Below are 72,089 nucleotides of genomic sequence, written 5' to 3' on the forward strand. Positions count from 1 at the left end.
ATATCAGTTATATTACACATTTTTTTAGCAATTAGGCATGATTAACATCTTATTAGAATTACGTTTTTTCCGTCAGTTATAAATTTTTACTTTCTTTTCATATATGTAATTTGTGTATATTTATAATGAAACCACCGAATTCATACGACCTAAATCATATGCATGCGGCGTAGGAGCCCAATAACATATGTAATGGTGCTTTATTACACAATACATGACAGATGGAAAATGGTTTATCATGAGTAACTCACATACGCTTTTCGAAATTGATGCCAATTTGAGTCCCCTTCAATATTTTCACAACATAAAATCTTTTAACTGCGGTGTAGGTGTTGTCTACTTGGAATATGTTGTTGCACCAACTATACGATGTCACTTGATTTTCATGTTTAATGTACACAATTACGTAAAGTACCATTTTTTGTGTTTCACCCTTTCCACCTCATTTTTTAATAAAGCTTAAACTAATTTGTTGATTATTTATATGTTTGTTTGAGTGGTTGATTCTTGGAATGTTACTATGACGTTACCTTAAAAATTAAAATTTAATTTTCTTTTCTCTTTTTATTTTTGGTTAGAATTCGCCCATAAACCAACAAAAAGTTTTTAATCTTATGCAACCCACTTCCCTTTTTAATAAACACCAACCCTATGCCTTACTAATCACGATCTTCACCACATGTCAAGTTTACGTTCACATGACACTCACAGTCGGAAACAAATGTGGTTACCCTTCGTTGCATGTTGTTATTTCTTTCAATAACCACGTACACAAACGTATCGATTACATCAAACACATACACTAACAATTAGAATAATAACTATTTATTTTTGTGTGTCGCCCCAATACCCTCCCTAACACACGCCACTTCCTATCATTTTTTATAATAAACATGTGCCTAATAATATGATCGAATCGTATAAAACACATCAATCAAATGATATTTCACACTCCTTTTTTTAAACTATTAATTGTCTATATGACTCGTGCATAACATCATATGATGTAGATACAAATTCTGTGTGGAAGGCATGCCTAAAAGTGCCAAAAAAAATACTAAAGCCACGTACGAACCTCGTACAGCTTCGATTCAAGATGTCCATACAGATAAACTTATGTCCCACATATTAGTAAGGCTCCCACCTAAGTGTGTAGGCTGATGTAAAAGAGTATGCAATCAATGGCTCTCATTACTTTCAACAAAAAAATAATAATTACTGCAATGCTTTATCGCTACTCTCAAAGACTTTACACTAAAAAATCACAATGCTAAGACCATGACATGCTATAATCTATTTGCTTACTTCAACATATCCAAACCATATATAAAATATTGTCATTCCACTACCATGCGAGGTACATCCTCATGAAGTTAACATTATTGCAACTCTTAATGGCCTCATATGCTTATGTTTTCGCAATACTAGATCTTGGTCATCTGGAACCCCTAACAAGCGCATATACAACTCTACTTACCACATCCACTTGAGGCATTTTTAGCATACGATCTGACAATGTTGGATTGTACTTACAACTTTCAAATGAATAGAGCATCCTACATGTAAAACGTGACCATGGGAAAAAAAATATACAAGTACTCACCAAAATTGGGAACGGAGGACAATGCTTGGGCAAGCATAATGTTCAATAACGGAGTCATGCATTTTATTGTCAAAAACACATATCCACACCGACGTGTTTTGTTGTTGGCTTTTGATACTCACTAAGAATTTAGTAACACAACCTTCCATGAACTGGGTCAGCACATTTACGACAATGCTACAAAAACAAGTCGTTTGCACATCTTACTTGAAGTTGGTTAGCTTAAACAAAGTAAGCCTATATTCCTATACATATCTACATCTTACGTATTTACATATCACTTCAATTGAAAATAAATTCTTGATAAATATTTGATTCGTCTTATTATACAGTAAACATTTTAAGATCTACACAATTTTCCACGAACACATTTGATCCTAGCATGCCTAAAGCAGACAATAATGAAATTTAAATGTGTGTGTGCGATACTTGTTGTTGTCACTATAGTTTACATTCATCTCTGCTCAAGTGAATTTCACAATGCAAAAAAAACATGTCTTTATGATAACATGTTATTATTACTTGTCGTATGCATTTTTTTGTTAAGTTATACTACCTACTAAATCATATACAATCGGCATAAGGGCCAATAATGGATGGAATTAACGTATTGCACATACACTCACACACGCCACATAATTAAACTACTATGTTTATTTTTGGATAATGTTTAAAACCAATAATGGCTTGGCTAATAATACACAACCAAATTTAATCTAACCTTAGTTGCGGCACCCGATCATAGTTAACTCGTTAGGTCCAATTCTAATCCAAAATTTTTGTTTCTTATTCAACTATAATAATCATTTTTTCATTTACATGGCCCATGAGTCAATTCAAGCCCGATCAAAGATAACTTTATAACACCATCAATTTAATATATACGCATACGTCAATATGCTTGTGCACAATCAAATCACAAATGTCCACCCCTCTACCCTTTTTACAATTCGTTGACCGACAACTTACTGGCTTTAATTTGAACATTTCTTTCATCTCCTAAAATTTCAACTTTATCTACTCACCAATTAACACACGTTCAATCCTTTATATTAATTAAAATTAACAAAACACATAAACATACTTTATAATAAATATTTCACAAACCAAGATGTATACAATATATATGCATACGTTAATATTTTAGTACACACCCCATTCCCCTACACCACTAAAAACAACATTCAACAAACCATATGCACATGCGGCAGCATCTTCGCAATGACAACCCATTGCACACCACACAAAACACTACAAACCAATACGAGGACATAACTTATGCGAACCACCCGCGGCATCACGCGGGCACTTTTGCTAGTATTTTTAAAATTTAACTAGTTTTGTTAACACAACAACTACATATATGTTTCTACAACATAAAATTTTAAAACTTAAATGCTACACACACTTAAAAAATAAACTAAATACCAAAAACATATACATAAATACACAAGAGGATACAACTCATTAGGAAGCGGTAAAGCCAGAAAGAGTGCCCCAGAATTATGTTTAGAATAAAGGCAGATAAAGCTCATTTGGATGAGGGAATCAAAGCCCTTTACGTACAAGCAATGCATGCCCTCGACTGCACAACGAGTCCACCCCTGAACTGCACCGCACCGCCACTTGCCTCTGCAGTCACCGCCCGCCCCACAAGTCTACCACTGGTCCATTTCTGCTACTCACTGTCACACCGGCTTCTCCACTAACTCTTAAGTTCTGTTCCCTTATGCATGAATCTTTGTTTGTGATGGAACAAATCTTACTTAGTGTATGCATACCTACCGATGTTGTGAAATGCAAATATAGAAAACACCACGGTTTGTATAAATCAGTAATTTTCCGAAGAAACTTCACAACATGTTTTATTATTTTTCCATTCAGATTAAAAGAAAAACTAAACAAATCAATCGTTTTCTTTTTGTAAAAGTGAATGCTCTTTTTTTGCATTTTAACGGTAAAAACAGTCCCTTGCAATGATCAATAAGTTTTGATTAAATCAAACAACCAGACTCTCATTTTTTTCAATTTTGAATCTTCTTTACTCGATCGTTAGCTAAATCCTTATAATATTTTCCAACAAATCAAAGAAGAAGAAAAATTTAAAATGTGTTAGATGCAATGTTGATGGGGGCGGAACCTTTGGCTGCTACTCGTTTTATCACAAAAGGTCAGAAGTTGTATTTTGATTATAACAGTTATGTACATGTATACCCAACTCAAAATTTTGTGTAGTTTCTTTATATATGTATAGATTTAATATTGTTGTTTATCAAAATGAAATCTATATACACACAAAGAAACTAAACAAAATAATGAGTCGGGTATTCATGATCATAAATGTTATAATCAAAGTACAACTTCTCACCTTTTGTGATATCACCCGTAGCAGCCAAGAGCGGCTGACATGCTCCATCAACACTGCAACTAACACATTTTAGATTCTTCTTCTTCTTTGATTTGCTGCAAAGTCTTATAATGATTTATATAACGGTGTATATATCTAAGAAAGAAGGTTCAAATTTAAAAAAAATAGTGACTGGCAATTTGAATCAGTCAAACTACATTCATCATTGCAAGGGGCTAATTTTATCATTTAAATGCTAAAAGAAGTAGTAAAGTTTACAAGAACGATTGATTTTATTTAGTTTTTTTTCCCTAATCTGAATTGGAAAATAACCCAACGTGCTTGAGAAGATTCTTAGAAAAATCATTGATTCAGACAAACCGTTGTTTTTTGTAATTTACATTTTAACAACATCGATATGCATACGCTAAGCGTGAATTGGTTCATCACAATCAAAGTTTCATGCAAAAGGGAATAGAAACTTACAATTAGTGGAGGAGTCGGTGTTTCAGTGGCAGTGAGCAGCAGTGACGGGCAAATGGTGGATTTGTAGGGTGGACGGTGACTGCATAGGCAAGTGGTGGTGTCGTGTGGTTTTGTGGTCGAATGGCTGTATAGCGGAGGAGCAGGCACCCGGCATTGTCTAAATTAGTAACTATCGCCTTTTCAATGATGTGTTTTTTTTGGAAGGAGGGGGGGGGGGTGGGGGAGTTGAATAGTATGAAGCAACGATGATCCTCTTGTTCTTTCTAACTGCAATTGATCACGTCTAGTACAACGGTATTTAAAGATGACAAAATAGCTGAAATTGTTTAATTGTATTTAATTCAGATGTCAATTTAGATTTGAATTTTATTCATGAAAATGTCATATCCGAACGTTGGTAGCCAATGGCTATATATACTTTTTGAACACTATTTGAAATTTAAATTGTTTCGAACGTCACAGTGTAGCCGGGCAACGGCTTTTTTCTACAATACGATTTGAAATTAATTATCATAAAGTCACTATCGAAGAACGATATCCAACGACTATATTTCTCAATTGGAGTACAAAAATTAATTTCAAAAAGGTTATAATCAAACATTTGTTTTTAAAAATAGATTTAAGACTTTAGTCATCATATCGTCAAATTCAAACATGGGTAGCCAACGGCTATTTTTCTTTCAAAGTAATTTGAAAATATAATCATCATAATAAAAGACTAATTTTTACATCAAGATTTGATAATTTAAACACTAGCATCAAGTAGTCAATCACTGATACCAACGACTATTTTTTATAAGATTTGAAAGTTTGATCATTATAATGTTACAGTTAGCCAACGACTATATTGCTACATTGAGTCTCATGATGGTTTAAGCAGGCTTGCAAATGTTATTTTGCATTTTAAGTTAATTTTTAGTGTCAAATGATATATCATGGGAGATCTCTTATAATCTATTTTGCTTTAAGCAATAAGTGGTTTTGCTATTTTTTAGCATGAGATGTATGCATTGAACTTAACCAAGAAATTTGCAGCAATATGAAGTTACCAAACAGTCCCAATTTCTATATTTTGTTTGTGTTTGTGGTTGCTGATACAGGGCAAGTATATATGCTTTTGTTTCTTTGCCAAGAATAATGTCTTTCAGCCTTTTAGATTAAAGAATTGGATAGGATATAACATAGACTCATTAGTGGCATTTTGAGATAACAAACCACAATAAGTTTCGTACATTGATCATCAATAAACAATTATTAGATGTAAAAGAGACAAATGATTAAACATAACCAAAATCTTAAGGGCAATAAAACAACTTCATTTAAAAATCAAAGTTCTAAACCAACTTGTGAAACATTACTCTCTCGAAATAGTTATTAATTGTTGGCCTTAAATTGTGTGATCAAGTTTGATATAAATGTTGTCGTTCAAATTTGTAATTAATATAAAGTATTGTTTCGGGTGCTTTATGCAACATTTGTAAGTTAGGGGGTCTTGATGTAAATATTTGGCAGTTATAAGTTAGTTATATAACTACCAAGGTAGTTATATAACCGCAAATGGTGGTTAATTAACCGCGATGAGAAAAACTATAATCAGATGCTCGATGTGAACATTTGTATCGTGTCTTGTTCGGTCACTAAAGTTTATGTTTTGGGTTTCATCTCTTATTCTTCTTCTTTTCGTTATCTTTTTGATCGTTGGTTGAATCATGATCTTCTAGATCCTACATTGGTAAAAGAGCCACATGGTTTTCTAATCCATATGAAGTTTTTAATGGTGTAAAGTCTGGTGGTGTTGAGAGATAGGCGGGCCAAGGTTTGGCGGTAGGCCGAGGGGTGTTCAACCACTGTTGATGGTTACTTCCTTCAAGAGTGAACGGGGCATGACAATGGATGAGATCGCAAGGAAGGGCAAGGGTGTTGCCTGTGACGTGGGTGAGAAGTCACTAGGGTTCAAGAGAAAAGATCGGTGACCAAAATGTTAAGTTTGGGAAATATCAAGAGAGTTCAAAAGATCAACATCATTGTATTCAATCTTCAATTAAGAATTTAGTGGCGGTTACTAAGGTTCATGGAAAGAGGAACAAAAACCGAGTGGCAATATCAAAAATGGTTGTTGCGAGTTTCAAACATCAAATGTTTTTTTGGTGTTTGGGAGAAACGAGTTTATAAAAGAAGAAGAGGATGGATGCGATTTATGGATTCAAGCATAGTCACATAGATTGTGGTTTGCTTCGGTACGGGAACGCAATTCACTAGTGCAGGCGTATTCGGTTTGTAGGGTGTAGGTTCATTTCGGTCCGAACCCATACGCTCCAGTACGATGTACCATAGAGTTCGGTTTGATTTTCTGAATTTAAAACAAAATTTACCAAGTTTAAATTACCATAACATAATATAAACATGAAATGTAAAATATAAATTGCCCAAATTAACTTAATCTCTTTGGATTTTGGAAACCCAGTAATTATTGGAAACGGGAATTGAGTAGTTTCCTAATTTGCAGCCCAAGATTATTGAATCGATTAAATTAAGGGTTGTAGGAGGAACCCTTACCCCGGTACCCATTTGGATACACATCACCCCACCCCGCAAGAGGTATGACGCCGGTAAAACACCTCCATTCAGTCCGCGACAAATCTGGGCCGACCCTCAGGATCGAACCCGCGCCACTACGGCTTCCCTGTCTTAGTAGAACTTCATTGGTGACGGATACCTCAAGGCCGCCCGGAGTGGGATTCGAACTTGAGACCTCCCATAGGAAAGCCCAAGCCTTATCCAACCCAGCTAGACACCAATTGGTGAATCGATTAAATTAATCGGCAATATTGATGGCCAGACAACTGAAATGATTTTCTCCATTGATTTAGCTAGAACGATGAACCAATCAGTTGAAATCGTTTTCACCATCGATTTGGAACGGCAAACTGGTCAGAACAAGTCGTGATTTCATGGCGTTTTGGATCGCTTGCGATTTTGTTTGGGAACAAAACGTTCCAATACGAAATACGCGGCTTGTTGGGCGAATTCTGTGACTATGGTTTCAAGTCTCAACGAGTCGGGGTTCAACTTGCGGTGGCGACTGTAATCTTTTTCGGCATAAGACAAAAGCAGTGGCTTTATGGTTCCTGTTGACAACGGAGGTGAGTAAAACACAAATCAAAAACCATATTAGAATAGGCAAGTGATCAAATCTGGGACGGCCAGAAAGTCTAGTGGTATCGGTATGCAACGGTACTAAAGAAATTTGTGTTTGGATTATGGTTTGGGAAATAGACCATCACTTATGGTGGTTGGAAACTCAGTGTTTTTTCCTAATCATGCAGATGGCGTCCAAAGAGTTGTTTTGAATCCAAAGGTATTGGGAACACAAGAATTTAATGGTTTGGGGTGACTGAGTGGCGTTCGGTTGTTAATCAATGGCGGGTAGTATCTCCATATGCAATCTAAACGGGGGGACCGAAGTTCAATATGAGGCTAAAAGGAATCCGATAAGAAAGCGTTTTTGTCGAGGGTTGCACAAGGCGTTTGCAAGGAAAATGATGAGTGAGTTAAAGGAAGGAAGGCCATTTACAAAAACCATTAGGATGCAAGAAAATACAAGATAAGACAAATCAAGACCAAGTGAAGAAGACTCAAACTTCGATCAACAGTTAAGGGGCGTGAATGTTGGCCTTAATTGTCTGATCAAGTTTGATACAAATGTTGTGATTCAGTTTTGTAATTAGTATAAAGTAGAGTTTGGGGTGCTTTATGCAACATATGTAAGTTAGGGGTCTTTAGGTACATATTAGGCGGTTATGGGTGGTTCTAAGTTAGTTATATAACTACCAGGTAGTTATAGGTAGTTATATAACCGCCAGGGATGGTTAATTAAATGCCATGAGGCAAACTATAAATAGATGCTCGATATAAACATCTGTATCGTGTCTTGTTTGATCAATAAAGTTTGTGTTTCGGGTTTCATTTCTTGTTATTCTTCTTATTGTTATGTTCTTGATTGTTGGTTGAATCATTGGTTGAGTCATGATCTACTGGGTTCATCAATCACTTCACATCCCGAGTGTTTTATAAATAAAGACAGTGATTTGGTTAAGGCTTTGAACCTTGGCCAAACCAAAAACATGTGCTTGGAACCAAGTAATATTTATTTAAATTTGCAGGACAAATCTTGTTGCGTTATAGTCTCTAATCTCACCGTGATTGTAACAGTTATATCTAAGTAAAGGAGAATTAACATACCTTTGTATGCCATCTAACTTAAAACATATTTTTATATAAGAAACTCTTTTATTATTATAATTTATGGTAAAATCAGAATAATGAGAAAAAATTAGATTCATATAATTCAACAACTAATTTCATAACAGAAATATTTTACATCTAAAACACATGCGCAACATTCTCTAACCACTCATAAACTTCGTAATCCCCTTTGTACCCTCAGAAACCGCATGTTTGACCAACTCACCCGTAGGCACAAGCCTCACATCAGTCTAAATCTCCCTTGACGTAATAGTCGGCTTGTTATTGTACCTAGCAAACCTCCAACTCTCCCGCGCCAGCTTCTCAAAAATGTCGTTGATAAACGAGTTCATTATGCCCATAGCTTTGCTTGAGATCTATACATACAAAAAAAAAGAAACAAAATAATGAGTTGGGTATTCATGCTCATAACTGTTATAATTGTAGTATAGCCTCTCACCTTTTGAGATATCACCGGTTGCAGCCAAGAGCGTCTGACATGCTCCATCAACATTGCATCTAACACATTTTAGATTCTTCTTTTCCTATTTTTGATTTGCTGCAAGATCATATAATGATTTAAATAACGGTGTATATATCCAAGAAAGAAGATTAAAAAAAAAGTGACTGGTAATTAATTTGATTCAGTCAAACTACATTCATCATTGTAAGGGGTTATTTTTATCATTTAAATGCTAAAAAGAGTAGTAAATTTACAAGAATGGTTGATTTTATTTAGTTTTTTTTTTCTAATATGAATTGGAAAATAACCCAGTGTCCTTGAGAAGATTCTTAAAAAACCTTTGATTTAGACAAACCTTTGTGCTTTGAATATTTACATTTTAACACCATCGATATGCATACAGTAAGTGAGAACTGGTTCATCACAATCAAAGTTTCATGTGAAACAGGATAGAAACTTACAATTAAGTGAGTAGCAGTAACGGGCCAATGGTGGACTCATAGGATGGACGATGACTGCAAAGGCAAGTGGTGGTGCGGTGTGAATCTGTGGTTGATTGGTTGTGCAGCGGACGAGCAGGCGCTCATCGTTGTCTAAATCAGTAACTATCACTTTATCAATGATTGTGTTTAGAATGATGGTGGTTGTGTGTGTATGTGGGTCGGGGGGGGGGGGGTGGCAGGGCAGTAGTATGAGGCAACGGTGAGTCTTGTTGTTCTAAATGCGATTGAACACATCTAGTACAACCGTATTTAAAGATGGCAAAATATCTGAAATAGTAAAATGGAATTTAATTTAGATGTCAATTTGAATTTTATTCATAATAATGTAGTATCCGAACGTTGGTAGCCAACGGCTATATTTTTTAAACACTATTTGAAATTTTAATTGTCCTAACGTTGCTGTGTAGCCAGCCAACGGCTTTTTTTCTAAATAGGATTTGAAATTAATTATCATAAAGTCGCTGTCGAAGAATGATATCCAACGGCTATATTTCTTGGTTGGGTTCAGAAAAATTAATTTCATAATGTTATGGTCAAACATTGGTAGCCAACGGCTATTTTTTTAAAATAGATTTAAAACGTTAATTCATATCGTCAAATTCAAACATTGGTAGCCAACGTCTATTTTTCTTTCAAAGTGAATTAAAAATTTAATTATCGTCACAAACGGCTAATTTTTACATCATGATTTGAAAACTTAAACACAGTAGAGACACAGTCAAACACTGATACCAACGACTATCTTTTTACAAGATCTGGTTTAAGCAGGTTTGAATGCTTGATGATTTTTGCTGCAAATTTTATTTTTGCATCTTAAGTTACTTTTTAGTGCCAAATGATATATCTTGGGAGATGTCTTAAAATCTGTTTTTGCTTTAAGCAGCAAGTGGTTTTGCTATTTCCTAGTAATCTATCTGAACTTAACAAAGAAATTTGCAGCCTTCTGAAGTTACCAAACAGTCTCAAGTTCTATATTTTGTTTGTGTTTTTTGGTTGCTGATTTGAGGCAAATGTAGGCTTTTGTTTCTTTGCCAAGAATAATGTGTTTCGGCCAATTAGTGGCATCTTGAGAATTTAAGAGAACAAACCGCAATAAGTTTCATACATTGATCATCAATAAACAATTATTAGATGTAAAAGAGATAAGTGATTAAACATAAACAAATCTTAGGGGCAATCCTGGTTTTTCTGTCCAACGATCAATGTGGGATACCCTCAAACGGCTACTTCTGCTGCTGCCTCTCAGTTCTCAGTCACAACTTGTGAAACATTACTCTCTCGACATAGTTATCAATCACTCCATAGTCCTAGTGTTTTATAAATAAAGACAGTGATTGGATTAAGGTTTCGAACCTTGACCAATCCAAAACCATGTGCTCTAATCTCACTGCAATTGTAACGGGTATATCTAAGTAATAGAGAATTAACAGACCATTGTATGCCATCTGTCATCTGGATTTAAAAATAAGAGAGATACAAAAAGATAGATTAATAGCACAGTTTCTGTTATAGTATGTCAAATGATCATTCTATATTAATTTCCAAATTTTGTTTGTAATACTCTCTAGTTTGTCATGTTGAAGGGCATGTTATAAATAGATATCCAAGTGATATAGTGAGTATAATAAGTTTGGAATGTGGAACAACGAGCAGTGATTAAACAACCTCTTGTTCTAAATTTTTCCTTTTGCCATTATAAGCTGAAAGTAATCAAAACGGTTTCCATTACACATTTGCGCGTAATTGCAAAATTTCCCGAAGATGAAAGAAAGTGTTTTCTTCAAAGATGCTCACCAACATCATGAGATTTGGTTTCTGTAGATGCAAGTAGGTAAATTACCTGAAAGTTACCACGATTTCGGTTATATGATGTTAAACAATCATACATGGTTAACCGACCCATTAACACTCGCTATAACCATCAAAACCAATTAACTGAAACCGCCATAACGGATAGGTTATGTTTACGGGTTTGGCCCATAACCACACCAAACCGACCACACCCCTAGTTTCGACCAACAAATGCCATCACTACCAAATTTCTTTTATCCACTACAACTCAAAAGGTTACGATCTCATAATATTACTATGCAACCAACAAACTAATAATAATAATAATAATAATAATAATAATATCTCATATATCATTCCAATTTTACACCATCCAAATAAATGTAAGACTAATCTCAGACAAAAACCAAAACTATAAGAACAGCTTGGTAACTGAACTTAATCATAAAACGACGTATTCTCATAGAACTTCTTCATCGCCTTGTTACTTTCAAAGATGGCACCGTCAGCCAATTTACCTGGAAACACCAACCTCAAAGCAGTGTGAACATGCGTAACTGTGATAGTCCGCTTCCTAGCGATAGTAGCAAGTCTTGAAGCTTCCTTCATAAGCTTATCTAAGATATGATTCACAAAAAAGTTAATGTTCTCGATAGTGTCACGCGTTATCCCAATATCAGGATAAAGCAGCTTCAAAGTCTTGAATATGTAGATCCCCGTCACACTCCCCGACCGAAGGCGGAAACGCCGGGGCGTGCGTAGATTGAAATCATGCACATGGTATTAAATGTAAAACCTCTTATTAAAATAAACCAACTCGTTGTTCAAACCAAACATAATCCAAAGTAGAAAACATGGCATAGCAATTAAACTTCTAAGTCTGACACATCCCCTAAGTGATACTTCAAGAATCCTCCTTAATTTCCATTACCTGAAAAACATACGAGAGTGTCAACTAAAAATAGTTGGTGAGAACATAGGTTTTAAATTTAAAATAATAGAAAATTATGTTTTATGTTGAAAAATGAAAACATTCCATATGTGTTGAGTTACTTTATATACTTTAGTGATTACAACCAAACCTCTGACACGATTAGCAAGTCGTCTAATCCACGATTAGACTACTATGTTTAACGTTTAACGATTGTCGGATTTTGAACACACATGCCTCTACCCGAGGCCTGAGTGGGCGGGTCGGGCCAATAGACCTATCATCATACTACCACGGGCTTAACAAGTTAATGGTTGTACATGCGATTAAGTATATGCTTGTAATGATCACACACAATGAATATTATGTATAAATCTTGAATCATACAGCATTTATAAAACATAGAAATAAACAAGTTGCATGTTTCCACCCCAAAGTATAAAACGTTTAAAAGATGTAAAAGGGGCTATAAACTCACCTTGCTTGATGGATGAACACGGACACGAGCAAGAGTTAGTTGAACCGGTCACGGGATGGCCAAGATTAAGTTTCGATTTTTAAATTAGTTAGTGTCGCATACTAGTTTGTTCTAAACCAAGAACATGACCTCCAGCAAGTTGATTCCCAGGTAAGAGTCACAGGTCCAATGGGATTATTTACGCCACTCTTGCCTTAGGCAGAACCGTCTGCTTGTCAGATACATACATACCCGGTTTATACTTTATTTGTATACTAACTCAAAATGGTTGTACATGCGATTAAACAAGTTGCAATATATCTATCATCATACTACCACGGTCTTAACAAGTTAATGGTTGTACATGCGATTAAGTATATGCTTGTAATGATCACACACAATGAATATTATGAATAAATCTTGAATCATACAACATTTATAAAACATAGAAATAAACAAGTTGCATGTTTCCACCCCAAAGTATAAAACGTTTAAAAGATGTAAAAGGGGCTATGAACTCACCTTGCTTGATGGATGAACACGAACACGAGCAAGAGTTAGTTGAACCGGTCACGGATGCCCTAGATTAAGTTTCGATTTTTAAATTAGTTAGTGTCGCATACTAGTTTGTTCTAAACCAAGAGCATGACCTCCAGCAAGTTGATTCCCAGGTAAGAGTCACGGGTCCAATGGGATTATTTACGCCACTCTTGCCTTAGGCAGAACCGCTTGCTTGTCAGATACATACGTACCCGGTTTATACTTTATTTGTATACTAACTCAAAATGTTTTAGAATGGTTTTGATGAATAAGAAAGTGCGAGGTTAAAAGTGCAATATCATATAATTTTGTGTATTTATTGTCATTTAGGAAAGTATAGGGCTTTAAAGTGTAAATATTATAGTTTAGGATGTTTATTGACATTTATGAAAGTATAGGGTTTAAAGTGTAAATATTATAATTTATGATATTTATAATAATTTTATGAGTTTTTGAAGATCATAAAAACATTCATAGTTGTTCATGAAAAAAATTATAATTTTGATCCAAGATCTTGAGAAAATAATTGTGATTTCTTGGAATAACATGATCATCATAATCTTTAAAGCAAAAAGTAAGGGTTTTATTAAGAATTTATGATGATCATGGTGAGAGTATATGAACAACTCTGAAGATTCAAAGAAAAACTCAAGAACATAAGAACAAACAAGAAAGAAATTCATAATAGAAAGCAAAAATGTATAAGAACATCAATGAAAAGCAAAATAATTATAAAGACTTACTTGTTTATGCTTAGAGAGAAAAGAGAATGATTCATAATAGAAAGCAAAAATGTATAAGAACATCAATGAAAAACAAAATAATTATAAAGACTTACTTGTTTATGCTTAGAGATAAAAGAGAATGGGATTTGGTGTGAAAAATAATGAGAATGAGAGCGTCTATTTATAGTGGAGGTAAGGAGGTTTAAATACAATTAAGATAGAGATAAAACTTGTTTAAAGATTAAGGGATAACATAAAAATAATAATATTAATGATAATGATAACGATATAATAATAATAATAATAATAATAATAATAATAATAAATGTGAATATGTGTGTGCACATAAAGTGCACGGCACATTAAAAAAAAAATTATTTTCTTATTTGTTTATTTTTTTCTTTTTTCAAATTAAAAGTAATGGATAAAGAAAAACTTGAGGAACAAGATTTAGATAAAAGGTTCTAGAATGTTCCATCTTTTAACCACATGATCAATTAATTACTTAGGATAAAATTAATAATAACAAAATATTTTGTTACATGTTATAAAATATTAATCTAGGCATTCCGGTTCAACGTGTCATACTAACGATTAAGCATGTTTAGGATGAAATGAGTATAGGATCATATAATTACGCATACAATTATGCATACAAAGTTAATGTTATTTAATAAATAACATATAATTCAACAATAATAAATGTAGACGATGAAATGAATACGATAACTTTATTAAATGAGCAGAAAAACTAATGTTTATTAACAAGAAAAATCCATAGATGTTACAGTCTCCCCCACTTAAGGGAATTTCGTCCCGAAATTGAATAATGGAGACTGATTCGGATTGAAAAAGATGAGGGTACTTCTGTTTCATTTGATCTTCAAGTTCCCAAGTACACTCGGGTCCTTGCTTATAGTTCCACTTGACTTTCACTAGACGGATTCGACTTCGCTTGAGTTTCTTGATATCACGATCCACGATTTCGATAGGTTTCTCAACAAAGTGAAGTTTATGATCAATGCGGATATCTTCAAGGGGAATAGGCTGAGTGTCATTGGCTAAGCATTTCTTGAGGTTAGAAACATGAAAAGTGTCATGAATACCACGCAATTCCCGAGGTAGTTTGAGTTTGTATGCCACTGGACCAATCCTATCAAGAATCTCAAAAAGGTCCAACATACCTAGGAGCAAGCTTTCTCTTTTTCCCAAATCGGAAAATGCCTTTCCAGGGGGAAACTTTGAGTAAGACTTGGTCGCCAACTTGAAACTCAAGTGGTTTTCTTCGATTGTCAGCATAACTCTTTTGTCGATCACGAGCGGCCTTAATTCTTTCTCGAATGATAGCAATCCTGTCGGAGGTTGCTTGGACGATTTCGGGACCAATAACTTGTGAGTCACCAATCTCGGTCCAACTCACGGGTGTTCGACATGTCCTACCATATAAAACCTCAGAAGGAGCACATTTGATGCTAGTATGGTAGCTGTTATTATAGGAAAATTCAATGAGAGGTAGGTGATCATCCCAACTTCCTCCAAACTCGATTATGCAAGAACGGAGCATGTCTTCTAAGGTTTGGATGGTTCTTTCTGTTTGACCATCTGTTTCGGGGATGATAGGCTGTGCTAAGATCCACACGAGTCCCCAAAGCTTTTTGAAGGGATTGCCAAAAGTTGGAGGTAAAGCGGCTGTCACGGTCAGAGATTATGGATAAGGGAACACCATGACGTGTCACGATTTCGTTGATGTAAATTTGAGACAACCTTGTCATCTTGTAGGCTTCACTAACAGGGACGGAATGAGCAGATTTGGAGAGACGATCGATTATAACCCAAATAGAATCATGCTTGCGAGTGGTTTTTGGTAGTTTAGTGATGAAGTTCATGGAAATTTGATCCCACTTCCATAGAGGAATCTCGGGTTTTTGAAGCAAACCCGAGGGCTTTCGATGTTCGGCTTTGACTTTGGAGCATGTGAGACATCTCCCCACATACAAGGCTATATCCTTTTTCATACCATGCCACCAATAGAATTCCCTAAGATCGTGGTAGCATTGGTAGTGATGGCGATGGTAAGGTGGCGGTTGTCACGCCCCGAAAACCTTAATTTAAACAGCGGAAGACTTTTAACCAAGTCATTCGGGTTGTAACAGTCGCCGTTAGCCAATCATAATAAAGTGTAATAAATTAATAATCAAAGTTTGACTTTTCAAAGAAACTTTATTATTATTAAAAATATAAATTTACACGTGTATAAATACATGGTTATTACACATCCCAGTTTATTCCCATATTCAAACACGACACGCCTCTTTTCCTTAGTCACCACGAAGCCATCACTTACCTGAATAGCATATTAAAATCGCATGTCAACACAATGTGTTGGTGAGTTTTTTTTATAATAAAATAGTCTATAAATATATATATATATAGAGAGAGAGAGAGAGAAAGGTTATAATAAAAAGAAGGTTTTTCCTAAGAAGTGTAAGAAGAAATCTGGACCATTAGATACAATATAACACACAGGGATAGGATGGTAATCAACCAAATCTTTTAATTACGGAATATATTAGAATTATTAATGTGATCCTAAAATTTTGCTAATACTCTAGAGATGATGTACGATTTTAGCTATATTAGGCTGGTTAATTGATCTGATTAGCATGGGTGGAGAAATTAACATCAAATATTCTATTCTAATTTGTCCTACCTAATTAGGAAGTTTAGAAACTAGTTTTTTATAATGCGTGGATCAATCATGGCAGAAGACAATTCCAAATTTATTTTTTGTTTTTCTTTCTCCATTATTCATATTCTTTTATTTCATTGTAGAACTAAACACACTTGATAGAAAGTGATGTGTTAAGTTGTTATTGTGTTTTATTGTTCACGTGCAACGTGTTATTGTGTTTCCGCTCATATATTAAAGTGGCGTGTTAACATGTTATTGTGTTTTTGTTTATATATGAATATTAAAATATGTTGTAAACTTGTAAGTGCACATCCATTAAAAAACACATCGTTTTTATAACAAGAATCAAAACAAAAAATCAATAATTAAACACACCGTCGAATTTTTATTTTTGTTTACTCGATGATTTGGAAAGAGTATTTTGTTGGTCTCTTTTGATTCTGGTTACAAGAATAATAAGATATAGTTTTTGATTTTATATCTTATGTCATACCTATAGTTTAGGAGGTGATTGGAAATATAATAAAGATGATTTAATGTTTCCATATGTGATATAAAACACATTGGACAATTTTGTCCTTCTCTAGTAAAAATTAACTAACCAAAATATAACACACCATGAATTATATCAACTTTCCATCTTGACCATTAAAACATTTCATCCAATGGTCAGGATCTCTTTCTACACTTTTTAGACACACTCTATTTTTTAGAATAACATCACCCTGTATATATATATATCAATCGAAAACAGGATCCATATAATGATCTTTTGTCATTATATACCAATATCACTTTGTGTGTAATCGTCATCACACCCCGAATGGTATAAAAAACATCCCATGTATAATGGTTTACCGTCATTATAACACAACCCCGTGTGTAATAATCTACCGTTATTACATCAGAAAAATAATAGGCATTTTACTTCTTAAACAAATCGTGCTGTTGTAGACGAGCAAATAATACAACTGATGTGCGTAAAGTGGTATATATAAAATTTTAACAAATAATGACCAAACACAACGAGTAATAAAAACCTAGAATACCCTAAACCAAACCACTAGCAACAGGCAAGTGAACCTATCGGGTGTAGAATAGCTATGGGAAGACCGGGAATATCGAACCCTAGAGACACTTATTAAATTAACGAGACTAGTTCTAAAAGCTAATTTAAAGTAATAATTAAGAAAATAGTATTTTAGATTTTTATTTATTTTATTTTAAAAACTAATAATTAATTAAACTAATAAGTTAATTAAATTAAAGTAAACTAAAAAAATTAAATTACCGAATAAGACTTTAGCAAATTCAAACGAGAGCAAGAGTTACCTAGGCAAGGAATCCGAGTTGTGACGACTCAGGCTTTTATCGGTTACGGGAAAATTGCTATGGGAACCGGGAATCTAAAGGTATGAAGCTCTAGGAAACTTAATGGATCCTTAATCACTCTCAAGGTGTCGCCTAAAAAGAAATCTTAGAGATCATGTAAAAGCACCGGTTTATTGGTTCACATGTTAGTTCGCCAACTATGATTAATTACCCTAGAAAACAGCTAACCCGCCGGTTTCACTATCTCAATGCACCTAAGTACACGGGGTCGTTTTTTGAACAGTCTAAAGGACACGGGTAAATAGTGAAATTAAGGTAAAAATAGGCAAACCTCCTTTCAGATAATTTAGCCTAAAACCCAAACATCAATCAATCAATCAATCATACCCAGTAAAATCCCACCGACAGCAGAGCTATAGGTAGGGTCTGGGGAGGGTGGGATGTAGGCACACCGTACCTCTATCCAAAGGAATAAAGAGGTGGCTTCCAGAGAGACCCTCGGCTCTAAGAACATGTGTATGAAACAAAAAAAAGGAAATCAAAGTTTAACAGTTATATAAAAAACTACTACTAATTATAATAATATTAATAATAAGGTCACAGTTTAACCGCAATATAAAAGCTAATAATAATAATAAAATATGTAAGGGAAATACCATTATGGTATGTGACCCAAACAACGCAGACAAACCCGACAACTTATCACTCGTCGGATATCTAAGCTAGTAAGAATATAAACTTCTAATAATATGTCAAAAATCAGTTTCTATGGTAAATGAACTCAATAAACCATAAACAAGTTGGAAACACACAGTCAACAACCCTAACATGCAACCTATAATCGAAAGACAATCAATCAAGCAACATGTGAAACATTCTTCAGACACAAATCAAAAGTAAATACGCATGAGACACATCCAATAAAACTAATCAAAACTATTAATTAATCAAAATCCCATAAACAAAACCTGAAAACCGACTAGTCCAAAATAATCAACAAAACATCATCATAAGCCTAGGCAGTATAACAATTTAGCCAACCATAATAATAGATGAAACAAAGATATAATATTTATTACGGTTCATCGTAAAAAGAAATAAAATTAATTGAGCTACTAGCCTGTGAGCTTAAATTATTGAGTTGTGCGTCTGGTAGCTTAAATTAATTCACTAGCCTGGTTGCCTGCTTCTTATTTTCTTTCTTGAAATTTTTGTGAAACTTTGACGTGCTTGCTTCCAAATCCCAAAACTCACCAACAGGGGGTTGCCCCCAAATCAGCCGTCTCTCTCACGTAGGGTTCTCTCTTTCTTTTTATTTTCTGCGTAACATCTTAAAATGCAAGGCCTTCAAAAATCAGTTCAGCCCATTATTCAATTTGTGGCAGCCTTAGTGTAGTTTTAATCAACAATAGCCCACCAATGACATGGACTAAGACTCCCTTTCAACCCAGTCAACATTTATACTGTGTCCATCTCTTGGCTTCATTAAACCTGATTGATTCAAAAAGCAACATGGAAGTATTATTATCATTAGTAAATCAATTTAGTATGTGATGTACGTATTTATAGTGAAAGAACTAATATAAAACTGATTTCTAGTTTTATGTTTTAAGTGTGTCACGTTTACTACTACTATTATTATTATTATTACTCATCGGACTCAAGTTAAATAAAAAGTACTCCATCTTTATTCATACTCTTTAAACCTATAAACTTTATATATAAACTAGAAACGAGTAATAATCAATAAAAACCAATTCAAAACAACTTAAAAGTATGGGAAACATTTATATAAATTATATATATTTTAGGCCACATCAACAACATTACGTATGAATATCATAGTTGATAACCTGACACATATCATACTCAAAATACACCCCCTTCTAACCCAGCGCGATGGAAGTAGGGGGCGTCACCCCGATAGATCTACCCATATTTCTGTGCCCCTTTCTAGGGTTAACGGTTATCTAGCCAACTAGACTCATCCCGCGTTTGACACGGTTTGTAAAATAAAATGCCTTTAAAAATAATATCGATGAAATCAATATGTAATAAAGAATATGCTTTTCCCCAAAAACAATTATAAAAACATTTAAAAACAATTACAGTTAAAAAATGAGGGGGTTCGATAGAGAAACTCACGTTTTGTAGCCTTTCGTTCCAAAATCTCGTGTCCTATATTAGTATACGTTTTGTTAATAAAAACTTAGTATTAATTTTTATAACATCCTTTTAGTTTATTAATCCTAATCTAGTGTCCACACAAGCACATAAGCAAATAAGTTCTTATTAAGTTAACGAGTACACATAGTTCGGTTTCCGTTAACTATTATTTAAACAACTAAATCAATTAATAAAAAAATAAAATATATTAATATATATTTTAAGTTTCAGTTGCTGGAAAGTTTTAAGAAAATATTAATCTTTTATTTTTCATAATTTTTGTCGGTTTTATGTTTAAAAACGACTCGTTTTGGTTTTTCGTAAAACTGTAACTTTTAATTACGAAAAATACTTGTTACATATATATTAGTCAAGTTTTATAAGTTTCCTTGTAAAAATATATTATTTTCATTCTCATTAATATTTTCTTAAAATAGCAACATTTTAGCGTTTTCGTGTCGGTTTTCGCGACACGGACCTTTTAGGACTAAGTATTATCATCTTGTTCTTTTGCCATATATTAATTTATGTTATACATGAGTATTTTACAACTTTTGGGGCTATTGACGGGTGGTCCATGGGACAACCCTTAAGTGATTTAAGACTGTTAATAACCATGCATACAATAGGTTTATTTTGTGGAATTAGTTGACTATGATTACTCATATAATTGCAGTTAGGAAAAGATACAGGATGTAACTACAAGAACGTGGGCGAAAACGGTGAAGAAAACGGACTTTGAACGAGAAACTTATGACGAAAACAAGGAGGCCTTGTTAAAGGCCATCGTAGCTTACGAGCCACCGTAAGCTACGGTGAGATCTAAAGAAAATGACACCGTATGGCAGTTTAAAGCCACCGTAGGCTTTTTGGAAGCCACCGTAATCTACGGTGGCCACCGTAGCTTACGGTGGGTGTGACGAGAAACTTGTAACAGCCATATAAACTCGTTTTTGAGACGGCTTTTGACATTCTTATCATTATAATCTTTCATCTAAGGACGGCCTAGGGGCGAATTTGAGGTGCTTTAGATCAATTGTGAGTGTGGTAATCATTAGAGACTCGATTTCGATTCATATGCAAACGTTAATTTAAGGAATGATAAACCGAATCATGCTCGGCTAAATCCCTTTGTGTTTTCCCTCGGATTGTAAGGTTTATTTTTGAATGTTTGGTTGAATGTTTATGCAATTTCTGAGATAATAGTTTAATCTTATTGATTTCATTATTATGGTGTTTATTCATTGATTTATTGATTGTTAATTTATTGAATTCGTGTTCTAAACCGCCAGGCCTTGGTGCTTTAAGCAATCGAGATTAATCGGGAGGGATTCGGGGTTGGATAAACTAATTGGTTTTTGAGTGATTACCTTGCGTTATATAATCCAAGTACTTGATCTTCAATTATCGCAATCGTTTACATAAACACGAACTTTATCTATTGTTCATCTCAGTTTAAACATTAACTTTGACATTCATAGAAACCTGAAACCGAGGGAAAACATTTTTTCTCATATTGAATTTAAACTTGTTAAATTGTATTTAGTTCTTATTGTTAATCAAACCAAACAACCAAATCTTTGAATTTATATTCTGCACTTAGTTTAATTCAGATTAATTACAAAGCCACATAGTAACACGTTTTCCACAAACTCTATGTGTTCAACACCCGCTTACCGCATCTAATTTATCCGGTTTATTTTTGAGTGAGTCTTCGACCTCACGTCAACTGTTCTAAAACAGTCCCTAAGAGTTATGTCGGTTTCACTTAAAAAGCTAACTTTTTGACCGTTAACATTGCTGACAAGTCAAATAAGTTGAACAAATCTATACTAATCATCTTATGAACTAATCACACATATAATAACACATAATTCACCATAAACTCCAGCTTTGATTATATAGATTCACAAGACCCATTTAAACAAGTTTTAAGTTTCTAGTTCATATGCTAAGTTAGTTAATAATGTTACTAATCAAGTTTGTTATTCTTATATGAAAAAATACCATTATATAACCCTAGATTCCAGATTTTTAACTTATTTAATGACTTCATAATAAGCCAAAATATTACTTTTCAATAAAGTTTTCTTATTCCATTTTAGAAGAATCTAGTTTTCATGATCCAAGTATGTATCTTTTCAAAGAATCAATTTTGAATTTTTGGATGATTCTATTCTTTACTTATAATCAATCACTTTTCATCATTTCTATCATTATTAATCTCTAACAAATCACTCAAATCACAAGATCATGAATTTTATGAATTTTCCAAAGTGTTGTTCTAACAAACTTTAGTTCATTAAATTACAATTCTAATTAATTCAATCTTTTCACTTTGATTAATTACAATTCTAAGTTTAGTTCATTAAATTAGTTTGATAGGGTTTCATTCAACGTAAGTGTTCTATCCCAATTTTGTTCTTTAAATTTATAATTCAACAAAATTTCCTTATTTAGCAACTTTAACAATCTTTGTTATTTTTCAAGTATCAACTATTAATTCTAGCATATATCCTATCTTATTTTCTATTAGATTATTCCATAACACTCTTTGATTCAATAATCCGTCCAAACCCCCTAATTAATCCCAAATCCAAAAATCCCCAAATTACAATTATGAACAGGTTGTTATTTTGTTCATCCCTAACAACAATTTCCCAATAATGTAAGTCCTTACTAACAAGCTCAGGATCAATAATCCATCCACATTCCATTCTAAAAATAAACCCTAACATCAAGTTCATTCAAATAATCAAAAGATCAATAACACCTACAATCAAACTTATCAATCAGCATATGATCCTTATGATGAACATATGCATGTGTAAGTGAGTTGATTCTTCCTCTTACACATACATATATACATACGGCCCACACGCACACACACACATTATCCAAAATTTTAAATTTTCAAGCTTCAATCGAACTCAAGAATCAACCAATCTATCATTCTTATTCCTAATAATCAACCTTAATCAAAAACTTACTTGTTCTTGAAGATTTGAAAGGTAAAAATGGTGATGTTATGGGTGTATTGATGATGTTCTTCTTCCTTAATTTCTTCCTAGCTTAATCTTCTTACCTCTTGATTTAAACCTTCATGATTCTTGGTTGTTGATTAATATGTGTGTGTGTGTGTGTTTATGTTAGAATTTGTGTTGTGTGTGTGTGTAATGGGGTGTTCGGCCGAGCTTATTAAAGGGAGAGGGGAGAGTGTGTAGAATGTTGAGTTGGCTAGTAGATTGATTGGGTGGAGGCCTTAATTTGTTTACAACTCATGTCCTTTCTAGAAGCATCAATGATTAAGTGAGTTAGATGGAAGAATAAGATTTGATAAGAATGGAGGTGGGGTTGTTAAGGTGGAGGGGGGGGGGGTGCTAGGAGGGGGGTATGTGAAAGGGTTGGGTTATAAACTAGTTAATTCCGATCAATCGTTTAACGTATTGCGTGATTTAAATATTCAAACGGATCCTGTTTTTAATAATTGTTGTCAGGCTTTGAACGAAATCAAATTCCTGACTGTATGGACCATAAAAACTATTTTCTTGTAATTATGTTCTGACTCTTCTGAAACAAATACTGATTTATTCCATAAGAGTGTGACTATTTAATAAGTTTAACATATTCAACTTTCTGCTCTGTCAGTGAACTTGTTCGGGTAATCTTCTTGTTTTAAGATGCTTAACCTATCATAAATAAGTTTGCATAAAATACGTGGATCTTTTGCTTTTATCCAGCTGCAGACCATACTAGTCTAGTAGTGTTGTTTCAAACCTTGTTTATAATTATCGGTTCGGTTTTTAGGTTAAAAACTAGATTTCAAATAAATTAATAAAAGTCAATATACGTGTGACATCCGTCACAATAGAAAAGCTTGACTCATATCAAGTTTTTTTGGATGAGACGGGTCGTCACATAATTAGACGGTTTGTTTAATCAAACTGTTTGGCCCGTTAAGGCTAACTATCATTTTAGACGTCTTTCCGACGCATTTGTTTGTAGGTTCTAAGCCCTTATACATGTTTAAATCACTTAGTATAAATTCTTTAACTTATCATGCTCGAGGTTTGATCGAAAACAGCTTGGATACTCGCTAAAATATTATAACGAAGTTTAAACGAGTGAAGGGATACTATATCTTACTTCAAAGCTTATACACAACCTAGTAATGACTTGTTAATCCTTCTATGACTACCAGAAATTGATCAAAGCCTTGCTTTAGCTTAGATCACCCACACTAGCTTGTTTTTGCCTAAGAACTCCAAAACACTCGCTTAAACTCGATTGTTATGTATAGTATGTAATTTTGATTATTGGAATTGGAAAAAGTCAAGTTAGAACTTCTATTTATAGGCTTATAGCCTCATGCAAGAGCATGAGTCATAATAATCGAGCTGACATGTTAGGGTTGGTTTTGACCCATTTTTGTTGACTCGACGGGTTAGACGGATCATCACAAGATCGTCTCATCGCCCCGTCTCAAATTGTAAGCGAATGAGACATCTCTTCTTAAAAAATAACTTAATACCTAGGTTAGTGTTGTAACGGGCCGTCTAATGATGAAACGGAATGTCTCATCTGAATTTTGAAAAATCACACATTAGACGGTGGACTTTAAGTTGGGTCGAATGGCAAATTTGTCCTTTATTTTCATAGTTGACAAATTTGACACGAAATTTTTAGGATGTTATAGATGAACATTTGGACACCCTCCTTTTTTAATGAGAAACAATTCACTCAAACTAAGAACATGATATCTTTAGCCAAATTTCCCTCTATACGTTTTGCAGATTGATTGGATCCAGGCCCGACCTTGACCCCATGCAGGGCTCGGCAGGCGTATAGGGCCCGCTTCCAGTGAGGGGCAGGGAAAGTAAGGTTGTTTATGGAGGTCGTCAGCGGAGGAACGGAGCGGCGTTATTGTATAAAAACAAAAATGAAGTAGGAAAAAGATGATGATGATGATGATGATGATGAGGGTATTTCTGTAAAATCACAGCTCAAATTGACTCTTGTTTTTTACAATTTTTTGCTATTTGTCTTTTATGTTACTAGGCCCATTTACAAAGAGTGACTCTTAGCTTTACCTTAAATCAATTGAATTGTAGTTAATGTATAACTTAATACTGACCATTATGTAAAGTTTGTTGACTAATATACAAGAGGTCATAATAAGTTAGTACTTAGAGAGCGTTTTGTTTAAGCTTTTTGAAATTGCTTATTTGATTTTTGAAAAACAAATAAATCAAAAAAAATTTAAAAACTACATTTTAAAGTTTTTGTAAATTGCTTATTATTTGCTTTCTTGAAAAAGCAAATGAGTAATTTCTAAAAGCTTAACTAAACACACCATTAATGTGATGCCTTTAACATACAAAAGTGAATGTAAAAATAAAATAAAGTATTTTGACCCTCTAATTTATAAGTTTATACAAAAGGCATTGAAACTATTCAAAAGGTCTAAATATAACAAAATAATAGAATTATCGTCGATCTTTTAAAAAAATTAAGTTTATATAAGTCTCAATATTTGTCTTGGGTACTTGAAATCTCAGAGACGGCTCTAATTGGTTTAAAGTTGAAGCCACCAGTTATAAATTGTAAGTATAGTTTAATACTTTAATCTTAATCGGCATAAAGGGAGATGCGGATATTTCATATTTGTGTTATCTTTGTCAAAGAAGATTACATGTGTAATTAACTCTAGAAATTTATATTAACCACAAAATGTTACATATTTGGAAAGCTATTTAAGCGAGTACCAAAATTTTAAAATAAAATAAAAACCGATAACCTTAATGGGGCTTGCAACCAATTCAACGTCACATTGAAAACATCTCAAAGGGCAAAATCAAACCATATGTGTTAACTGTTAGTGTAATCTTGCGTAAGTGCGGGAACCTAGTTATCGTACTTACAAACCTAGGGGTTTAGAGTTAGTTTTTCTCATATTCTTGTCTAACAAGTAATTGTATGCCTGTAAATAGGGTTATTTGTAATCATGTAAACACAACTTAATAATCAATACAATAAAGGTTTAGACTTAAATCTTATTGTTCTTCAAGCAGTACGCATACCGAAACTTTAATTCATTCAGTTAATCTTCAAGGTTTTGTGGGTGGCTTTGTGTGCACCGACGAACAAGGAAGGAAAGTCGTTCTGGAGTTTTGGGACTTTTGGAGTTTTGGGTTCACGACATCAGAGAACAAAAAGAAACTCAAAAGTTTTCTTGGGTCTAGCGATTGAATCCAAGGTTCACAAAAGTCAAAAGCAGTTGAATATTTTTGTGGACACAAGTTTTTAGAAGGAAACGTCAAGAACATTGTTAGGGTTCTTTTAATTATTTTAAGAGTTCAAGGAAAATATGGAAGAAAGTCCAACTAATCAAGTCGTAGGACCAAGTAATCAAGTCGGTTTTCCCAAAGAATCAAGTTCCATATCGATCCAGTTTTCGATTCTTACGCCCACCAATTACACGATTTGGATGGTAAAAATCAAGGCCATCTTTAAGGTTCAAGGGTTGTTGGAGGCTATCGAAGGGAATAGTAGTTGACCTGAAGATCAATGGTTTGGCGATTGTGTATCTCTATCAATCCATGTCGGAGGCTTTGGTGATGCAAGTGGCTCACCTTTCCACTGCTAAAGAGATATAGGATGCACTTAAGACTCGTTTCGTTGGGGTTGATAGGGTTCGAAAAGCACGTATTGAATCTCTTCAACATGAGTTCGATGTACTCAAGATGAAAGAAATAGACACGATTGATGAGTTCTCGACCAAGATAAGCCAAATAGCTTCCAAAGCAATCAATCTTGGAGAACCGTTTGAAGAAAAGACCCTTGTGAGAAAGCTTTTGAAGTCCGTTCAGAGAAAGAGGTATATAGCGATTGTTGATACTATTTAACAGTTTGCCGATATAAAGACCATGACGTTCCATGAAGTCGTCGGACGCCTAAAAGCGTTTGAGGAACGATCTGGAGATGAAGACAAACCCGTGTCCGGTAAGCAAGAACAACTCTTATATACATGTGAATAATGGAAAGCTAAAAGCAATCAAGAAAGGCGTTATGGGAAAGGCAAGATGGAAACTGAATCAAGTCAAAAGAACAAAAGAAAGGGTAAGGTTGTGGATCGAGAAAAGAAAGAACCCTGAGTGAAGAAGGATCGGTCAAACTTTAAATGTTATCGGTGTGATGAACTAGGGCACTTTGCCACGTCATGTCCTAACCGGAACAAGGAGAAGAACGATCAAAGTAACCTCGTTCAAGATGGCGGACGGGTTCTAAACATGATGACGGTAGCTCGGAGTAAGGACGATGTCATTTTTCTAAAAGAAGATCGGGTTGATCCAAAGCAATATGCTTCAACCCCATGTGATAAAAACACATGGATTCTTGATAACGGGGCAAGTAACCACATGACGGGAAATTCGGAGTGGTTTTCCAACATTGATCGCAACATGACTGGGAAAGTAAGTTTCGGTGATGGTTTGTGTGTTGAAATCAAAGGTCGAGGCATGATAGTAGTAGAAGGTCAAATGGGAGAACAACGAGCATTGAGTGACGTTTACTTTATTCCAACTCTCAAAAATAATAATATAAGTCTCGGGCAATTAGACGAAGGAGGATGCAAGATCGGGATCCAAGACGGTATCTTCTGGATATTCGAACAAGATGGAATGCTTCGAATCAAGGTATCACGTTCCTTCAACCGGGTTTATAAAATTAATTTAAAGGTTGTTTCTCCAGTTTGCTTACAAGTTAATTTGCAAAATCTTGCATGGACATGGCATGCTCGATCGGGGCAGGGTCTCTAGAAAATCGCGGATGGAGTGCCAAGAATCGAAAACCCAATGCAAATTTGTGATGCATGTATGCTAGGCAAACAAACAAGATCGGATATCCCGAAAGAATCTAATTATCATGCAAAGGTACCACTCGAGCTCGTTTATGCCGATGTTTGTGGTGCGATTCCTCCTGGGACACATGGTGGCAATTGATACTTTTTACTTGTTGTTGATGACTACACCCGCTATATGTGGGTTTTCACAATAAAAACAAAAGACCAAGTTGCGGGCTTACTCATTGATTTCGTGAAAAGAGTAGAAAATGAAACGGGCGAAACTCAAAACCATACGAACCGACAGCGGGGGTGATTTTATATCCCATGTGTTGGAAGATTACTTTTCAAGTATAGGTATGGCACATCAGTTTACGGCCCCGTACACCCCACATCAAAACGAGGTGGTGGAAAGAAGAAACTGAACCAAACTTGGTATGACTCGAAGTTTGTTAAAGGCGGTGTCACTACCACAAGATCTGTGGGGAGAAGCGGTTCATCACTCGGTTTATTTAGTAAACTGGTCACCAACAAAATCTTTGAAGGATTCGACTCCGTATGAGTGTTTTAAAGGAAGAAAACTGAACCTTCCACACGTTAAAGTGTTCGGATGCACGGGGTATGTAAAAGTCCTTGGTACCAGTCAAAAGAAATTAGACAACTGAAGCATTGTGATGGTTCACATAGGTACTCAACCTGGAACAAAAGCCTATCGTATGTTTAATCCGATCAAAAGGAGAATGCACGTTACGCGGGATGTCAAGTTTGACGAGTGTAAAAGGTACATGTGGGCTGATCTTGACAAACAAGAGGGCGAAAAGAGTCCTGAATGGACCGATTTTATTGTCAGGTGCTATATTGAACCTGAACCGGAGCAGGTGACAACTAGGTTTGACACCGGGTCCGTAGACCGACTTGATACTGCTGAGTTGGTTTGTATCAGAAACGAAAGTGAGTCGTCAAGTTCAGAAGGTGGCAGCCCACCTGTAAGTCCGACTAGGCCCGACACTGGCCTAAACGAAGAACCGTTGCAAGTTATCCAGCCGCGTCGAACTACTCGAAAGACGGTTTTACCCAAGAAATTTAGTGACTTTCTGGTTGAAGGTATACCGACACCCGCTGAGAAAGACCCGACAACCGAGGAGGTAAATCTCCTATTATTATTCGATGGGGAACCGGTAAATTTTCGAGAAGCCAATAATGAAAAACATTGGAGAAAAGCAATGGAAGCCGAGATCGAATCGATTGAAATAAAGAAGACATGGCGGTTAGTCGAAGCACCACCCAAAGTAAAACGATAGGTTTAAATTGGGTCTATAAAATCAAAAGAGATGAAGCTGGGAAAATAACCAAGTACAAGGTCCTGCTCGTAGCTAAGGGGTATGTTCAGAAATATGAGATCGATTTCGAAGAGGTGTTCGCGCCAGTGGAGAGAATCAAAACCGTTCGACTTTACTCGCTTTAGCAGCAAACCGAGGTGGGGAAGTGCATCACTTGGATGTAAAATTCGCGTTTCTCCATGGTGATTTGAAAGAAGAGGTGTACTTATTTCAACCAGATGGGTTCGTTAAGAAAGGTCAAGAAAGAAAAGTGTACAAGTTAGCAAAAGCTTTATATGGTCTACGCCAAGCACCAAGGGCATGAAATACTAAACTAGACGGGTCATTAAAGGAACTCGGTTTCTATAGATGTAAACAAGAACAAGCGGTTTACAAACGGTGTTCCGATCAATGGCTACTACTCGTTGGAGTTTATGTGGATGATCTGATAGTCACCGTTACAAGTCTGCAAGAAATTGCAAATTTCAAAAGACAAATGGAGTAGTTCGAGATGAGTGACCTCGGGTTATTGCATTAGTATCTCGGGATCGAAGTTAAGAAAAGTGATCGTGGGATGACGAAAAAGCAAAGTAGTTATGCAACGAAGATCCTAAAAGAAGAAAATCTTTGGGAAGCCAACTCGACTCAATTTCCTATGGAACCGGGCTTAAAGTTGTCAAAGGAAGATGAAACTCCGAAGGTAGATCCGACCAGTTATAGAAAGATAATCGGAAGCTTGCGGTAATTAACTCAAACGAGACCTTATTTGAGCTACTCAGTTGGTTATGCAAGTCGGTTCACGCAATCACCAACTCAAGCTCATTCTCAAGCAGTTAAATATATTCTCTGATATCTAAGAAGTGCACTAGACTTTGGTATTACTTATTCGAGAGGCGGAAACAGTATGTTGCACGGGTATAGTGATAGTAGTCATGTGGTGGATATGGTTGATGGTCTGAGCACCTCAGGTCTAATTTTATACTATGGTACATCACCCATGTCATGGGTTTCCCATAAAAAAGGAACGGTGCCGTTATCATCATGTGAGGCTAAATTTATGGCAGATACATCAACTGATGTCAAGCCTTATGACTTCGGGGTTTGTTGTCAGAGATGACCGGGGAAAAGGAGGAAATCATGGCGTTGAAGGTGGATAATTCATCGGCTATCGCCTTGATGAAGAACCCAGTTTTTATCGAGAGAAGAAAGCACATCAACACACGGTACTATTTCATTCGGGAGTGCATCGAGAGAGAACAAATAAAGGTGGAGAATGTCAGTGGAGATTTACAAAGAGCAGATATCCTTACAAAAGCGTTGTCACGGTTGAAGTTTAATGAAATCCGAAGCTTCATCAGTGTCACAAGATTAGGGGTGATTGTGTTAAATTATGTAGTCCAATTTAATAATCCCTTCTTATTCTATATGTTATAATTCATGTGTTTTCTTGTTTTGTTGCATATGGGCTTCCTGGATATTGAGCTTGTCTTAGGGCATCTTATTGAAGCCCATCTAGGTCTCTTTATGGTCTAGATTTCCTCTCAGTTCGCCTCCTCTGATGAATACGTTGCCGACATTCCAATACAGTTCTTGTTGAAGATGGAATGAATGTGTTGGAGTATATGACTGCTAATTGGTTGATTGATCATTGCCTAATATACTTGCAAGAGTGATTGATAATTACTGTGGATTGATCGACGCTCCTCGAGGACGAGCCACATATAAATACCCCTTTACATCATGTTGGTTAAGGCCCAACAATGTAGTCTCTAATCTTCTTTCTTGTTCTTAGGGTTTCATCCCCTTCGTTTTTTCTTCATTTGTATTAGTTTGTTTTAGTTTCGTCATTGGAAGAAGCTTTTGATTACATGTTTATGATAGATTGTTATTGTAATTTTGCGTAAGTATGGGGACCTAGTTGTCCTACTTACAAACCTAAGGGGTTTTGAGTTAGTTTTTCTCCTATTATTGTCTAACAAATAATTGTATGATTATAAATAGGGTTATTTGTAATCAAGTAAACACAACTTAATAATCAATACAATAAAGGTTTGGACTTGAATCATATTGTTCTTCATTAACATGTCCCAAGATGACCATCTAGTTGGATCCATAAAATATTAATCTCAGCTTTTTAAAATTCATAATAATCATTACAGTACTTATTCGTTTAATTTCATCTTCAAAAATCAAGTAGTTATCTAGATTTGTTGTGGTTTATGCCACGCATATCTTTTTAACTAGTAATTTAACATAATACATCTATTTACATATTTAATCATTTAAAGTATAATCAGAATAATAAGATAAGTAGACTATTTAAAATTTAAACACAACTTGTTTTATTAGCAAAACAAAGGTGTGCATAAATACTCGTGTTTCTTCCATCTTCCCTTATTCCAGTTCAATCGCTCATCTACTAATTTAGGCAGCAATTTCCCCCAAAACTTTCTCAAGATATAAAAGATTAATAAATTTACGACATGATGTTCTATTTTCTGGTGAGTTGCTTTTGTTCCTGTTTTGTGTGCCGCTGATAAATTTTCAGATACTAGGTTTTGTAACATTTGAATTTTATAAGCAGTACACAAAACAAGAACAAAAACAACACGCTAGAAAATGTAAAAAGTAGAATGGCATTGGTGAAGTTCGGTGCTAATAACATGTTGTAGTATAGACGGAATAAAGAGGAAAAACAAGTTCATTCATATTTTAATCTATACTCAACATAGACATTATATATTAGCGCAGGAATTGTAACCGTATTGAATATCCTGTTTAATCTCATAGTCGATCGGGGTGTTATGTATGTATTAAGTATAGGTTTATAGCAAGCTAGTGCAGTTTATCATTATTAAATTATATTATAACATATAACATAAGCACCTAGGTTTTTCTTATATGAACCACACATGATGGGTTCTTAGATCATAAACCTCTCATCTCCATGAGTTGTTTCGTCTACCCCCATGACCAATGTTGGTGTGACGCCCTATTTTTTCTACTCCATTTGTCCAAAAGGGTAGTCACATACGCTAGCTTTAGCGTATAGACAAGCATTGCATCCGATGGTTTTCAAGTAGAAGCTTGTCATTTTGCTCCACAACATGATGAGAAGATATGATCTTTGAGTATTTCGTAAAACTACAATCTATAATTAGTTTTATGCTATTTAATTGATGGATGATGAATTATAGGTTTTATGCCATTGTATTTAAACTAGAGATCAGTAAGCTATATTACCATCTACAACTATATCAAATAATATGTTAATTTTTAATCATCAACTTAATTATATTATTTGAACTATGTACTCTTTCAAAACCGTGAAACCGTCCAAACTGGTCATCGGTTTGGTTTCATGGGCGGTTTTTTTTCTTAGCTTCTCGTTGGTCGGTTTCAAAATTTCCAAACCGTATTGAACGGTTTAGTTTACGGTTTACACCAGAAACCGCCGTATAAAACCGGAACGGACTGTTGGATTCAATTATTTGTTTTTAAAATAGATTTTACTAGTATTGTATATAACACTTAAATAAAATTGATTAAGACAATTTTATCTATAAGTAAACTGGTTAGGTGGCTATCCCATTTATATGAACCCAATAATCCTCGAAGGTTAATTGGTGAAATCCATTTTAAAGTTACTGAACTGAAATGGGTTTTGAATATGCTTGAAATTGGTTTATGTGTTGGTTATGTTTTTTTTGAGGCTTAAGCATTTTATCTTCGTGTCAAACTGTTAAGTTACATGAATTCTTATAAATTGTTTTTCTGTTAGCTCGTGTTCTTTTTTGGATAAGTACTTTGTTTGCTTTTATATAAGTCTAAACCGTGAAACCAAATCGAATCAAACCATCCGGTTCGGTTTGGTTTGGTTTTAACTTTCAACGGTTCGGTTTCGGTTTTGAATAATAAAAAGCCTTTACTAGCGGTTTATGGTTTGACCTAAAAACCGGCCAAACCAGACCGTGAACACCCCTACTTTACAGTAATCTTAAAATTATTTGACTAACAAATTCAAACATTATTAATCATCAACTTATAATTTTATTATTTACAAATTTTAAATGAGTAAAAGTAGACTGTTTAAAATTCAAACACAATAACTTGTACTACAAGTAAAACAAATAAGGTGCTTATAAATAGTCATGGTTTGTTCCAATCCCTTATTTGCCTTCAATCGCTAGCAACTCCTCCAAAACATTGCCAATAACTTTGGTATAATTACTCTTGGTGTAAAGGATTAATGAATTTACGATATGATGTTATTCTATTTTTTGGCACTTTCTTGTTAGCTGTTTTTGCTTCTTGTTTCCTGTTTCGCTAATAAAATTCAGATACTACACAAGTTGGTTATTCATTATCATATCACTTATGATCGAGTATGGATCCTTATATGATTATTATATGCAGTCATGGATGTTATGATCAGACACTGAATTCATCCTTTGCAATGAGTTGTAATCCTTATCAAAGTATCTGACTTTTATCAGCGAAACGGGGACCAAGAACAAAAACAACTCGTTAGAAAGTGCAAAAAAATAGAATAATATTGGTAAAGTTCGGTGCTGATTGATAACATGTTGTAACATAGAGAAAAAAATATCATTTCTTATTACCGCAAAACCAAAACCAAACACCCTTGGTCCGATTTGAATAATCCTTTGCAGCAACCAATCTGAAACCAACTTGTTTCAGAGATGTTGCTGCACAAACAACCTACACGCTACCCTTCCAACGGTAAACACTTGCAATCCAATCACCGACTCATAAATCATTCACCACCGATCTCCGTTAACTCCATTCACGATTTCTCAAAGGTGCAAAATCAAACCATCGGTGTTAATATGTCCCACTATGACCATCTAGTTCGATCCATAAAATATTAATCTTAGCCTTTTAAATTTCATATTCATAAAAAAAAATCATTACCGTATTTATTTATATGATTTCATCTACCAAAAATCAACTAATCATCTAATCTAGACTTGTAGCATATTTCATAAGAAAATAATCAATTAATTATGGCAAACAAGATTCATATCATTCATTTCATAACTGAAATTTACATAAAAAAAACATCCTAAGTACTAGTAAACTTGGTAACAGCCTTAGTAACAGCAGTCTGAATCTCCCTAGACGACAAAGTATTCTTCTTATTATACCTCGCAAGCCTGGAACTCTCTTGAGCCAGCTTCTCAAAGATATCATTAATAAACGAGTTCATAATCCCCATTGCCTTGCTCGATACACCGATATCCGGATGAACTTGCTTCAACACCTTGAATATGTAAATCTTGTACGTCTCTACAGACTTCTTGCGCCTCTTCTTCTTGTCAGCTGATGATGCATCCTTTGGAAGCTTCTTTTCAGCTCTTGGTGCTTTTTCGGCTGCGGGTTTCTTTTCGGTGGGTTTCTTGTCTGCCTTTGGTGACAAACTTTATATAAACTGGAAATCTTTAAAATAATTTCAAAGATTTGACTTTGGACATTGAATTTTGAATTTGAGTTCAAGTTGGGTAGAATATTCCATCAGGACATGAGGTGCACGCTCCCAAAGCAGCATGTATGAGGTTTCGTAACAATCGTTTATCTTGCGAAATCAATGCATTTGACCTTCTACTTACCTTCTCACCTTTTGTTTTGACAAGTGGCTTCTGCTCTCCCCTTGATTAATCATTGATATTTTTTATCAGCTTTGAGCATCTCATGCAAACTTTGAAATGGATCCTCCCAAAATCTAGTTTCATATAGTAATTCATGATGAAACGATCATATGTCTTTAGGCAATCAGTTAAGGATCGAATCCAAAGCCAACTTAGTGTTGATGGGGAATTCTAGCTTCTCAGACTGTCAATATAGCTCCTCGTTTTGGGGATGTGAGCACTTACTTGAGTACCTTCCTCCATACGACATGTCATGAGTGCTTCTATAACTTCAAAGCGCTCATGTCAAGTTTGTTGTTCAGACATTTTCATCAACTCCTAGATCATGTCATAAGACTTGTGGCATTCCAAAATCTTATGGACCATAGTTGTCAACATTAGACATGGCACATTTGAATGAGTTATCCACATGTTTTCTCCAAGCGTTCATAATGGCCATGGGTGCGTAATTCTTTTTATTTAGCCTTGAGAACCATTCTCAGGTTGTGGAATCATTCCAAGAAGTTTGTGTCATTTAGTTTCTCTTGGAACATGATATACCAAAGAGATTGCTTGGAGTTGACAAGAGTAATATCCATGGGATAGGGCTATTTAGGTAGGTAATGTTTGCCATTTGCATCACATATACAACTCCAAGAACTTATGGGATTGTTCGGGACAACTGTATATTCCGTTTTAGCACGTTTAGTCACATCCATGTCTACTAGCCTATGTGATTAGCTAGAGAATTTTTATGATTTCTCAATTTAAACCATGTATTCACGACTAATGAATTCTAATAATTTTAAAACATCAGTAATAAGGTTTCCAAACTCTATACACCTTATAACCTATAATCATTTAAGTTAAAACATCCACTAAAAACACATACATGACATCTTGATTTAAACACAGATTTAAACACATGATAATTCTAAGACCCTTATAACATGATTTTCTATATGCTGATTGAAAAAAGACTTCACAATCAGACCAAACCAAAAACTCGTCTAAACCAGACGGAAACAAGTCTAAAACAGCTAGAAATGGACTAACTCAGCAGTCAGCACCAAATGCAACTTGCGTCTAGGCACCAGATGCACACGTTGCACCCTATGCCTTTTAACCACCTAGCGTACTCCCCTACTCTTTATCTCTGAGCGAGTCTTGTAGATTGGCGTAATAGGTGTTGTTTCAATGTAATACTTCAGTTTGTTTTGTTCATTGCAGAAATGAGAACTAAAGTTTGATTTCAAAAGGCTTCCTTTGCAGATCAAACCCAAGGAACACATTTTTTTAATAAAAAGAGTAACTTAATTATTATGATGTTTTAACTATCACAGAAAGGAGTGACTCATATGTTAAGTCGATATCAAATGCAGAAACTACTAATGAGAGTTATCCCCAATTTTTAATGTTTTTTTATGAATGCAACCTTCCTCATGTTATGCACTTAGATCAATAGCATAGGATACCAGGTACTAAATTGTTTCCAGCGCTCTATTTATTTTTCCTACATACTGTGTTAGTGGTACCAAGTTCTTTTGTTTCTAAGCTCTTAAAAGAGCCAAACTTATTTGAAGATTACGAGTGAAGGCGATAAATGAGCATCCTAAATCTAATATATCAAATATCAAAAGCAAGTAAGCACACTTAAATCCATAAACCACCAATTCTCCAATCAGTATGTTATAGTAATTTCTAGTTGCTAGTCCGATAGTGGAATGGGCACTAACGATTAATCAAATATAATCAACTATTAACTAGCCAAAATATCTACAACCATATTCTCCAATTTTTAGTTACTATGCAATATCAAAAGCAAATAAAAAAGCATAAATCCATAAAACTTAATATAATCCAAACAATTAATCCTTCAAAACACATTCAAAGTTCTCAACAAAAAAACTCAAAACTATCATAACAATAATAATAATAATAATAATAATAACGGAAATAACAACCTCAACCTCATCACTTTAAAACCGGAGCTTGGAAAAAAACCACCGGTTCTTCCCAGTCTTAAACCGCTCCTCAAACCTAGCCTTCGTCTCCTTACACGCGGTAACCTTCTTATCTCTGGACTGCAACGCGTCAACCGTCACAACGTCCTTCAGATCTACATCAAGCGTGTACCTAGTCGGCATGATGTGGTTGTAGTTCACCAGCTTAATAAACGCCTTCACGCGTGACTTTTTGGCTGTCTTCTTTGCTGAATCCTTACGGATTACTTTCTTAGGGTATTTGGATATTCCGGCGACTAAACAGTGGCCGTACGGACGGTCGCGAGTGCCGTCGTCGAATTGTTTCACGATGACGGCCTTACGGCCGGCGAAACGGCCGCCGAGGACGATTACGGCTTTATTTGGTTTTAGAAACTTCACCATTGTTGGTTGGTTTGATTACAGCCGCCGGTGGTAATAAGAAGTTAGGGTTTTGAGAAATGGTTAAGGGTTTGGTTTTATAATGATGGATTAGGTTTTCGTACAGAGTTTTAATATTGCAGATGAGGCCCTTGGAGTTTATAAGTTGTGAAAATATAGGTTTATTACTTTGCTTGATATGTATTCTTTTTTCAATCGTTTAATGAGTTAAATGTTAGTTACACACTTGTAATTCTATCATGGTAATTTTGTATAATGAATTTGATATTTACCAATTTGGGCCAAGCTTTTTTTCCACATATGTAAGGTTTGTTTCAAATATTAAATTACCTTATATGTAGGTTGAATATGGGAGTAAAGTTGTACATGAAAGTAAAATCGTCGTTTCATGCCAATTTAAGTGACAAAGTTTATTTAGAGCTCTAAGAAATCAAATAATATTATGGGCAATTATCATATGGTAAAATATTTTAGGCGTTATAGTTTGTTCTATAAAAAAGGTATATATATATATATATATATATATATATATATTCGGCTCTTTTCTCTCTCTTAAAGTCATCAACTTAATATAGTAGAGCTCACCAGTATAACCTTTAATGTTGGGATAAAAGTAATCAATGTAACTATCTTGCGGAATGCCGGCTTTTTAACGTTTTAACTACACGATAAGCTATTAGGTCTACCAATTATCAATACCTAAGTTTGAATCCGGAAACAGAATTTCAGCCGCCCATTATTGATTTGACGGTGGTTCAAAGATTGAAACCAAAGACCTCCCATGGAAAAAAAGTCAAAATTTTGGGGCTCCTAGACAAGACAAATGACATATGCCCATTAACCCGAGACTTTATGGCCTAATAAGCTGGTTATTTGTCCTTGATTCCTTAGGATACTAGAAAGCTTGAAATCTACTTGATAGCTTTGAAATTGTCTTATTTTAACCAAAATAAAATGAAAGAGATTCATAAAACATCAAATAGGCTATCTTGGTATTGTACTATATGTTGTAATTTAGCAAGTACCAAGGCAAAATGGTGTCTATGGAAGCATCAAAAATGGTATATTCAACATTACTACTGTCATGTACAAGAGTAACTTATGTTTTTAAAGTCCCAAACACACACACAAAATACAGAACATACTACATTTCGACCGTTACAAAAAGAATTACACCAACCAAACACAGCCGCCTAACCATATAACCACACGAAAACCAATCATCACAAACATTCCGATCTATCTCCTACATCTGTCTGTGTTTTCCGTCCGTTTACAACATCTTTACATTAAAGGAAGGTAGGCCCCACCATGCCCTTTCCTCAACACAAGCGGCCCACCATTATCAGGAACCCGATCCAACGCCTTCACGCAGCCTGAAATGACATCAGCAAAGCCCGTTGCAATTGTCGCCAGCTGCAACCTCAACCGCAAATCCCTCGTCCTCCTTAACAAACACCTAAATGACCGTTCCAAATACTTGGCCCATTCAGCAGGTAACCCTCCACCAGTCAACCAAACCGAAAACTGAGACTGGTCCCCACGTGCCGCAACCTCAGCGCGGTAGAATCGCGCGATTTCCGCCAGCATAGTCTGGTGGAGAGGTAGGACTGCCACAAATTCCGCCACAAACTGTTCGGTGAGCTCAGGTTTCAACATTTGGTTCCAAAGCACCAGGGCCCATTCACCGGGCTGGTTGAGACCGTATGCTTCAGCAACAATTAGGGCTTCTTGAAACCGGGATTGTTCAACAAGGGCCCGTCGGGCGTTCGTGGCGGATAAACTAAGCCATTGGAAATCGGGTATACGAATTTGAAGTGAAACGAGAGACGCGCTCGCACACGCAGCACGTGTTTTGTTACCAGCATCGATTGAAGAATGAACTTCAGCAGCTTCTATGAAGTATCTCATAGCTTCTAGAAGGTCTTCGGTATGATCCTTGTTGTAACGAAGGAACCACATGTGATATGATTGTTCAGCACGTGACTCCAGAAGTGAAGCTGTTTCATGCTTCATATCAAAGTGGTTATACACCATGGCAAATGCATCAAGGTCATTTGGGTTGAATTGTTTTAGTGATGTAAGAACCGCCATACGGAATCCTCTAACAGCCTGTGCGGTGCCCGTGTGAGTGTCGGTGACGGCTGAGTATTTTTGAAGAAGCAGTTCCAATTGCCCGTTTTCGATAAGAATCCCGAGTATGAAATTAAGGGCGTGGAAGTTTCCGACACCGGTTATTAAACGGGCTAAACATGGGAAATCGCCTTCGGAAACGTACGCCTCTACTCGGGTTGCTGCTAGGGCCACGAGAACATCAACACCATCAAGGCAAGCGGATGATTTGTAAAAGTGGTGTGAGAGAATAAGAAGCTCAACCTGAAAAGGAATGTATTTGTTCTTAATTAGATTAATCAGTTATTAAGCGACTTTTTTCATGATTAAGATGATAATGGTACCTCACAGGCATGTGGGATTTCCTGTCCGGTAATTACTAAACGCATTAACGCGTGCCCGATTTCTGATTCTGATGGACAGAGCTCAGCCCACTTTAGGAAGTCCGAAAATCTCCATAATAAAGGAGCAGGGCCTTCTTCTTTCTGAGAATCAATATAGCCGCCACGATGTGCTGCTAATAAGCCCTGAAATTAATTACAAAAAATTGTGGGTCAATCTCATTTATGAAAACCAACTAAACAATTTTATTTTGAAAATTATATTATCTTTGTAATAAAATAGTTTATAAATTGTCATCATCATCATCATCATCGTACTCAATATATCCCACCAATAGCAAAGCTATGGTAGGGTCTGAGGAGGGTAAGAGCCTTACCTCTACCCCATAGGGATAGAGAGGCTGCTTCCGGTGAGACCCCCGGCTCGATAGTAGTTTTGCATCAAGCCTTGGACATAAGGCACATAGCACTCAATCATCGGGACACCGGCTGATCGGTGCATGTACCCTTGTCTTTCGGCTATCAACGCCACTAAATGATGCCTGATTAACCGTCCATCACTTTTAACGTTATTTTCACGAGATTAGTAAAATAACGTCAAAATTAGTGCAATTTCACTTTTGCCCACCCGAGGGTTCACACATATATACATCATATGTGCGCACCACAAGCAGGGCTAGTTTATAAAATGTATTTAATACATTTATTACTTATAAGGTAAAAAAAATACTAAAGGGTGTTTGTAAGTCAGCCCGACCCGCACTGCCATTTTGCCACCTCTATTAATAAGTCAACCTAAACATGACCCCTATTATCATCAGAGTAAAAAAGATCATCCCTAACTTACACACACTTAAAAAACCATATAACCCAAACACGGCCCGTTTAACGCCTTTCTATAAATGTGTCAAACAGGTTGCCAGATAATAATTGTGTTAATCAAGTTGGTGGGTTGTAAAATAATTGGTTGACCGGGTTAATGGGTCAACCTGTTTAACTAAAAAGTTTGGTGGGTCGACATGTTTAACTAAAGGACTAAACAGATTGGCAGATCAACCTGTTTAACTAAACATGTTAAACATATCAGCTCAAACACGATCCATTTAATTAAACTGGTCAACCCAAACACGGCCCGTTTAATTAACAGGTTAACCTGAACATGACCCGTTTTATATTGGGTTAAATATGCCAACCCAAAACCTGATTATTCTCGTGCAGTGTCATTAATTGCCACCCCTACCTCAGTATCAGGTTACAATCTAATATTGACTAATTTAAGGCTGAAAATAGAAGACTAATATATGAAATGTGCACCTTTAAAAAGGATTCTGCAAGAATCTGAGCAATACTAGCAGCTGGCATGGAATGAGTTTGAATTAAAAGATGTGCTTCCTCAAATGAATCTTGAGCTTTGAGAGATAGCAGCTGTAGCAGTTCAACTGGCTGTTTATCAAATGCCTCTGAAAATGTGAGACCCAATACATTTGCAGCTTTCACAACAGATATCAATCTGTTACACAATCCACGCCCTCTACCATCGATGAAAAAGGTCGTTAAACTCTCCAATACCTAAAATTTACCAAAATTATTTGTAAATATTAATGCCAAAGTGAATCACATATTTGTATGTATTCATCATCAGTCAAACAGCCTAAGAAACACATGCACACACTCACAGAAAGGTGAAACAGATAAATATTAATAACATAAACGTACTTTTTTGCAAAATTAAATCCCTGGACTTCTCACAATTGGAAAAAAAGGGTTCATTTCATAAGAAAATAACATACTTTAACATTGTTCACGAAAAGTCCCTCAACAAAATTATTATATAAAAGAGGATTTGTTATTGTTAATTTTATAAGGCAAGAGAATTAATCATGCAAAAATAGTCAGGGACTTGCGTGTGAATTCAACAAAAGTCTATTGAACTTTTCCTCCTTTTCACAATTTCCCTAAAACAAAAGTAAAGAACCGAAGTTATCTCCCAATCTCTAATCCCATGTTGTCACCTAATACCCTATAACTGCATCCCCACTACAGATGATCCTAATATGTAAACATTTTCGAATAGCTTCAGTATAATTGATTATTAATTCTCATATGAAACATTATCTCATTGGCTATGAAAACACACATGAAAATTAATACCTGCATTGGATCCACAAAATGATGGTCAGTTGGCAGGTTGTGTGTCTGAATCACTGAACGCACTTCATCATCTAACACAGAAATGGCTACTTTACTGCTAGGAGTTGAAATGGAGGCAAGCTTCAAAGCTGCATCCACAAGAGTGAATTCAGATGGAAAATGAGACGGAGACAGCTTATGCTGGAGCTGCCTCGCAGCAGATATTTGCCCAAACTCCAACAGAGAAAGAACAGCCCTCTCCAGCTCAGTAGGTCCAATGCTTTCTTCCCACCTTGAAACAGATAAATTCACACGAGAACTTTCTTCTGTTGACTTTGAGTCAACTTCCAGATTATTAGCAACAGAAATATCTTCAGATTCAAAAGGCTTTCTTGATGTCACTATGGCTTTAGCTCTGTGTTTTGACTTCGTGGTATTTGACGCCGTTGCATCTATGACATGTGGCGTTCTGTGATGCTCGTTCTTTGTTCTCATTGTGTTAATATGAGTATCCATTTTTGTTATAATACTTGCAGTATGGTCAACAATACTTGATCCCTTTCCATATCCGGCTTCTCTACTGGTATTGTTTAGGGTTAACTCCCCTTCGTTTTTAACCTGAGCTTCTGATTCTACTGCCAGAAGCCACACTCTAGTTTCAAGTTCCCTCAGAAGATGCAACGGGTACACTCTAAAAGTAGTTACAAAAAATATATAAAAAGTTAAAAAGAAACAAGATGTTAAGAACTTATGAAATGAGGATACGTACGAAGCAGACTGAGTTATCATCCCACTTAACCACTGGAGAGAAAGAAGCAACATTTCATGGAGTTCCTTTGGTGGAAGATCTTTGTCCACAGCTTCTGCATGTTTCAGGAAGAATAATCCAGCCTACAACGCAAAAGACAACCTTTATTAGACTACAAAATAAGAATAAAAATTTGTCAAGCGGGTCTCTCTAGGATTTAAGTTATATCATTTACGTTCATTTATGTTTGTTGTTCATGTCAGTTCGTTTGTATATTCATTTAATTTTCTTAAACTTGTTACAATTAGTTTAGTTTTACGAAGTTACATTATCACTCACTACAATTTAGGTTAGTTTTATCAATAGATTGATGTTCACATTTACTTTTAATTGATGTTTGCTAAGTTATGTCCGTTTATATTCATTCATCCATGTTATCTATGTTAGTTTGTTTACATTTGAGAACTATCTGTTAACGAACAAACACGAACAAGAAGGGGTCCGTTTAATTGTTCGTGTTTGATCGTTTGTTCAGTTAAAGTTAAACGAACCCGCTCGTTTAATTGTTCGTGTTTGATAGTTTGTTCAGTTAAAGTTTAATGAGCGAACATAAACATGCCTCGCTCGTGTTCTTTTAGTTTGTTTACAGGCCTACTGGACAGAGATACCTGTAATGGAGGAAAAGCATATCTGACAAAGAGCATCTGGCAGTGGCCCCACAAAGCAACTCTCTCTTCAGGGACGTCCCAAAGAAACTCTTTCCACTCAGCCACCATTGATTCAGCCTATAAAATGGAGATTTACATTTAGATAACATTAAATTATACATATAAAATAAAACTAACTGTAAAAATACCTGTGTTTCAGTTACATGATGTACAGCTGACTTCCAAGGTCCACCACTAGTTTCCAACTGTTTGGCCCAATTGCGAGCCTGTTCCCAGTACCCATTCGTTTCCAAGGCAGTTAAAAGTGAAGCATCATCCAAAGATTCATTTCCTAGATGTAAAACATCATCTTTGCGTAACAAAGGCTCTGCTAAACTGATTTTGTAATACAGTCTTCGGTAGTGTGACATGGCAGATCCACCATCACCAAAATCAGTGGCGGATAATAGTTGCAATAAGCATCTTTTTTCATAAGGTGATGGACATGTCATCAGCATTGCATCAGAAGCTTTTTCTGCAACTGAAACCAGTGAACTCCCAATTGGCCCATCTTTCACTGGAGTTGTTTGTATATTGATATGTTCTTCCTTGATTCTAGCAGAAAATGATCCTAGATGAGCAGAAGCTTCTGATAAACGCATCTGAGAGAAGGCCTGCATACCACATATTGTTTTTTTAATCAGAAGAATTAGAGTGGGAAAAAAGGCGCACAACAAGCAATTCATGAGTAAAAACTAAAATCAAAGTGATAACTTAATGTAGATGTGGCAATTTTGACCCATTTACTTACAAATGGATGCGGGGTTTGTTCTTATCTCTAATGAATCAATGGGTATTATAAGATAAAGGGCTAAACGGCTAATAGATGCCCAACGTGTACGCTCGTCACATAAAAACTTCTAAATCGTGTCACTAAAAAATACGTTACCTTTTAAAACTAGTAAGACGCGTTGCCACAGAAAAGCACACGTTTGTAACCAAAAGATCCAAACTGACTTTGTAGTGGAAAGCTAACCGTATTGATTATGGTGGTAAAATACTGGTTCGATACCCGTGCAAGAATACCGAATAATACAGAAACTGGCTCATATCAAAATCAAAAACCATAAAACTGAACAACAGTACCAAAATGTTATTCGGTCAGTACCGTAATGGCAATTAGTTTGCGATACGAAAAAATGCTTTATTTTGAATACAACTCCGTTTGACACACTAACTGCTGATAAAAATCAATCATTTTGGACAAAAGGCGTGCTGGTTCAACCCAAATGGCCTGCCCATCTTTTCACCTCTAAAATTAAAGTTCAAGATTTAGAACTAACCTGAAGAGCACGGATGAAAGGCAATAGTGAACATGATGGAAGAAACATTTCAAAAGCTCTCAGCAAAGGAAGAAATAGACGTTGCTCACAAAGAACAGCAATCATTTTAGACAATGAATCAAACACTTTATTAGATTCTGTGGAAACTTTATTCTCATCAGTGATCTCTTCACTTTCTCCTCCAAGAATAATTCCTTGATCAATGAATATGCTAGTGTTACTGGAAGCAGTAGATGCATCAGACCCCTTTGAAGTTAATGTATCAATGGGCCCAGACTCCATGAGCCGCCTTCGTTTAGGGTTCCTGCGGTTGTAATGAAGTGTTTGGGATCTAGCAGTCACTGGCAATAAATTGTTAGCATCCACAGCTGCTGCAACATTACTAGATATTTGAGAGGCAATATCGTTCACTTTGATGGATGTTATCTCCCTGTGAAAGAAGAGTAAACAATATACATTTATCTTTCATTAATTCTATATAAAATTTAAAAGAAGGTGGCTAACCTTGCTGCTGTTATCTCAAGCCAAACTGTTAGGCAGCATAATGGAGATACATCTGGAAAGCATGCAGCAACCATTGCTAAAACTGACCAACATAAATCCTTTGCTTTTAACAAAAGGGTCTCTCCGGGATTTTTCTGTTTTTCACAATCAGCTATTATACCAAAGAGTTCCACAGGGATGTAACTGTTATCCTCCAAAAACGAAGATTCATTCTTTTTATTTATGGTGTTGAAGTTTGAGGAAGGGACGTTTTTCCTTGATTGCATTCCTTTGAGAACTGTTGTAATATGAACCTTTAGACAAGGATCACTGAACTCCTTTGAAGCCTGCAATACAACATATATGGTTAAAAGATTGGCAACATGGCTCATTGTTGTGGCATATAATAACAACAAACCACAATAGTCATAGTAATAGTAACAAACTAACATATAACAGGTTGTAGAGAGGTGGCAATTTCGACCTATTTGCCTATGATCAGGTCGATTTGGTTAATGCTTTAACTATAACTAGGCTTCTAAACGAACCGAACGAACACGAAAGGAGCATGTTTTGAGGTCATTCGTTTACCTTTAATGAAACAAATGATCAAAAACAAACATGTTCATGTTCGTTCGTTAAAAGTATAAAAGAACAAACATAACTGAACACAGATTAACGAACATAACTGAGCTACAACCAACTAATGTAATGCGAAGAACAATGTTTTGGGCCTAAAAAGTTATTAAAACTTGACTAAATTGTAATGTGTCTAAAATTTTAAATGAATATATTAAAAGAGGTGAACTAACAAACGTAAAAAATATAAACGAATGAACATAAACAAATTTAAAGGAACGAACGTAAACGGACCTTCATGAACATGATAGAAAGTTCATGTTCGTTCTAACTAAATGAACAAAAATGTTTTCTTCATGATCGTTCGTTTATTAAATAAGCAAACTTCCCACATAACGGTTCACTAACTGTTCAAGTTTGTTTACAGACCTAATTCTAACAGGTCAATCAAGTTGAAAGTTGACCAAACTGTAATGAAAATGCCAAAAACCTCCTAAATCAATTCATTTAGAAAGTCAGATTATCACTGCAATGAGACAAAGTGTGTAATCTTTTACCCAATCTGACCCGACCAATAAAGAAATTACTCGTTTGCCCCCCCCCCCAACCCAAATACTTGTAGCGAAAACTACAGTTAAAAAACAAATGCTAAAAGAGTGAAGCAACAAAAGAGAAAGGAACAAGAAGCCTACCACTTGGATCACCGTGTCAAAAGGATGTCCTTCAACCTGAGCCTCTGACAGAAATCCAACCTGAAAACAATAATGTCGGTTTATATGTTGAGGGACATAGGTTATATAACAATTTTAAAACATGCTAGCATAGATAATAATGTACCCAGTCATTGTCTTTAGCTAAAACTGCCAAATACTTGGTACTCAAGGGTATCTGATGCATTTTACAGAACTCTGTTACCAAACTCCAATGCTGACTTGCAGCTTTCTGCTGTGCCCTCAAATCTGCCCCATCACCATTTCCACTCATCAACCAAGATCCACATGTTTCTCCACTAACCAATGACGGGAGACTTGCTTTTTCCAGATTCTGAAGAACAAGCGCAAGTGCTCGATTGGCTTGTTTACCATTAGTGCTACTATGTTTATCTTTTTCCCTCATAACACCAGTGTTGTAGTTTTTTAAATAGTATTCGGCCAATGCTCGAGCCATTGATCCAGTAATATCACCTTCAAGAAACGCAGAGCCCTTAAACGAAGTTTGCACAGAGTTATCTGTGTGATCAATATATTTAAAGAAAGAAGATATTCGCCTCAGAGCAGCTATATCCACTTGAAGCATACTAGGAGATAATCCACATAGCTCTAAAAGGAAAGCACATGAAGCCACTAACACTGAATCCTCAAAATGCATGACCGCAAGGGGCATGACCTGCATGCAAATCACCACCAGAAGATTATATAAGTAATTACGTGAGAATAATCAATAATGGACTTGTTATACAGATAATAAGAGCAGTGAATCTCACAGATGAAAGAAGAGATTCTTCGTCTGGAGTTATTGGAGAAAGCAGAGTATGAACATCGGATTGAATATTTGATTGACCATTTACTGATGTGTCTGAATGCATTCTGCGTGTTTCATATTCCAATTTTAGCTTTTTAACTCTTAAAGATAGAAGATGTATAAAAGCTGCCAAGGCACGTCCACGATGCAAGTGATGCTCAAGCCCGAGTCTAGATCCCTGAAACCAATTATTAAAAAGTGTGAACATAAGAAACTGATTCTCAAGTGTCGAGTGACAAGGCGGGTCATAATTGAGATTCACGTAACAATATCACTGACCTCTAATGAAGGACCATATAATTCTTCAACATGTCTTTGGATGGCAGCTTCCCAAGATAATGTGGTGATCTTAACTTGCTCATTACCATTATCTACATAATCAACATCCCTAATGAGAAAAGATTCCTCCACTGGCATCCCTGGAACGGATTGCCAACCAAGAGGACCCTGCAGTGAATGCAAAAAAATAAACTATTATCATCTATTGTCAAAACTGAAGATATCAGTGTGATGTTAATATGTAAGTTATGAGCAAAAAAAGTAATGTCTCTGGAAACTTTGTAAAAATATGCAATGTTGCGTTTATTGTCAGATGAAAGGAGTAATAGCAATCGGTAAAACCTGCACATAAAGTTGAACCAGTCTCCGAACAGCCTTAGAGAACCATCCCGGGAGCATTTGTTCAAGTGAAGTATCAAGTCCAGCAGAGTAAAAGATATTGTCACGCCGGTTCAAATAGTCGGATAAATAAGAATTTCCAAAGACTGTTTACAAATAATTGGAGTCAGAAACATTTCACATATAATAAATAGAGAAGCAAACAAAACGAATAAATATAGAAACACTTGCCTTTTGATCTGGAACTAAAATAATTGCAAGTTGGATCTTGCCCAAAACATGCTGCAACTAACGTGCGCCATAGTGTAGGAAACCGTTGTACAGCTGGCCTAAGGTTTTCTAATGTGCACTGAGCTGAGGAGCTTCGGTTCCTATCTACGCTACCGGTACTCAAGCAATCTTGAATAGGAACTGGTGCATACATTAATGTGGCTATAGCTGCCATTTCACCTGCTCCTTCAGCAATGTCATCAACTGTATGAATTATATCATCGATTTCAACCGCACCAAGGGTATTTCCGGGAGAGAAATTGTGCGATGCAATTGCACGAGCGTTTGAGAATGATGCCTCATATTCGCTCCCTTTGACTCTTGATAAAAGTAACCATTTTGCCCATTGACAATCTCCCTGTGCAGACATGAATCACAATGCATAAACATAATACTGAGCACAGGCCAGTAAACGAACCGAACGTTCAGTGAACTGTTCGTAAAATGTTCGGTGGGAAGTTCGTTTATGTTGTTTCTATATTAAAACGAACGAACATGAACAAAAACTTTGATCAATTAGTCAAACAAACAAACATGAACATATGTCCCATTCATTTATGTTCGTTAGTTTACGTTTGTTTTAAGTCCATTAGTCTACAAATTAGTGTAGTTTAAATAACTCTTTAGGCCCAACAAATTGTTGTTCACATTTACTTTTGATTGGTTGTAGCTCAGTTATGTTTGTTCATCTATGTTCATTTGTTTACGTACATGAACACACATAACGAACACGAACATGTTCATTATCTTAACGAACGAACACGAACATGAAAACCTCATTCACTTAATTTTCTGTCTCCAATCATTTGTTTGATTAAAAAGGCACGAACACGGACGTGCCCATTCGTGTTCACTCAATACGTTTACAAGTGTAATTGAGAATAGAAGAGAAATGAAAACGGGAAAGAACATAAAATGTTAACTTACAGCAGCTTCAAGCAAGGGAGAAAGATGTTCACAACCTATAGCCAACTTATGGTGATCGAGGTAAAGATCAAGTAGGAATGGCAAGTTAAGTTGAATACAATGCTGCAGAAAAAGCTTGTGCAGACCCAGGAAAGAAGCATTGCGGATGTCATTATCAACATTTACTAAATACAGATCAGTTGACTCGTTTGTTGACTCCTCAGGAAGAGATACATCACTGGAATTGGTAACAAAGCCTGTCCGTGCTAGAAGACATACTAATTCCTCAGTACCCTCCCAGAATTCTTTAAGGAATATGAATTTCTTAGCGAGTTGAGATTCCACAAGTGATTTCAACCACGCGGAGGATGTATTAATGGATGGGAATCTAAGTATTTTGATATCTGGGACATCCATGTACACAGCATCCAAATCTTGTATAGAATACATGTAGTTTCCATAATCGCCAAACTCACTTTTGGTTCCAACGGATGTACTTGGTAAACCATCCAAAGTGACTCTAAGATTTCCATGTGATGATGAAAATGATGGAATTATATCTATGAGTTTGGAAGCTTCCTCCCAGTTACTGTGGGATATGTGGTACTCAAATTGTGATTCCCATGACACATTAAGATCCATAAGAGAAAGTCTGTCTAGCACTATCTGCAAATAAGAAACATATAAACTATTTTAGTTGACTTAATAAATATGCATTGTTGTGTCAGTTTATAACATCAAGAAAGAATTATACTTGCAAGCTAGATATACACCTACACGATCAATAATTCTCTGATCCCAAGTATCAGACCAGACGGCGGCTGCAGCCCAGTAAGAATCATGGGTGTCATCATCATCATCAATCACAGAAACATCTGGATATTTGCTGACATGTCTCCATAAACCTAGCACAACTCCATCAACTTCACCACACTCAATTGCAAGTTTATTAGATAGTGAATTCAACAAAGAAAGCTTGATTTCTTCTGGTGAATTAACATCACAAATTGCCATCAACTCCTTTTGCCTGGCACGGAAAGTTCCAGAAAAACTACTGCAAGGGTACACCCTCTATCACAAAACAATCAAGTATCAGGATCAGAATGAGGCAACTACATAACTGGATAAAAGAAAACATAAACATGACAAATACCTCAATAAATGATATCCCTTCAAGTATCTTTGACTCATATGGTCCAAGATATCCATGAATCTTCATCACTTCAGTTATTTGCTTTCTGAGAGATCTCCTTACAGTGCCAAAAACCAGCTGTCTCAGACAACTTTCCAGATCCTCTCCTAGCTTTTGAAGTGTGGTTACACCAGCTTCAGTTTCACCCTTTTGAGTATAACAGGTAATGAACACATTAGAGTTCAAAAAAAAGTTTACATTTAAAATGTGGTATAACAAGCACCTTAAGAAACAGATCATAAGCAATAGCCCTTCCAATATCACGAACTTTCTCAAAGGTATCATTAAGCTCTTGGTTAGCATCTCTTCCTTCTTGATTATGAAGATGCAATTTAAGGACCGCTAATGGAAGACGACCAGAAAGTAAGGCATCTTTCACAACATCTTTTTGGTCCAACTGATCTGCATCCCAACGACTAATCATCTCTTTAGGATTTTCAAATGAAACGCCTCTCCTTCCGAGGAAACTTGTCTCTGTTTGAGAAACAGATGCTCCACCTAAACCCTCCAAATCTGAATATGATCTAGAGTCAAGTGATTCCATTCCTTTCAAAGCATGTCTTTCCTGCTCATTAGTTGTTTCCATTGATGAGACGTTTGGATCATCTTGTGATAACTCTGAATCGGCAAATTCCAACAGCTTTAAACCATCCCCCTGTGAAACCACCCATTTGATTTCATAACTCAAGTATTAAAAAAATAGTAATCACAATAAGAGCAAAATACAGTTTCGAACTTTATGCATACAGCAAATTTCAACTTTTCGTCCTTAAACTAAGGATGTAACAGAAATCGTCCTTTCCACTAACTGGCGTTAGTTTTCTGGTTATATAGTCTTTTTAACTCATTTACTCAACAAAAAATTTCCAAAACAAAATTTATAATAATTCTGATTAGAAAACTAAACATGCACACACACACACACACAAAGATGGGGTTGTATCTCAGCTCTCTCCTAGCCATATTTATTTTTGGTAGAAGCTGGGGTGGGGGTGGGGGGTGTTAAGAGACAGTAGGGATACAACCCTAATTTATTATTATTATTATTGTCTGTGCTTAAGTTAATTTGTTTTTTTTTTTGGATTTTTATTTGTTGGGTAAATGAGCTAAAAAGACCATATTACTCACATGTGCAAGGCACATGACTAGACGTCTAGACTTAAAAAAAAACTAAAGCCCATTAGTGGGAATGACGTAAACTGTGACAATATACAAACATAATGGATGACTTCTGTTATTTCCATAGTTTTACGGATGAAAGAGAAATTTTCTATATATCTAAAGAAAGTAAAATGTAATTTGTTATAATAATAATAATAATAGAACATACCAATCGTGTAACAGATTTTTTAAATTTGGTAGCAAGACGACATTGCATATTTCTTATAATCTCCAGCAAGCTAGCCATTTCCTGAAGCCTTCTTGAATTTTCAGTTTCATTATGCTCTTTATCTGCTAAAAGCAACAGAAGAGAAGAATCTTTCATGCCTGGGTTACTTGTAGACATAACCCCATTTTGAATATGCTGCAATGATCCATAGCTACGTGTCATTTTGGTAGAAAAACGAGTGCCCAAAGACAGAAGCCTGATCACAAATGTAAACAGCGCAAGACAAGAAGATAAGAGAAGAAGATGATATGACACTGCAACCTACTTATAACAAAATGGACATCAACATAGATGATATATCAATCAAAATTAAAAAGAATCAAACCTTGTTGCAGCAGATACATCATTATCATTTCCACCTTTGTTCAACATTAAATAAACAGCAGCAAAGACCAATCTTATAACGCCTTCTTCTGCTAAACTCACACCAGCAAGCATCTCTAATGAACTGATTATCCATGAAAAAGCACAAGACAATTACATTTTTATACCTTTATGCATCCTGTAAATTAACAATCAAGTATTTTCTATTATACTAAATTATTTTTTTTCAATATTGGTCTGTTAGTTACAGAGTTGGAGAAAAATGTGATACTGATGAAATAAAAGGCCCCTACTATGCATTACTTTATAGTAGGTACTGCCATTTATAGAAGATTAGAATTTGAAGTTATTAGTTCCTTATTGGTACTAAAATGTATTTCTATTTTGTAAATGCTTGACTGCTTGAGTCAATCAAATGAACCAAAGAGAAACTAATAACAAAAGGTTGCAAAGAGTTATAAACAAAAAGTTACAAATCATACATCTCAATTTCTTGAAAGTTCAAGTAATCCAATGCCAGTTGCAAGCGACGTATCCGAGAAACCTTCAAGTCCCACCCTGACAGATATAGATATGAATCTTATGTTAAAGTGATATGTTATATTTGGATGTCCTAGAAATTATATTTGTGTATCACATTTACAACATAAGCTAAGCATAAGGCTAAATAATCTTAAACTGGAGCATGGAAGATTTCTTAACCAGGTAGAAAACGAGTCTTCAATTTGGGTCAACAATTGTCAGGGTACTTAACTGATGCTTAGATTAATAATCCAATTAACAAGGTAAAGTCAACTAAGCCCATGCATAATTCTGTTTTAGATACAATTATGGTCAACGTTAAACTGGGTCAACAATTATCAGGTTTGATTTTTCTTCTCCCAGGCCATGGAGAAATTCAAGGTAACATGAAGTTTCTATGATTACTTGATTATTCAAGCAACATAAGAGAGGATTGTTCTGGCACTATATGTTGACAGGAGCATTATTATAATAAACGACTCACAGAATTGCAGCATTGGGCTTCTTCATTAAGAAAAAAATGAATGTAGATGGGTGAAAGAAAAGCTAAATACAAAAAACACTTGATACAAAATTACTACAGAGGCAAATACTTAAAGAGTGGCGTATAGATAACACATAAGCATTCAAATAATCAGCTACAGTGAAGCACCTAAAGATTTATAGGCATTTATATTATATGAAAGTTAGAATAAATAAAAATCTTACCATTTTCCGAGCATAGATGATCTGCCTCTTCATGACTTTCATATAAAAGAACTCTATCTAAAACCTCCAATTTCCAAGTTGGCCAGGGCTGTTTCAAGCCTTTTACTTCAATGAGATTTACACTTTGATCCGTTAAACTACAATTAACCTGGCGAAATCCAATGGCTTCAACAGGAATACAACCAGAAGCTACTGAAATAGAAGGGAGAACCACTGAAAGAGAATCGTCTGTGACCAAATAAAAACATCCATGAAACATGCAACCAACCGCATCAGCGATAGTAACTTCCCGACCTTCATTTGAGCCTTTATCATCATTACTACCCGAGTTTAAATGCAAGTTGAAATGGATAATTCGGGAAATCTTATTATTATTTCTACGAAGCCAGGTGATTCCAAATGGAGAAAGACATATAACATCATCTTTGCTATATTTATCTGGTGGAAGAAATATACTTCTCAAAGCACTCTGGGTAGATTTATGTCCTGCTATTTGTGAAGCAGCAGAGAAACCGGTAATAACTGACTCTTTACAATCCATTTTATCCTTAAGTGTTGTATTTGGAGAAAGATAATCATATAGCCTTTGGTGGCTGATGTCAGCTCCACCAACCTCCCAACCAACCAATGTCCTGTACTTTAACTTTTGATATTGTGGCAGTGATTTTTCAACTGTGTTATTTATGTCTGAAAGAAGATCACTGACACGAGTTACATAAACTATACCATAGTCATCAACTGCAGCCAACAATGAGGCACGCGAAGCAACAAGAAGTGTCCTAAACACACTTTTACCAACAAAATCATTGTTTTGATCAGATAGCTTTTTCAATCCATATATCTCTAAAAGATTAACACATCCCATGTATTCACCAGTTACATCACCAAAAAAATGTATCTGGCCAGTAGAATTAAGGCATATAAGATATTTATCTAAAAACTTGAAGTCGGTCCATTGATCTACAGGAACCATATATACATCCTCATCAAGATTCACTGAGCAGACCCATTGTATGCCCCAGCTAACTATCTTACCAACAAGTACATGTTTTCTCTTCTTTCTTTCAGATTCATCATTAACCCATGTTAAAACAAACCCAATTAGGTCATGTGAATTATTAACAAATACTCCACAACATTTGTATGATATGCTCATTTCATCCCCCTCAGGATCTAAATCACTATTTTTGTTTAATATGAACCTCAGAAGTGTAGAATCATTTTCAAATATGTTGAAGGAAACAACTTTACTGGAGGATGGGAACTGTGACTTGTCTGGAAATCTACTATAAAGTTTGCCTTCAGATTCGACTGTTATGACCTTAGTAAGAAAAGTTTTCAACCACTTTTTTGGTTCAGCAATCTCTAACAGATCGTCTCCAGACCCCAAGAAAGTGTGTACAATTACATCTCCTGAGGTAGATGGACCCCACTCCACCCATATCCCTTCTCCATTCTGGCCATCTGGCATAGGTTCGATGGACTCATAGCATTGACTCGGTTGACAAAATGCATGGACGGTCAACCCACGGTCTCCAATCACAAATAAAAGTTCTCTAAATGAAGCTCCATCATGCTCACTATTTGAATCCTCACATATACCCCAAGCAAGTGAATTTATATCAGAAAGCATAGGGTAACTATTAGATTTTACAATATCTGCTTGGGGAGCATATGTTACTGGATCGGAATTGATTTGATCATCCACCCTTACATCTGCAGATAAAAGAGAACTTGCATTTTCAGATCAACAAAAACCAGATTTGAACGTATAACATGAGCAATAAAGATTGGATGTTGACCTTTTACTATAGGAAGAAGCAGCCCTTCGTGGTGATATGAAAGTAACAATATAAGTTCTCTGGTTGGGGAAAGGAAAGCTTCGCGGAACTGTTTCAGGTTCACTTGTAAACAAGAAGGTTCCCACTTTTGCAATTGCACAATAGCGGGGCCCTCTTCACCAAAGCTAGAAGTCATGTCGCTACTACTGAAGAAGCAAAAGAGAAACAAATCAATATAAAGAAGAAGATGTAGACCAGGTTATTATCTTTTCTTATACCTCTGAAATTCAACAAAGACAGAACTTTAAGGTAAAGGTGACCTCAGCAAAGCATACCAAGCTTCTTCTACTGAAATTTAGCAATATCATATGTCTGAAGAATTTCATTTTCAAATGTTCAGTTACAGCATATCTATCCTTAAGAACTGTCTACAGGTGCTAATAACTCTAGGAAATATCTAACTCCAGCTTCAGATAGAATGAATTGTTGAGGCTTAATTTAATTTCCTTTTTTAATGAGACAAAGTGAGATAGTCAAACTGCATACAGACAGCTGACACCCAACCTAATTAAGGCTTAACGATTGTAGCGTCAAACTCTCAATCTAAGAGGAGCTGAAGATTAATGATCCACTTATGAAACAATAAGGCATCAGTGATCAAACATTCAAACTGTGTTTATTTGGTAACTCCTAGGGGGTCCCTAACAAACCGGAGGCCAGCATGAAAGAGGCAAATCAAGTAAACTTCAAATAAAGGACACGGGGCCATGATTTGGGACCTGACTCCCTGCGCCACCACTTTATGCTGCATGTCACTGAATCCTACTGTGTTACATTTGTTTCTCCTGGCTTGTTACTTCTATGGGCAAAAGGGTAAGGACATTTAATATTTGGATTTAAATTTGCAACTATCCGGTAAGGACACTAACTTAATTAAAAGGCGTAACTATATGTGCTGGTCATTAGGTTTTATCTCTTAAATACGTCGCATTGGATATCGAAAATAAAAACCAATACACGTGTTATTGACATAATAATATGATACGTTGCGTAAAATTAATAAACTGAACCACAAGAAACATACGACACATTTTAAAATAACTTGATATAGATAATGAGGTCATTGGCCTCTGAATATCCCTTTACACTAACATTGCCTAAAAATCGCACATGAAATGCAAGAAACACACAGAACACACTGAAGTATATATATGAGGTTTACTTCTACTGTAAGGATAGTATCATTTATTTATTACCTCCTTCACACAAATTCAACACAAGCTATGCAATAATATACTCTCGTAAATCGAAAAAAACGCAACCATCCAATTTCTGAGACGCGGAGTTGTTAAAACCCGGAAAAAAAAAACAAATCTAACTTTACACTGATTTATGAAACAGTTAATCCATTATTTGCATAACTTCAATTTCTTCAATGTGTTAGCATGCCAAATTAGGTAACATAGAAACCAACACTAGACTAAACAATAACAAAAAGTCATCATACATGCACTAAATTCAACATCAAGCATAAATAAATCCAAAAGGCACACCATCAGTTTCCAAAACAGCACGAGTCAGTAAAGGTCAAACAGATTAATTAAAAATTATCTATAGAAAGAACCGCACACTACATGTAAATCTGCTTAATACTAAACCTAACATCAATATGTAATCCGAAAAGTCCTAAGTTTAACAAACTGTATCGAAACATAGCTCTATTTACGGTTAGATATATTAGACAGGCACTTCGCACTGACTTCTGAAACAGTTAATCAATTACATGCATAAGCTCAATTCCTTCAATGTGTTAGCGTGCCAGATTAGGTAACATAGAAACGAACACTAGACTAAACAATAACAAATAGTCACACATGCACTAAATAGTTAATCAATTAAAGGTCAAACAGGTTAATTAACATTTTCTATGCAGATGGCCGTAATCTGTATACTACACATAACTTAAATATCTGCTTAATAATAAACCTAAATTCAACATCAACACCTAATCCAGAAACCCTAGGTTTAACAAATTATATCCAATTACACCTCTAATTCCGATTATACAGATTACATATATCACACATCAACTTTCAAACTGAGAATCGAAATCGAACGTATAAATAAAATTCATCATAATTTTGCAAAAATTAAACAGATACCTGCCGTTCGTTGGCGGATGACGTCACGAATTAGCAAAAATAAACTTATCGGATTCAATCGGAAATATGATGAGTTTGGATTGGAGAGCATGAACTGAGAGGCGATAGATGAAGATGATTTTGATGAAACAGGAGATATATATGTATATATATGTGTATGTATATGTATATATATAGTGGAGTCTGGACTTGCAGAGAGAGCTAGATGAAGATTGCTTTGATTTTGATGTTGTTGATTCCATTTCATAAGGTAGGTAGATTTATTTTTTATTTTTTATTTATTTATTTACTTACCTAAGTTTGTTTTTACAGTCAAAATCAATGATAATGATGATTATTGTTATGTTAATTGTAATTATTAAGTGAATTAAAGTGATTAAGGGGATGTTTTTATACTCATTTATGATTTATGATGATTTTATTATTGATTGCAATTGCAATATTTTTGTCTTATGTTATACTTTAATTGAAATATGTAATTTGTGGTTTAAAAGTTTTAAACCGTTGGAAAAATGAAATTAGTAGATTTGGGATTCGTATGATTCGGTTGATGATTTGCAGTTTGAAGGATCGGATATAACGAATGGTTCGATTTATAGTTTAAAAGCTTGTGATTGCTAACACGTTCATCTACACGTGTTCGTAATTTAATTGTAGTATTTAATTTATTATATTTTATAACACGTGATAAGAAAATGCAATATATTGTTTGTATTTATTAACAAACACTTTTTTATTTATTAATAAATTTTTTTAAGTAATTGTTTTATTGATCACATAGCAACTTTTAAAAATGAAAAATCAATCACTATCTCCAAATTCCATACACCTACCTCTCAATAAAAAAAACAAGACTTTATTGTTTCAAGTTGCTGAAAGTTAGGGACAACATATGTGAAGCTTATTTGCATAGTTATTACATGACAAAGTGAAAGGTAGATGATGCTAAAGTCCACTAAATACAACGGAGGAATGTGATGAAGGATAAAAAAACTCAAGTAGCATATTTTGAAACCAACACATTCACAATAACGTTACTTACATCGTTATGTTTCAAATTCAACATTGGAAATCAAAATAGTAAATTATATCCCAAAAACACATACTAGCCACAAGTTGATTGACAAGTGAAGAAGCGTGGATCGACTTACTTATATACGATCAACGTTCCTCGGGTATGAGTGTACTGTATCACCGATGGTTTTCCGGAATATGAGTTCTTCCACCTACAAAATGAGCAGCACCGTGAACTTAAGGGACAGAGGGGTCCTCTTTGGGGTAACCCTCCAGTGTGAGAATAAGATATTGTAGGAGAAGATGATAAGAATGTGAAAGTGAGTAAGGACTTAGAATATATTTTCTTGCTTACCACTCACTGTGGAGGTGGTGTGGTATTTATAGTATTAGGGTTTCCAATGATTGGGCTCAGACCCAATTAGGGCCTTTTTGGCCTCCTCCTATTGCTTCGCGCCACGTGTCCTTAGGACACCTGGTGCTTTTTCATTGATTATTCTCTGACCAAGGTATTTCACCTGACCCATGTGCAATCACGTGGTAGCACATGGGCTTTGCTGAGTTGTCCACCCTTCATTGGCAGCTGTCAACATCAGCATATTCTTTATTCCTTAAAGGATACCTTCTGGAAGGTTGTCTGATGAGCACAATCATGGTTGTCCTTATCCTGATTTGGATAAGGACGTGGTTGATTGTGTGCATGTGTGATATGCGCCTATCCTGGGGATGCGCGAGGTCTTCTCTTTATTCTCACGCGCAGATGTTTCATGCGCAGATGTGATATGCGTGAGCATGTGATATGCGCAAGCATATGTAATATGCGTGAGCATATGTGATATGCGCCACGCGCAGATGCGCCACGCGCAGATGCGCCACGCGTGAGCATATATGATGCGTGAGCATATGTGATGCGTGAGCATATGTGATGCGTGAGCATATGCGATATGAGTGAGCATATGTGATGCGTGAGCATATATGATATGCGTGAGCATATGTGATGCGTGAGCATATGTGATATGCGGCACGCGCATAGGTTTTGGCTTTGCGTCTTCATGACATCCTGATTTCAAGCCTCTTGTCTATATCTTGTGGGTTGACCCGCCCCGCTCGATGTTAAGGCGGGTGCATGCCTCTTCAAGCCCCCCCAGTCTAATGTGTGTCTTGTCTCGCGCGAGCGAGGTAAGATAGATATTAGACTTAATTGTTTGCTTTTTTAATAGGGTTTATCTTTTCTTTTTCATTTCTCACAAGTGCGTTGCGCGAAATTCTATCATTTTGGTTGAAATGAATCGTCCATGTACGTGGTTGGTTGGTGCTGACATGCGTCAGAGATGGAGACGTTATGTGTCAGACTTTTCGTGTGCTCGAGGTGCTACAGTGGCCTTTCATGTCTCCTCATACAGTGTCAGGAACACGTGTCGCGCTCATGTTGGCCTGCACCTGCGAGTGGGGGCGCGTTAGCGTAACTCTGATCATTACCTGTTTCTTTCTCTCTCCTGGGCCTATAAAAGCAAGCCTTTTGAGTGGTTTTTTCTTCATCTTCATTGTTATTTTCAGAGCTCTTTCTTCTTCAATTTTCATTCCGATTAAGAGTCTTTATCCTTTGCTTCCAGATTTCCGTGCTTAAAGTAACCATACTGTTTGATTCACAACTGTATGTCTGATAACCCAGACACCACAATTTCCCCCAGCAAACGCCGTGTAAAGTCGTTGGTTATGTCCACTTTGAAGAAGACCGGCAAGGGTAAACGGGCTGCCGAGGCCTCGTCGGAGGAGGCGAGGAAGAACAAAACGGTGAAGAGATGGGATGAGATTCCCTGCAAATTGAAACAGTCTGACTTCGATAATCTCGTCGCCTCTCAGGGTTTTCTCCCTGAGTACAGCTGTCTGCTCCCAGCGACCGGGCAAACGGCGGCAGATCCGCCCACCGGCTATATCTCTTTATACTCTCACTTTTTCACTCACTGTAACCTTCGTCTTCCGATGACAAGGTTTATGGGTGCGCTCATTCAATTTTATGGGATTCACATATCCCAAGTCCATCCTTGTGGACTAGTGCACATGACTCATTTTGAGTTCATGTGCAAAGCTCAGCGCAAGGAGCCCACCCCTCGGCGCTTTCAATATTTTTACAAGCCAAAAATACAAGATTCTTGGTTCTCATTCATACCGCGCAGTCAGAAGGTTAAGTGCTGCACTGTTTCCTTCAAAAGCCTTCATGACTGGGCTGAAAATTTTTTTTATATTAAGGCTGGTGTGATTCCCATCCGCATGACCATGCGCTCGATCACTTCTGCGCCCGCGGATGAGAATGTTCTTAAGAACCCAACGGGCGCATGGGTTAACAAGTTATCTGCTGAACCATCCCCCGCCAAGAATATTTGCGAGGAGGCGCTGGTGGGGGTTGGTATGAGCAAGAGGTGGACCGACAGCGCGACTGAGCCTGTCTTCCATGTTGATGGCTTAGGTGAGTTATTAGCTCATTGCATTATTTCTGCGCGAATATAATTCGTTTTGCTGATATCATTTGTCTTGTTTTATGCAGTAAGCAAGGAATACGTCCACGCCGCCTATGATGAGCATATGGAGGGCGGCTCTGTCGCGCTGAGCGCTGGGGAAGTTGCTTTCCCCGATCGCTTCGATGATATGTTCATCCCTGTCGATTTAGAATTTTGCTTTGACAGCGATGCGCCTGGTAAGCCTTTGTACTTATGCTTATGCCTTTAGAATACCAAATTTGGTTAACATTTCTGTTGCACGTATTGTAGATGCGCTCGAGAACTATGAGTTGGAGCTTGCGGAAGAGGAGGTGGAGGAGGAAGCAGCTGAGGCGCCACAACTCAAGCGCAAAGCTAAAGGCAAAACTGGCGCAGGGGCCAGTAAAAAACAGAAGAAAAATGATGCCCCTGTTGCCCAGAATCTTCCTCCTACCCAAGCGAAGGGACTTGAGAAAACCAAGGGATTTACCTCCAAGTTTTCCTCGTCTTCTTTGCCTCGAGGTGTGGGCAATCCTCCCGTCCACACGAGGTATGGTGTTGCCACCTCATCTCTTCGCGCGGCGGACAAGGGAAGCGGCGCTGCGCCTGCTGTTTCATCTTCTCCAACGGGTATACTTTGTTTATATTTTGTGGTTTTATGAGCGTTATTCCGATAGAGTTATTAATGAAGCTTTGTTCACTCAAATGTTTGTAGAGCCGGCGACTTTGGTGGCTCAACCTCAGGCGCAGCAAGGTACCGAGGTTGCGCCGCAGGTTGCTTTGAAGTCCTTTGTTTTACCCTCGAAAAGGGGGAAAATGGACTTCATGGCGATGCTCAATTCGCGGACGGCGGTGCGCCAAGGTATTTATTGCGCTTTGATTTTCTGATTTTTTCCTTTAGATCAAGTCATGAATCATTTCTCCTTGTTGGTTTTTTCATAGGAATTATAGCTGGCACACAAGCTGCTGGTGGCACTGCCAGCGCCGGCGCCGTTAGTTCTGCTCCTGCTCCAACAAGCACTGAATCTCCTCTCATTGGGATTACTAAGGAGCAGGAGACTATTTTACGCGCTGATCTAACGGCGTCAAGACCTCCCTCACCTCCTCCTGCGCGCAGCCCTCGTGAGACTGTTTTTGATTTTTCCAAGTCGCAGGAGAAGAAACCTGTTACAGAGGATGATGAGGAGGTCAATTCTGAAGGCCCTGATGGTGGCCGCGCAAGCCCTGTAGCGCCACGAGATTTCGTGGCGCAGCCTTCTTCTCGTGAGGCTGGCGCTGACTTTTCTGCCGGCTCTCCGCAAGTATAAGTTTGTTTTGCTCCGCTGTGCGGACTTCCAGATTAGTGTTTAGATGACTAAAACGTTGTTTTTGCGTTGCTTTGTGTTTGCAGGAAGCCGATCACATATACCGCCCGAGCTGGAATATCACTGAAGATAGCCCATTTCAATCCATGGGCGTATGTGAAGACTTCTGGGCTCACTCTGTTCCTCCGGCTGAGAGGAGGTTTCAAGAAGACCGAACTCGCGTGGACTTGCTTAATGACCACCTTTTTGCTGGGTCTGCGTTCTTTGCTGCCTCCCAAGAGCTTCGCAATGATTATATAAAAGTGTGTGATGCCCTTGTGGAGGCCAAGCGAGAGGCTAAGGTTTCAGCTTGGAATCTTTCTGATGCCCGAGAGAGGGCTGAGAAACTCCAAGCGGAACTTAGCGAGAACCGGGCAAGTGCCAACGCTGCTTTTGTGAAGCGCGGGCATGAGCTGCAAGCTGCGCGGGAGAAGCTGCAGGTGGCAGAAGCGGATGCCGCCAAGTACGCGCGCCGGGCGCGTGACCTGGAGTTGGAGGCAGAGGCGCGTGACCAAACTCTTGCGCAGGCTAACACTGACAAATCTTTATTAGAGAATGAGGTTGCGCGCCTGAAGAAAGAGCTCGATGCTGCGCGAGCGGAAAAGAATGAAGCCTTGGCGGCAGCAGCGTCTGACAAAGAAGAGCTAAAACAAGCCAAGGAAACTGTTGAGTTGTTAAACTCTCAGATTCCTGCTCTTGAGACGTCTGTTTCTTCCCTCGCGCAGGATCGTCAATGGCTAGTTTCACACTGTGTGACTCGTTGCGCTTATGCGATGAAATACTCAGACGAGTTTCAGACCCTTGTGATGGATTGCAATGCAGCATCGCGCTTGGTGGGTCGAGCTGAAGGGTTTAAGGATGGCTATGAATATGGCATGCTGAAGAAGAATCCATCCGACTACCCTTATCAGCTCGACGCTGTCTGCGCTGACATGGCCGAGTTGGGGGAGAAGTACTTGAATACTCCAATTCCCCTCCTTGAGCAGGTATTTTAACCTTAATGAGTTTACTTTGACTTATTTTCCTAATCTTTTATACTCATACTTTTCCTGGTGACTTGCAGATAGTCGCGCTTGCTGACCAGCCCGATCTTGGCGCGCTAAAGAAATTACTTGATGAATGTGAAGGGACTGGTGGCAGCGATGATGGCGCGGGCAATGCTGCCTCTGCTAGCGGCTCTGGCGTGGCCAAAGGACCTACTCCTGACACTATCGTGATAGAAGACGACTCCATTCAAGACGAACAGCTTGATTATGGTAAGTTTGGAGATGACGAGGAGCGGGCTGCGCCAGATGCTGAGAGAGGAGGTAATGATGAGGACGATGAAGAGGCTGATATTGATATAGAGACTTGAAAAGCCCTTCATGTTTTTTTTTTTTTTTGTAGTTTTTATCTCATCATTTGTAAATTTGTAAACTTCTATGTTTTGGAATGAAATTTTGTTTTTTCCTTATTCGCATCTTGCGCATTCCCAATTCATCTCTTTATATTGCATGTGTTTGCTTGTTGAATATAAGATATGCTTGCACATTGAAACTTGAACAAGGTTGTAAGGAAATTATTTTACTTAATCCTTGTCATATTTCAAGTTATTTTGCAATATTCTGAATATGCTGACACGTGCCTTGGCATTTCATTATTCCTCTTTTGCGCGACGTTATCGCGCATTTATTATAGGGAATTATGAATGAGTTTTTTAGCCTTTACGTGTCAGTATGTGTTACTCTGATATCCATTATAATCCCATGCGCGACCTCGACCTGAGACCTTAACAACTATGTTTTGGCATGCGCTTTGCCTTAGCTGTGCTTAGGTATTTTTATGGTCTAGCTGCGCAGCATGTAGGATGGATGTTGTGAGTAATTTGAGCTAAGGCTCATATTATTGGGCTAAGGCTCATATTATGGGCTAAGGCCCTGACGTTTTAGAGTTAAAACTTGTTAACGCATTTGAGCTTGAAGCTCGCGCATGTATGTTTTACTTCGTTTTATTTTTAGTTTGATGTCAATACAATGTTGTCATATTGCTCAAAATTAATAAAGGGAAGTGTGAAACATGTATGCAAAAGGTAATAGAACACACATTAAGAGAAAATAGCGCGTATCATTATTCATAATGGCTTAAAAAGCCTTGATTACAAACTTGACAATTTTTACATGAAACATTTTCTAAGCTGTGCTGCATTCCATGTGCGCGGGATCTTCTTTCCATTCAAATCTTTTAAAGCGTATGCGCCTTTTCCCAATTCTTCCAAGACTTGATAAGGTCCCTCCCAGTTGGGGGACATCTTTCCCGGGGGTATCGCGCGACTAGCTTCATTGTTCCGAAGGACAAAATCATTCTTCTTGAAGTGGCATTCTTTCACGCGCTGATTGTAATATTTTTCTAGTTTTTTCTTGTATTTGGCTTCACTGATGATAGCCGCCTCTCTGCGCCCTTCAAGTAAGTTGAGATCCAACCTCCTTTCGCGCTCGTTATCCGTCTTACTCATCATGAGCACTCTATAGGATGGGCATCCAATCTCTGCTGGAATCATAGCCTCCGTTCCATAGGTTAGGCTGAACGGGGATTCGCCATTGATGGTTTTGCTTAATGTCATGTGCGCCCACAGGACATTAGGTAGCTCCTCGACCCATGACTGGGATTCTCCCTCCAACCTTTTCTTCAGCCCATTCAGCAAGCTTTGGTTCGCGCGTTCCACTTGGCCATTCCCTTGAGGGTGGTATACTGAAGTGAAGACCTGGTTGATGCGCAATTCTTTGAGCCAACTGGATATCTTCTTGTCAGTGAATTGTTTGCCATTGTCGCTCACAATTTCCATGGGCAGGCCAAAACGGCATATGATGTGGCTCCAAATAAATTGCTTCATTGCCTCGGCTGTGATTTTTGCCAGTGGCTTGGCTTCAACCCATTTTGTGAAATAATCTACTGCCACTACCAAAAATTTTAACCGCCCTTGCGCTTGTGGTAAGGGACCCACAATATCGATTGCCCATTTGTGGAAAGGCCATGCGGAGGTCACCGGAATCAAGTTGTTCTTTGGCCGCATGGTGTTTGGCGCATAGCTCTACACGCTTTGCATTTTTGGATCTCTTTTAACGCGTCCAAGTACATGCCTGGCCAATAGTAACCTGCGTTCATTGCCTTGGCAACCACCATGCGCGGGCCAGCATGTATTCCACAGATTCCCTCGTGTATCTCTCTGATCACATAGCTTGCTTCCTCGGCGTCTAAGCATTTCATGAGCGGTCCAAGATAAGAGCGTCGATATAACGTACCATCAAGCAGTTCGTAGTTCTGCGACTTGTGTCCTATCTTCCTCGCCTGTACGCGATCGTCTGGTACTTTTCCCTCCTTCAAGAATTCCATTATTGGAGTTATCCATGATGAAGGTGTTGTATGAATTACAAGGACAGACTTCGCTTCCACCAACGGGTTGCTCATTACTTCCACTCTGACATCTTTGCCGAAATGATCGAAGCAGGTTGATGCCATCTTGCTCAGCGCGTCGGCAGACTTGTTTTCACTGCGCGGAATATGTATGATTCTGAAGAAGTCAAATTGCTCGGTGAGTTTCTTCGCTTGCTCTAAATACAGAGGCATAGTGTTCTCCTTGGCATCATAAAGGCCATTGACCTGTGCTGCTACCAAGTATGAATCGACATGAGCCTCTAGCTTTTTAACTCCGAACTTGTGCGCGATGCGCAGACCAGCCAGCAGGGCTTCATACTCAGCTTCATTGTTGGTGCTCTTGAAATCCAACCTGATTGCTTAAGTATACTCATGATTTTCTGGATCCATTAGTTTGAGGCATGCGCCGGACCCTTCGTTGTTTGAAGCTCCATCAGTGAATAATCTCCAAACATTTTCTTCATTATTGGCTTGCGGAGGGTCTACTTCGCGCTGAGCCTCTTCGACTTTTCCTTCAGGGATTTCTGCAATGAATCAGCTAAGACTTGTCCCTTGATTGCTGGACGAGGTTTGTAGGTGATCGTTTGCTCCCCTAATTCCAGCGCCCATTTTGTCAGCCTTCCTGAGAGCGTGGGACGTCGCAAGACTTGCTGGATGTTGTAATCAGTCAGGACTTCAATGGGATGACCATTGAAATATCTATGAAGCTTGCGCGACGCATGTGTTAGTGATAAAACTAACTTTTCTATGATGGTGTAGCGCGTCTCAGGATCTGTCAGCACCCGACATACATAATAGATTGGTGTTTGGATTCCCTTGCGATCCACCAACAACACTGCGCCAATGGCGCGCTCTCCTGCTGACAGATACAACGTTAGAGTTTCGCCAGGTAGTGGAGCTGTGAACGCAGGCAGATTTATCAGACATTCTTTTATCTCACTGAAAGCTTGCTCGGCCTCAGGCGTCCACTTGAATTGGCTTTTCTTTAAGCAATTTCTCAATGTGTTAACGAATGGGGTAGATTTGCTTGCATGGTTCGCTAGGAACCTGTTAATTGATACCAATCTACCATTCAACTTTTGAACTTCCTTCATGGTGGATGGCGAGGGCATGTCGAGGATAGCCTCCACCTTCTCTGGGTTCACCTTGAAACCATCCTTGGTGACCATTACACCGAGAAATTTCCCCTCTTCTACGCCGAATGTGCATTTGCTCGGGTTGAGCTTCATGTTTACCTCCTTTAGGCGCCGAAGGGTTTCTTCGATGTCTTTGTGCATTTGTTTTTCCTCCCTGCTTTTAATTACCAAATCATCCACATAGACTTCTAAGTTTCTTCCAATTTGCTCGTTGAAAACTGCATCCATGAGTCTTTGGTAAGTGGCTCCTGCATTCTTCAAACCAAAGGGCATTTTTGTGTAACAGAAAACACCCTTGTCAGTTCTGAAAGCAGTCTTGTCCTCATCTTGTGGTGCCATTTGAATTTGGTGATAGCCCTTATAGGCATCCAGGAAACATTTGAGCTTAAATGGCGCCACAGAGTCCACCTTCGCGTCAATGTTTGGGAGGGGGTAACAATCTTTTGGACACGCTTTGTTGAGGTCCCTGAAATCAATGCACATTCTCCATGACCCATTGCTCTTCTTTACCATCACAGGATTGGCTACCCATGTTTGGTATCGTATTGGGCGGATGATATTTGCGCGCAGTAGATCTTCTACTTGCTCATTCATGGCCTTTGCCTTCTCATCTCCCATGACTCTTTTCTTTTGAGCAATTGGCTCTACAGACTTGAATGTGTTGAGAGAATGCTGCGCCAGGTCTCGCGGAACCCCAGTCATATCAGAATGTTGCCACGCGAAGACCGATATATACGTTGTGAGCAATCTTTTCATTCTCACCCTTGTGTCATCTGATATCGTAGCTCCAATTGTGATTGTTTGTTCTGGGAATTTTGGGTTGAGAATCCATTCCTCTGGCGCGTTGTTTGCCATTGGAAGCTTCATTCTCCCTTCTCGAGGTATACTTGTTACTGCGCACAAATGATCTCGGTATACAAATGTTACTCCTGTTGGTGTTGGGAACCCCAACGCGCCGTGCGCTGGTGACGGTATGGCGTTGAATTGGGCAATCGTTCCTCTACCCAAGATCATATTATGGCATGAAGTGGTGGGCAAGACCAAGAAGTTGACAATTTCAGCTCGCTTGTGTTTCTCATCCCCCATAGTTAGTTCGAATTGTACCTGACCTAGGGGGTGAATAATTTCGTTTGAGACACCCGAGATTGGTGCATTCACAATTTCGAGCCTTGCTTGGTCTGCTGGATCCAACTTCCTGAAACATTGCTCATACATGATGTCTGATTCACTGCCGGTGTCCACCAGGACTTTTGACACCTCATAATGAGCGATGTGTGCAGTGATGACTAGAGGACTGCTGATAGACGGGCCTCCTCTGATTCTTGGGAAGATTACTTGTTGCTCGCGCCAATCCCCTTGGACTTGCGCGCTTCTCTTCTTCGATCTTTGCCCTTGCCTTCCTCCTTCAGCTACACAGATTCTTTTGAACTTTTTACTGGCTGGGGCTCCGTCTGGTTGTTCATTCTCTGGTCTTGGATTTTTTACCAGGTGAGCCAACTTGCCTGATTTTACATCTTTTTCGATCGCATCCTTCAAATGGTGGCATGCATCGATGTTGTGCCCTGTGGATTTGTGAAACTCACAATACTTGCCACTGTTTGATGGTCCCTTATGGAGTAATGGCCTGGGGCTTTTAAACTGGACATTCTCTGTGTTTAACACTTGCGAAGGCGTTTTGGTGAGGGGGGTCCATATTCTTAGTAGAGGTCTGTTAGGCTCTCTGGCGCCTTCCTTCCTGTCCCCCTCTCCGCGATTAAGCATATCTTTTTGGGGCTGGGGTGAACTTTGTTGCGCTTGCTTTTCTGCGGGAGAATAATTGGTTTGTTGCAACCTGGACCATACAGAGTTTTGTTTGCCCCTCCTTTCATTGTTGCGTGGTGTTTCTGTTTGATGCCCTCTATCTCTTGCTCTGTCTTGGGCAATTTGTTTTTCATTTCGCGCGAAGACTCGCGATGCTTCCATAAGCTTAGCCCAAGTGGTTGGCATGCCATCTCTGCTCACGAGAGCTCTGCGGAGTTGATCACTGCGCGCACCTTGTATAAAGGCCACGCGCAAGAGTTGTTCAGTGATACCTCCAATTGCAAGAGATTCCTGATTGAAACGAGTTATGTAGTCTTCAATGGTTTCATCATTCCTGCGCACGCAGTGCATGATGTCATCGGGGTCGCGCGTGTGTCTGCGCTGCTGTACAAAGTGAGCCTGGAACTTTTCCAATAGCTCTTCGAACCCATCGATTTGTCCTGTCGGCAAGCTTTCGAACCAGACACGCGCTGCGCCCGTGAGGCAGCGAGCAAACATGTGACACCATGTTGGCATCGTCCAGTTTTCTAGGTTTCCAGTGTTGTAAAAACCTTGTAAGAAATCGTCTGGATCTGTTGTGCCATCGTACTTGCCTAAACCACTTGGCATATTGGTTTTGTGTTGAATGGGAGCCTTCGCGATGCGCTCAGTGAATTTTGAATGTTTTACCAAGATGGCTGGCCTATTGGTGTGGTTACGTCCACTTGCTCTTTCGCTTGTGGGTTGTATGGTGTGTATAGATCCATATCGGCTTTGGTTCCAGGCGTTATGTTCATGTGCGCGCGGAGCTGTGACCCTCCTGCATGATTATCTCGCGTCTTCCTCATGCTGTGCACCTCTTCCTCATCACTAATATCAGCGTGTTCGGTGTGAACAGAGTGACCATCTTCCGGCGAGCGCGCCTTTTTTGTTGTTCCTTGAATGGTTTGTTTATCAAATGCGAGCCTTTGTGTCAAGTCGGCTAACTTTTTGTGTTTTACCAGTTCATTGTATTTGTCCATTAAACGTCGTTGTTCGTTTATGAGCCATTCTTTAGGGTCATTGGTTTCAACTTCCGGACCCATTGGTCCTTTTTGTTTTGCACCAGTCAGATTTTGGAACGTGAGATCGTCTGGAGGAGTTTCAGTCTGGCTATGAGGTGTTGTGATGAAGGGATGGTTACTGGTGGTGCGCGCAGTATCACGCGGTGCCCTCAGAAACTGATGTCCCTCATTAACATCCTCAAGCTCATTATCCTCCAGAACTTGATCGCTGTTTCGAACACCGGAAACCATGGTGAAGATTTTCAGAGAGAAAATTGGTGAAATAGTGGTTTTGTTGCCGTGGTCCCACGGATGGCGCCAATGAAGAAGCGTGGATCGACTTACTTATATACGATCAACGTTCCTCGGGTATGAGTGTGCTGTATCACCGATGGTTTTCCGGAATATGAGTTCTTCCATCTACAAAATGAGCAGCACCGTGAACTTACCCCTCAGAAAGGGACAGAGGGGTCCTCTTTGGGGTAACCCTCCGGTGTGAGAATAAGATATTGTAGGAGAAGATGATAAGAATGTGAAAGTGAGTAAGGACTTAGAATATATTTTCTTGCTTACCTCCCACTGTGGAGGTGGTGTGGTATTTATAGTATTAGGGTTTCCAATGATTGGGCTCAGACCAAATTAGGGCCTTTTTGGCCTCCTCCTATTGCTTCGCGCCACGTGTCCTTAGGACACCTGGTGCTTTTTCATTGATTATTCTCTGACCAAGGTATTTCACCTGACCCATGTGCAATCACGTGGTAGCACATGGGCTTTGCTGAGTTGTCCACCCTTCATTGGCAGCTGTCAACATCAGCATATTCTTTATTCGTTAAAGGATACCTTCTGGAAGGTTGTCTGATGAGCACAATCATGGTTGTCCTTATCCTGATTTGGATAAGGACGTGGTTGATTGTGTGCATGTGTGATATGCGCCTATCCTGGGGATGCGCGAGGTCTTCTTTTTATTCTCACGCGCAGATGTTTCATGCGCAGATGTGATATGCGCCACGCGCAGATGCGCCACGCGCAGATGCGCCACGCGTGAGCATATATGATGCGTGAGCATATGTGATGCGTGAGCATATGCGATATGCGTGAGCATATGCGATATGCGTGAGCATATGTGATATGCGGCACGCGCATAGGTTTTGGCTTTGCGTCTTCATGACATCCTGATTTCAAGCCTCTTTTCTATATCTTGTGGGTTGATCCGCCCCGCTCGATGTTAAGGCGGGTGCATACCTCTTCAACAAGCATCTTACAAACCTCAGCCGCCAGTAAGACGGAAAAATGCACCATAGATGAATTAATTTTTATTTGTATTTTTATTTTTATTTTTTTGAATGGCGCAAAACTCATGCATTAATAGGAAAATATTATAAAACTAGTTTTGAGGCTCGTATATTACACGGGTAATTGTTGAAAATTTAAATTTTGACCAATAAGTGAAATACATTCAAGAAATTGATTATATATCGTTAATACAATTACAATTAAATTAAAATTACATAAATTACATAACTAAGATTGCACAAATATGTTACAAATAGGTAAAAACTTTCTTTTACACTACATTTGTTATTGTATTAGCATGTATACATTGTTTATCAAAAATCAAAATCTTTATTCCATGTCTGCTTGTAGCTATTAATAAAGTAACATATATGCCTGCTTATAACTCTTGATATAGCTGTATATAGTTGTCCGTGTGACAAAAAGGTTCTCCGAGTACATACCAACTCTAGATAAATGATAATATATATCTATGATACTAATAAAAAAAATATTCATACACATAAAATATCATAAGATTTAAAGCAGAATAAAGTGAATGTAATGATTCTTTTATATAATCGTTGAAAGTAGGGTTGTCACTTTTACCCGTAACATGAAACCCAACCCAAGAAAATCCATACCTGAACCCAAACTAACCCGACCCGAGAAACTCGAACCCAAGAAAATACTAAACAGAACCTGAACCGAAGTAATTCGGGTTGGTTCTTGGATCCGAATTCTCGGTTTCGGGTCAACCTGAAAACTTTTAGTTTTAAAATCATATGTATTTTAGGTATTAAAGGCTAAGCCTTAGCCGCTGACGTTATCAAAATTTAGTCCAAATTGATTGTTCTCATTCCACATATTATGAATCGAATGTTTATTGTTTATTATTTTTAATATAAACCATAATAAATACTAATGACTAATCGTCTCTTGTCAATCCATATAAAGAATTCTTATTATATGTAGTAACGAATTTAGTTGGAATAAACCTATAATTTTAATGTCATATATTGAAATGACTTAAAAGATAAAGACCATATATGAAAATTGGTTGAAAAAATGTAAGGAGAGCTATGACATTGACAAGTGGCAAAAGTGATAAGCTTTTATTAGAAGAGGTAGACTATTAGTATAAAATTCAACTAAGTTTTAGTGTATGTGATAACAAGATGTTTAACGATGTGTTACTATTCGTTTGATTGCATATGAAATATATGTATAATGTTAACACTCATACACAAACTACTATTGTTTGTTTTGCTCACAAGAGACCTGCATAGTTGTTTTTTATTGTTTCGAGTGAATGCATCCTAAAAGATTACCATAAAATTGCTCACATCAAAGTACACTTAATTG

The 72,089-nt window shown here is 37.2% G+C and overlaps 2 protein-coding genes across 2 annotated transcripts; both read right to left on the minus strand.

The window, feature by feature from the left end:
- Nucleotides 1-36,956: 36,956 nt before the first annotated feature.
- LOC143537159 (large ribosomal subunit protein eL27x-like) lies at nucleotides 36,957-37,503 on the minus strand. Its single transcript, XM_077030988.1, has one exon. It carries the CDS (start codon nucleotides 37,473-37,475, stop codon nucleotides 37,068-37,070), a length of 408 nt encoding a protein of 135 aa, XP_076887103.1. The 5' UTR covers nucleotides 37,476-37,503; the 3' UTR covers nucleotides 36,957-37,067.
- Nucleotides 37,504-38,514: 1,011 nt separating this feature from the next.
- Nucleotides 38,515-57,500, minus strand: LOC143537162 (uncharacterized). Its single transcript, XM_077030989.1, has 25 exons — nucleotides 57,250-57,500; nucleotides 55,109-55,293; nucleotides 53,307-55,022; nucleotides 52,559-52,634; nucleotides 52,078-52,200; nucleotides 51,693-51,948; nucleotides 50,586-51,017; nucleotides 50,324-50,509; nucleotides 49,948-50,241; nucleotides 49,192-49,836; nucleotides 48,220-48,622; nucleotides 47,998-48,140; nucleotides 47,656-47,823; nucleotides 47,339-47,554; nucleotides 46,693-47,241; nucleotides 46,548-46,607; nucleotides 45,298-45,623; nucleotides 44,794-45,223; nucleotides 43,660-44,124; nucleotides 43,472-43,588; nucleotides 42,825-42,946; nucleotides 42,077-42,746; nucleotides 41,240-41,494; nucleotides 39,929-40,111; nucleotides 38,515-39,848 (listed from the first exon to the last, which is right to left on the minus strand). Exons 2-25 carry the CDS (start codon nucleotides 55,281-55,283, stop codon nucleotides 38,757-38,759), a joined length of 9,102 nt encoding a protein of 3,033 aa, XP_076887104.1. The 5' UTR covers nucleotides 55,284-55,293; nucleotides 57,250-57,500; the 3' UTR covers nucleotides 38,515-38,756.
- Between the last annotated feature and the right edge of the window lie 14,589 nt (nucleotides 57,501-72,089).

The sequence above is a fragment of the Bidens hawaiensis genome, unplaced genomic scaffold, assembly GCF_021521415.1.
Source record: "Bidens hawaiensis isolate Kalapana, Puna unplaced genomic scaffold, B.hawaiensis_p1.1 tig00011150_1, whole genome shotgun sequence".
Classification (NCBI taxonomy): domain Eukaryota; kingdom Viridiplantae; phylum Streptophyta; class Magnoliopsida; order Asterales; family Asteraceae; genus Bidens; species Bidens hawaiensis.

Excerpts from the sequence above, each read along its gene's own strand:
- LOC143537159 (XM_077030988.1), bottom strand. The coding sequence starts at position 37,475 with ATGGTGAAGTTTCTAAAACCAAATAAAGCCGTAATCGTCCTCGGCGGC.
- LOC143537162 (XM_077030989.1), bottom strand. The coding sequence starts at position 55,283 with ATGACTTCTAGCTTTGGTGAAGAGGGCCCCGCTATTGTGCAATTGCAA. Across the intron at positions 51,018-51,692 it reads AAAAATCTGTTACACGATTG|GGGGATGGTTTAAAGCTGTT; the intron begins GTATGTTCTATT and ends GTGGTTTCACAG. Across the intron at positions 47,242-47,338 it reads AAGAATCTCTTCTTTCATCT|GTCATGCCCCTTGCGGTCAT; the intron begins GTGAGATTCACT and ends ATTTGCATGCAG.